Consider the following 72,089-nt stretch of genomic DNA (forward strand, 5'->3'; position numbering starts at 1 on the left):
CTCTACCACAGAAGGCAGTAGAGGCCAATTCATTAAATATATTCAAGAAGGAGTTGGATATATTTCTCAAGGCTAAAGGGATCAAGGGGTATGGGGAGAAAGCAGGGACCGGGTACTAAATTTGGATGATCAACCATGATCGCATTGAATGGCGGAGCAGGCTCGAGGGGCCGAATGGCCTACTCCTGCTCCTATCTTCTATGTTTCTATGTTTCTATGTATCTGTGCCCTATTGATGTATGGAGGTCTCTAATTGGAGAATCATAGTTTTCAGAGGGTAGCCCAAGTCTCCGAACAGCCATCGATTCTGTTTCAATTTCAAATAATGCAGACCCCATGAACTCCTGCAGAATTAATGTACTGTATGATGGATGCTTCCTGGATAGCAGGAATTGAAATGCAGGATCACATCTCTGTGTTTGGACACCACCTGTACATTTATAGAGTGATATCCTTCCCTGTTCATGAAAACATTGGGGTTTACGTGTGGAGCCCTGATGGCCATATAGGTCCCGTGTGTAATGCCCTGAACTCTTTAGGAAGCCTGCCAGCCAGTAGAAGTTCAGTGCAATCTCCAGTTGGTGTCTCCTTTCCACTGGGAAAGTGGTAAAGCTGTTTCCCTGGCAACCCTGGCATCAGTCACTTGTATTGACTAGTAGATGGTTTGGCAGTAGCTTAATTGGAAGATGTCCCTTGCAGCGGGCTGGAAGAATACTGTTGCATAGAAGCTAAATGCCGCAGTGACCTTGACAGCTGTTGAAAGAGCCTTCCCAGCCCTTGAAGCATTTGTATGTTAGCCTGCAGCAGCTGGCATAACTGATACAAACATAGGAGAATGACAGGCAGCATGGCCCATCAAGCCTGCCACAACCTCATGATGCCTCGAGCATCATGATTGGACACTTCCAGCCTATTCACACTTTTGCGTAGTTTAAACGCATGTCTCCTTGTCCTGCCCAATCGGTCAAACTGGAATAATCTATCAATAGGCATGCCACCCAGCCCTTTCATTATTTTATAAGCCATTAAGATCGCCTCTAAGCCGAAGCTGCTCTGATGTAAATAGTCCCAGTTCCTTAAGCCTATCAGCATGAAGCAGAGATAGCAAGGACAGGTCTAAGCAAAAGGGGTCTGTTAACATGGGTTTATGGATAATGTTGGGAGCAAACTCAGCCCCTGAGGTATCTTTGGATCTGAAGACGTTGTGCCCTCAAAAAATGGTCCACCTCATCCAAACCATGTGACGCTACGGGAACAGCCTGGTTGGGCGCAATTTGTACTGCAGCAGTAAGAAGAAAGAATTGAGGATTGTGCGGTTCTACAAAAGGAAGGCTTTTTGCAAAAAGGCAGAATTAAGGAAGGAAGTGAAAGTTTGCAAGATATTCAATGCAGAAGTAAACCAATGTTCCCAGCCAAAAGAAAGTACACTTCAAGAACAAAGAAAAGAGCTGCCTTGCTTTAAGAAGCACTCAGAAGAAGGCTTGGCCTGTCTAGCAGTCTCGTACCCATTTTATATCAGAGAGGAAAACACTGGGTGGGAGGAGAATCTTGCTCATAGACACGAGGGAACTAGATGTAATATCTCCAAGTTTGCAGACGACACAAAGCTGGGTGGGCGTGTGTGCTGTGAGGAGGATATGGTGGGATATGTGTTGGTGCAGGGGTTATGGGGATCGGGTGGGATATGTGTCGGTGCAGGCTCGATAGGCCGAAATGGCCTCTATCTGCACTGTGGGGTTTCTGTGATTCTGTGATTCTGTGATGCTGAGAAACTCCAGTATGATTTGTACAGGTTGGGTGATTGGGCAGATATATGGCAGATGCAGTATAATGTGGATAAATGCGAGGTTATCCACTTTGGTGGCAATAACAGGAAGGCAGATTATTATCTGAACGGCAATAGATTGGGAGAAGGGGAAGTGCAAGGAGATCTGGGTGTCCTTGTGCACCAGTCGCTGAAGGTAAGCATGCAGGTGCAGCAGGTGGTTAAGAAGGCAAATGGTATGTTGGCCTTCAATAGCGAGAGGATTCGAGTACAGGAGCAAGGATGTCTTGCTGCAGTTGTACAGGGCCTTGGTGAGACCACACCTTGAGTATTGTGTGCAGTTTTGGTCGCCTTATCTGAGGAGGGATGTTCTTGCCATGGAGGGAGTGCAGCAAAGATTCACCAGACTGATACCTGGGATGGCAGGAATGACGTATGAGGAGAGATTGAGTCAATTGGGCTTATATTCTCTCGAACAATTCTAGACAGACTAGATGCAGGAAGGATGTTCCCAATGCCGGGGGAGTCCAGAACCAGGGGTCACAGTCTAAAGATAAGGGGTAAGCCATTTAGGACAGAGATGAGGAGGAATTTCTTCACCCAGAGAGTGGTGAACCTGTGGAATTCTCTACCACAAAGGGCAGTTGAGGCCAATTCATTAAATATATTCAAGAAGGAGTTAGATATATTTCTTAAGGCTAAAGGGATCAAGGTATATGGGGAGAAAGCAGGGACAGGGTACTGAGTTTGGATGATCAGCCATGATCTCATTAAATGGCAGAGCAGGCTCGAGGGGCCGAATGGCCTACTCCTGCTCCTATCTTCTATGTTTCTATGAAAGCTGGCACAGGCCATAATCATTTAAATAATTATACAATTTAAATGAAGCCAATTTCAATCTGGCCCCCAAATGTATGTGTCACGGACGCTCAGGATTGACTGATTTTATGCTCATGCCTTCTGCCACTGAGACCCCACCCCACTCACTGGGCCTCACAGAATCATCCCTATAATGAGTCTTCACAAAGCAGGAAGCACCCAGTGTTCTACAGGTGTGCCCAAGAATCACAGCCGTCACTGCTGCCCCTTGAAACAGCCACCAGCGCAGATCCACAGACTGCGGGGAAATCCTGGTAGGATGTAGGGCAAGTTTTCCAATCACCATGGCTGTTGTTGCCAGAGTGGAACAGGCAACTCGGGGTCAGGAACTCAAGCAGATCTCTGTCCATTTTTTTACTGCACCCAATCTTCTGGATGACCTCTTCATTCAGCCTAAAGCCCTTTTACAGGATAACGCCCGGAGTAAAGTGTTCAGTTATTGATTTGACTTGCAGTTGTGGAACGTTGTATAAGTTCTTCCTCAATGAGTAAAAAAATGAAATTTTGTCTCACTTTTTACAAATGTTCAGTAATCCATTTTCGAAGGGATAGAAATCCTTAGATCAAAGCTAAACACAAAAGAATAGTCTGACCATGCTTTCAGCCTCCATCATACCATGTTTTTACTCCATCTACATTGTACTCCATCTAGATTGGGTGACCGCTTTGCGGAACACCTCCGTTCAGTCCGTAAGGGTGACCCCGAGCTTCCGGTCGCCTGTCATTTTAATTCACCGCTCCATTCCCACTCGGACCTCACCGTCCTTGGCCTCTTGTATTGTTCCACGGAAGCTCAACGTAAACTCGAGGAACAGCACCTCATCTTCCGATTAGGCACTTTACAGCCTTCCGGACTCAATATCGAGTTCAACAATTTCAGATCATAACCTCGGCCCCTATTACTTTTTTACTTATAATTTTTTCCACCCCTTTGTTTTGGGTCTTCCTTTCCCCCCCCCCCCTTTCCTTTTGTTTCTCTCTCCCACCTGGCAGCTGTCTCTTATCCTGCCAGCACACTTCACACCTAATCTCAGCTGTCTTTTGTCTCCACCGGCCGATTACCATCTCATCTGGTTTCGAATACCTTTTATTGTCTCTTTTACTTCTTTTGTTCGATCGCAGCCCTGCCTTCGATCTATTTTATTTTCTTTCCAGTTTTGAAGAAGGGTTTCGACCCGAAACGTCAACTCAAATATCCCTCCACGGATGTTGCCTCACCTGCTGAGTTTTTCCAGCATTTTCTGTTGTTATTTTACATTGTACCTAAGATGGCTATGTCACTCAGAAAGGCCACAGCATGGAAGCTGTGGGTAATGGGAGGTACGTCACACTGGTGCAGTAGGGGTTTGAGGCTGAGACACGTCAGCGCAGTCTTTCAACTAGAGATCCCAGGTATTAGTCAGTGGGAGCCTTGGCTCAGTGGTAGCACTCTCACCTCAGAGTCAGAAGGTTCTGCGTTCAAGTGTCACTTTAGAGTTTTGAGCCCATAATCTAGGCTGGCATTCCAGTGCAGTACTGAGGGAGTGTAGCACTGTCGGAGGTTCCGCCTTTCGGTTAAGACATTAAACCAAGGCCCCGTCTGCCCTCTCAGGTGGCCAGTATTTATCCCTCAACCAACATCTAAAACAGGTTATCTGGTCCTTACCTCATTGCTGCTTGTGGGAGCTTGCCGTGTGCAAATTTGGCTGCTGCATTTTCTACATTACAACAGTGACTACACTTCAAAAGTACCTCACTGGTAATAAAGTGTTTGGGACATCTTGAGGTTGTGAAAGGCACTATTTAAATGCAAGTTCTTTCTTTATATGGGAAAGTGTTCCATCTCTTCGTGCGAGTATCCCTCACCCAGAGGAGCACAGAAAGTTAACCCAAAGGAAAATATATTCCAAAAATTACCAACAAGAAACTTTTTCTTTACATTGACATACACAATTTCTTGTTCACTTTGAAATATTCCTCTGACAATGAAAGTAGGTTGGCACAAATGGTATTGCACAAAACAGGAAGATGTTAAAAATAGACTTCAGGAAAAGGAATAGTGGCTTTGATCCATAAGTAACACTATGTACAGTCACATGCCTGACCTGCTATCATTGGCAAAGATACACAGCACCTTATCTGATCCCCCGTCTATCAACATGCAGGTCAGAAGTCAGTAACATGAGGACTTAGTATTCAGTAGACCAGATACATTGACATTTCATAATCCTTTCTTATTCAGCGAAAGGTACAAAGCCAACAGGCTAAGAAGGGAGTGTTGTTTACGCATTACACAAAATACTGAAAGCACCAGGGTTAGAGGGAAAGAGAGCCTTGAAATGAGACTTTTAACTACATCTGGTTTTTAATGATTTTCTTCCCCCATAATGAGTGCAGTATTACGAAACCATTATGATTCTAGATTAAGGTTCTGATCTCACTCTGGGATACAGCAGTGTGAGACCAGATTCTGATCTCATAGGAACATTCAGACCCTCAAGCCTGTTCCGCCATTCAATGAGATCATGACTGACTAAGTCCATTTAGCCGCCTTGGTTCAATATCCCTTAATAACCTTGCCTAACAAAAATCCATCAATTTCAGTTTTGAAATTTTCAATTGACCCCCAGCCTCAACAGCTTTTTGGGGAGAGAGAGTTCCTGATTTCCACTACCTTTTATGTGAAGGTGCTTCCTGACATTGCCCCTGAACGGCCCAGCTCTAATTTTAAGGTTATGTGCCCTTGTTCTGCACTCTCCCACCAGAGGAAATACTTTCTCTCTATCCACCCAATCAAATCCTTCAATCATCTTAAACACCTCAATCAGATCACCCTAAATCTTCTATACTCGAGGGAATACAAGCCGAGTCTGTGCAACCTGTTCTCATAATTTAACCCTTTTAGCCCCGGTATCATTCTGATGAATCTGCACTGCACCCCCTCCAAGGCCAATATATCGTTCCTGAGATGCGCTGCCCAGAACTGAATGCAGTACTCCAGATGTGGTCTAACCAGAGTTTTATACAACTGTAGCCTAACTTCTGCTCTTTGTATTCCAGCCATGTGAGATAAAGGCTAAAATTCCATTAGCTTAAATATTTTTTGTACCTGCCCACAAGTTTCTGTACATAGACTGCTAAATCTCCCTGCTCCTTCACAGTTCCTCGCTTCTCCCCATTTAGAAAATACACTGATCTATCTTTCTTAGGACCAAAATGGATGACCTCACACTTCCCCATGTCGAACTGCATCTGCCAGGTTTTGCCCACTAACTTAATTTATCAATGACCCTTTCCAACTTTCTGCCCCCCATCGACACTACTTGCTGTGCCACCTAGCTTACTCTGAGATGGAGCAGTGTGAGACCAGGTTCTGAACTGCATAGCAGTCATGATCTAACTGAATCGCAAAACAAGCTTCAGGAGCTGAATGGCCTACGCCTGTTCCTATGTCCTTATTTGGTCCAATTTGCTTCTATATTTTTCTATCATGTAGGCAATCACAGCCAACACCAATCACAGCCAACACCAATCACGGCCAACACCAATCACGGCCAACACCAATCACGGCCAACACCAATCACGGCCAACACCAATCACAGCCAACACCAATCACGGCCAACACCAATCACAGCCAACACCAATCACGGCCAACACCAATCACGGCCAGCACCAATCACGGCCAACACCAATCACAGCCAGCACCAATCACAGCCACCACCAATCACGGCCAGCACCAATCACGGCCAACACCAATCACAGCCAGCACCAATCACGGCCAACACCAATCACGGCCAACACCAATAATAGTCAACACCAATCACAGCCAACACCAATAATAGTCAACACCAATCACAGCCAATATCAATCATGGCTAACACCAATCATGGCTAACACCAATCACAGCCAACACCAATCACAGCCAACACCAATAATAGTCAACACCAATCACAGCCAACACCAATAATAGTCAACACCAATCACAGCCAACACCAATCACAGCCAACACCAATCACAGCCAACACCAATCACGGCCAACACCAATCACAGCCAACACCAATCACAGCCAACACCAATCACGGCCAACACCAATCACAGCCAGCACCAATCACGGCCAACACCAATCACGGCCAGCACCAATCACGGCCAGCACCAATCACGGCCAACACCAATCACGGCCAGCACCAATCACGGCCAACACCAATCACGGCCAGCACCAATCACGGCCAACACCAATAATAGTCAACACCAATCACAGCCAACACCAATAATAGTCAACACTAATCACAGCCAATATCAATCATGGCTAACACCAATCATGGCTAACACCAATCACAGCCAACACCAATCACAGCCAACACCAATCACGGCCAGCACCAATCACGGCCAACACTAATCACAGCCAATACCAATCACGGCCAGCACCAATCACGGCCAACGCCAATAATAGTCAACACCAATCACAGCCAACACCAATAATAGTCAACACTAATCACAGCCAATACCAATCATGGCTAACACCAATCACGGCCAATACCAAATCACAGCCAACACCAATTACGACCAACACCAATAATAGTCAACACCAATTACGGCCAACACCAATAATAGTCAACACCAATCACAGCCAACACCAATCACGGCCAGCACCAATCACAGCCAATACCAATCATGGCTAACACCAATCACGGCCAATACCAAATCACAGCCAACACCAATTACGGCCAACACCAATAATAGTCAACACCAATCACGGCCAATACCAATCACAGCCAACACCAATTACGGCCAACACCAATAATAGTCAACACCAATCACGGCCAACACCAATCACGGCCAGCACCAATCACGGCCAACACCAATAATAGTCAACACCAATCACGGCCAACACCAATCACGGCCAGCACCAATCACAGCCAACACCAATAATAGTCAACACTAATCACAGCCAATATCAATCATGGCTAACACCAATCATGGCTAACACCAATCACAGCCAACACCAATCACAGCCAACACCAATCACGGCCAGCACCAATCACGGCCAACACTAATCACAGCCAATACCAATCACGGCCAGCACCAATCACGGCCAACGCCAATAATAGTCAACACCAATCACAGCCAACACCAATAATAGTCAACACTAATCACAGCCAATACCAATCATGGCTAACACCAATCACGGCCAATACCAAATCACAGCCAACACCAATTACAGCCAACACCAATAATAGTCAACACCAATCACGGCCAATACCAAATCACAGCCAACACCAATCACGGCCAACACCAATAATAGTCAACACCAATCACGGCCAATACCAAATCACAGCCAACACCAATCACGGCCAACACCGATCACGGCCAACACCAATCACGGCCAGCACCAATTCCGGCCAGCACCAATCACAGCCAGCACCAATCACAGCTAGCACCAATCACAGCCAACACCAATCGCAGCCAACACCAATCACAGCCAACACCAATCACAGCCAACATCTTCAAATGTGCTTCGTTCCATGGCATTGGGGTTGGGGGTTACTGGTTACTGCTTATGGTTGACCTGGTGACCTGGTGACCGGGTGACCAGGTGACCAGGTGACAGGATGACAGTCATGGTTGATCTTTCCTTAGCCCAGAAGCCCTGATGCCAAATTTAGCACTGCAACTGAGATCAGCTAACTCTGAGATGAGCACACAAATCTAGGCTGACACTCTGGTGCAGTACTGAGGGAATGCTGCACTGTCAGAGGTGAATCGTTCGGATGAAATGTTAAACCGAGTCTGCTCTCTCAGGCGCACATAAAAGCTCCCATGGCACTATTTCTCTGATGGGCAGCAGAGTTCTCCCCGGTGTCCTGGCCAATTTTTATTCCTTAACCAACATCACTAAAACAGATTATCTGCTCGTTATCACATTGATGTTTGTGGGATCTTGCTGTGTGCAAATTAACTGCCGCGTTTACCACATTACAACATTGATTACACTTCAAAAGAACTTCATTGGCTGTAAAATGCTTTGGGATGCCTTAGGTCATGAAAGGCGCTATATAAATGCAAGTCTTTCTTTTAACTTAGCAGATACTAGGAAACAAACCTTCTAGCTTTTATGGCCTATTGCTGCAACAAGTGGTGCTTTCACCCATCAGCCCATCCAGGGCGATTTAGTTCCTCTTCTCCTACATGTAAAGATTTATCTTCACTCCGCTCCCTAGGGTTCACTGCACCAAAAGTATATTTTTGGCCAAAGAGTTAGATAAACAACCTCCTTCCCGCTCTTTGCCGCTGTTGCTCCTTGGCTGGCTGTTAGCAGCTATGTGACAGTGGCCTGTGTGACTCACTTGCTAATGTTCCCAACTGTACCTCATGGGGAAGCACCTGCAATTGGCACATCACCTTGGCCAATGGCGTTTTCAAGATGCTAAACTTGCTGTGTGGGAAACTGAGGTGATCAAACCACATCCTTCCATTGTATGACACAGAACACTTCAGGACTAATTACGCTCACTAGTTGAACTTTTTAACATGACATATAATCAAATGCGTTGATTTAATTATTTACAGCAAACTCTTTTGCACTCTTAATGCTGGCGCTCAATTTGAAGCTTATAAGATGTGAGTTGTACATGTACGTAGCTGTCTGCCCCTATCTCTCGTCCTCTTCTTCAGGTACTGACACTTACTTGGGCATCATGGCTCAGTGGGTAGCACTCTCGCCTCTGAACCAGGAGGCTTAAGTCCCACTCCAAAGACTTGAGTACATAATCCAGGTTGGCAGTCCAGTGCAGTACTGAGGGAGTGCTGCACTGTCAGAGGTGCCACCTTTCGGATGAGACATTAAGCCGAAGCCCTGCTGTCCTCTCAGATGGACGCATATTATCCCACGGCACTCTTTGAAGAGCAGAGAATTTCTCTCTAGTGTTCTGGCCAATATTTATCCCTCAACCAACATCACTAAAATAGATAATCTGGTCATTATCACATTGCTGTTTGTGGGACCTTGCTCTGTGCAAATTGGCTGCCGCGATTCCTACATTACAACAGTGACTACACTTTAAAAGTGCTTTGGGACATCCTGAGGTCATGAAAGGAGCTGTATAAATGCAAGTTCTTCCTTTTCTTTATCTTGATGCCAAAATAGTAAAAGTTCTGAAAGGGTTAATTTGAACGCAGAATAAAACACTTTTACAAGGCACTCTACAACATAGAAAGAATCATTATAAAAATACTAATACTCCTATTAAGTGCCCACACCTCACACAAGATCAAGTAAACTGGCTGCTGAACTATCCGTATCATCACAACATCTATACAAAGGAACGTGGCTCTCACTTGAGCCTCAGATTAATGTCAGAACATAAACAGTGGTTGTACTGACGTGAGAGAGGGATGTTTGCCAGCTGTATGGGAACTGAATGTACTCTCGCTGATGTACACAGAGGGAAGTGGGCGTGACAGTGAACATCGATAACCACACTGCGAGACCTGTAGCAAACAGACACCGAAAAGAAGCAGAATGTTAGAATAACAGCCTTATTGACGCTGAACCTCGTCCAAAAAAGGGCTTCTACTGAAACTTAATGAGCTTCAAAATAGAAGAGGTCAACACTCTTGGCAGGCAGCCCAGCACATTATGTTCTGTGCCAGTCAAACATATGAGACATATAGAGTGTACTGGGGGGCATGTTAACTATTTTAAACTTCACTCTTTTAAACTATAATCTATGCAAAACTATTTTTTCTTGCATTTTTAATTTCCCTCTTTTACATAGTTTCTTGAATTCCCCTCCCCCTCAAATGTCCCCAGCTCCTTGCTGCCAAGGTTCCCGTTGACCTGGGGTTATTCAGGGTCGCAGTGTTTGTGCCGATCCCTCTCTCCGCTGGTTGGAGGTGCAGTTCCACAGGGTGGGGAGTAGTGGGGTTTCCTCCACCCACCCCGAGGCAGAACACTTAAAGCTCATGCAGAACGTGCGATCCAGCAGAGCGACCTGCAAACAGGCGCAAGATGTTGAATGAAGGTGACTGAGTTCAAATACAGGTCAAGAAAAGGATTCCGAGCTGGGGTATTGGGCTGGGACCTGAACGCTGCACTGCCGGCATCTCCAGGTCGCTTTCCTCCTCATTTCTCTTCACTGGACTAAGTGTTACTCTGTTGTCCGCTGCAATAACTCATTTATTGTGCGTGTTTCTGCTTTTCTTCCAGCCGGACACTTGTGTTGTTTACTTAGCCTACGTTTGAACTGGCTTTTCAGCCCTACCCCACTCCTGCATATAATGTAAGTGTGGCATCTGTTAATGATTGTCTTCTCATACCAGTCTAAATTGCCAGCCAGTTTAAAACACAGGCTGTATTGTCTCAGCCTTTCAGAGAACGGTAATGCAAGATGATCTTCCCTGCATCCTTTATTCCCATAAATGGGCGTGCAAGATTACACTAGCATCTGAACTTTAACCTTGACTCTTAAAGCACCACCCAATGCGGAAAATGCATCACGATAGACCGAAGGTCACCTTGACAACCTCGCAGCTTTCTACGTCATCGCTACGTATCACATTACAAAACTCGCCTGCAAAACCCCCATATTTTGTACAATGTCTGCAGATATTTTTAAAGGATCTCCCATGGGATTGCTCACAGTAAATTGTTCAGCCTCTTTCATTATAGAATGTAACTGGTATTCTGCCACGAAGGTGCAGTTACGTTTCATGGGGCCTGTCCTTTAAAGGTCACAATGTCCAATTGCTGTAAATAGGCACACCTAAGGTCAATTACAGGTTAACTGCTGTTAGAAACATCTTGATCCTACATTACAGCAGTGATTACATTTCAGAAGTAATTATAAAATCATAGAATCATAGAATGATACAGCACAGAAAGAGGCCGTTGGTCCATCATGCAAGTGCCGGCTCTTTGAAAGAGTTTTCCAATTAGTGTCACGTCCCGCCCTTTCCCCATAGCCCTGCTCACTTTTCCCCATTCGAGTATTTATCCAATTCTCTTTTGAAAGTTACTGTTGAATCTGCCTCCACCACCCTTTAGGCAGTGCATTCCAGATCATAACAACTCACTGTGTAAAAAATATTCTCCTCAACTCGCCCCTGGTTGTTTTGCCAATAACCTTAAATCTGTGTTCTTCGTCAGCTGTAAAGCGCTTTAGGATGCCCTGAAGTTGTGAAAGGTGCTATATAAATGCAAGTCCTTTCTTTCTTCGAGGTCACTTGGAACTCATTTCTATTGCTGGTGGAGATTTCTCTTTACCTTGGCAACTGCTTGTAAATCCCTGGCTCCTTCCCAAGGTCAGAATAAATCAGCAAGAACTGACTGTTCTTTTTTTTCTCTGTCATTTTAAGCACAGTACAGAAATTTGCATAGAGGACAAAGTATGACGCTTGACGTGTGATAAACGCAAAAATATTTTTTAGATATATTTTCTAGCTACTCTCCCATGGCATTGCGCAGAGGTAGCCTGGGGTCTCGAGCGCAAATGGAATGTACAGCCGCTAACCTGACCCATCCCTTTAAGTTCAGGTGCTCTGCAAAAGTGGCCTAAATTGGTCATTCGGAGGCTAATTATGGGAAGTACTTCTACATTGCTACTGCTTGCTCCTCACTTTGTCTTCGTACCAATCTCTCCAAGTTATCCTGAGGAAATAACTTGTTCTCTTTCTATATATTTTTAAGATTGTTCCCTGTGTTTCATTGGCGTTTTATGCAAAGTGAGACCTCTGAGTGTAATAGTGTAAGAATGGCTAGATTCCTAACTAAAGGACTGAGGTCGAGTCAGTCTATCAAACAAACAATGTTTAATACTATTCAACAGAGTTTAACACGAAAACACAGGAGAACTAAATTACAGGTCTGTACTCTTTGCTGGCTCCACGAGGACTGGCTAGGGCGGTTCCCCAGCCTGACGTCATGACGTCATGACATTTTCCCGCCGCTGGAGGATCACGTGATCAACGTGATGACGTCATTGCGTTTGGTCTCATTCTTAAAGGGACCGCGCTATGTACATGCAATAATATGAACAAAGATACAGATTCATTCTGTAGCTAATAATTTGTTAAAGATAATTATGTACATTCGATCAGAGTCCCCTGGTGGCTCTGCCACAATAGACTCTTTCAACACTTTTACATAAATAGAATCATAGCAGAATCTTAGAAATTTACGGCACAGAAGGAGGCCATTCGGCCCATGTCTGTGCCGGCCAAAAAGAGCTCTCAGGCCTAATCCCACTTTCCAGCTCTTGGTCTGTAGCCCTGTAGGTTACGGCACTTCAAGTGCATATCCAAGCACTTTTTAAATGTGATGAGGGTCTCTGCCTCTACTACCCTTTCAGGCAGTGAGTTCCAGACCCCCACCACCCTCTGGGTGAAAACATTTCTACTCATCTCCCCTCTAAACTTCCGACCAATTACTTTAAACCTATGCCCCCTGGTTATTGACCTCTCTGCTGAGGGAAATAGGTCCTTCCTATGCATTCTATCTAGGCCCCTCATAATTTTATACACCTCAATTAAACCTCCCGTCAGCCTCCACTGTTCCAAAGGAAACAACCCCAGCCTATCCAATCTTTCCTCATGTCTAAAATTCTCCAGTCCTGGCAACATCCTCGTAAATTTCCTCTGTACCCTTTCTAGTGCAATCACATCTTTTCTGGAATGTGATGACCAGAACTATACGCAGTACTCTAGCTGTGGCCTAACTAGTGTTTTATACAGTTCTAGCATAACCTCCCTGCTCTTATATTCTATGTCTTGGCTAATAAAGGAAAGTATCCCGTATGCCCCCTTAACCACCTTATCTATCTGTCCTGCTACCTTCAGGGATCTGTGGACATGCACACCAAGGTCCCTCTGCTCCTCTACACTACTCAGTGTCCTACCATTTATTGTGTATCCTCTGCACTTCTCAATGTCCTACCATTTATTGTGTATTCCAAATGCATTACCTCACACTTCTCCAGATTGAATTCCATTTGCCACTTTTCTGCCCACCTGACCCGTCCATTGATATCTTCCTGCAGTTTACAGCTTTCTTCCTCACTATTAACCACATGGCCAATTTTTGTATCATCTGCAAACTTCTTAATCATGCCCCCTACATTGAAGTCTAAATCATTGATATATACCACAAAAAGCAAGAGACCTAGTACTGAGCCCTGTGGAACCCCACTGGAAACAGCCACAAAGACACGTCGACCATTACCCTTAGCTTCCTGCCATTGAGCCAAGTTTGGATCCAACTTGCCACTTTCCCTTGCATCACATGGGCTTTTATGTGTTTTGACCAACCTGCCATGTGGGACCTTGTCAAAAACCTTGCTAAAATTCATGTAGGCTACATCAAATGCACTACCCTCATCAACCCTCCTCATTACCTCCTCAAAAAATTTGATCAAGTTAGTCAGACACGACCTTCCCTTAATAAATCCGTGCTGATTGTCCTTGATTAATCTGTGACTTTCTAAATGATGATTTATACTGTCCCTCAGAATTGTTTCCAATAATTTTCCCGCCACCGAGGTTAGGCTGACTAGCCTGTAATTACTTGGTCTATCCTTTTCACCCTTTTTAAACAATGACACAACATTATCAGTCCTCCAGTCCTCTGGCACCACACCTGTAGCCAGAGAGGATTGGAAAATGATGGTCAGAGCCTCCGCTGTTTCCTCCTTTGCTTCTTTTAACAGCCTGGGATACATTTCATCCGGGCCTGGCGATTTATCTACTTTCAAAGATGCTCTTAATGCTTCCTTTCTCTCTATGTTTATCCCATCCAATATTTCACATTCCTCTTCCTTAACTACAATGCCTGAATCATCCCTCTCTTTTGTGAAGACAGACGCAAAGTATTCATTAAGAACCATACCCACATCTTCCGCCTCCACACATAGGTTACCTTTTTGGTCTCTAATAGGCCCTACTCTTTCCTTAATTATCCTCTTGCTCTTTATGTATTTATAAAACATCTTTGGGTTTTCCTTGATTTTACCTGCCAATATATTTTCATGCCCTCTCTTTGCTTTCCTAATTTTCTTTTTAATTTCACCCCTGCACTTTCTATACTCCTCTAGGCTTTCTGTAGTATTGAGCCCTCCATATCTGACAAAAGCTTCCCTTTTTTCCCTTATCCTACCCTGTATTCTCCTTGACATCCAGGGGGCTCTAGATTTGGCAGTCCCACCCTTTTACTTTGTGGGAACAAATTTGCTCTGATCCCTCACTATCTTCTCCTTGAATGCCTCCCACTTTTCATGTGTCTACACATATCTAAAAATACACATGAAAAATAAACAGAAAACACAGCGATGGCCTATTGGATAGGGTTGATTTTCTTCTCTGGGCAACTGGCAGGCGCAGTGCTCCTGAGATGTGCTGTGCCTGTGAAGAGGCAGCTACCCACTTTTTCCTCCCAAAACCTGGGCTTTGTGCACAAAAAGCAGCAACACATCTAATTCACAGCTACCGACTAGATCGGGCCAACCAGAATGAGCCTTCTGGTTGACTATGAACATCGTCAAAGAAATAGTCAGGAGAAGTCCATTCAGCCTGCCCCACACAGTCATGATGCCTGAAGCATCAAGATTCACATCAACCCCATCCACCCACCCACCAGTAGCCATGTAATCTCCTGGGGGAGGCACAAATGCAAATTAAAACCCAAGACAAATTTAAGGGAGAATCAAACAATGGAAACTTCCTCTCCAATCTATCAGCTGCCAGCTGGCCCTGTGTGCCTCAAAACATGTGGGGGAGGGAGAGGTTAAAGATACAGGCCATTATTTGCCTTGTTTCTTTATCCTGCCCCCAGGGCCCCTATTGACCCCTCCAGTTGGCAAGGATCCAGGGGAGATGCTACAGCACCAGGTTCTGACAAGCGTCCCTACAGTAAGGCACCCAACAAGTGAATTCAGTGCAAGATGAGATTGGAGGCCGTGAATGCCCCTCCCATCTACTTACTATACCAACAGTGTAACAGAAAAAATGTAACATCCCCACCGACACCTGGGAATCCCTGGCCCAAGACCGCACAAAGTGGAGGAGACGCATCCGGGAAGGCACCAAACACCTCGAGTCTCTTGGCTGGGAGCAAGCGGAAACCAAGCGCAGGCAGTGCAAGGAGCGCACGTCAACCCAAGCACCCCACCCACCCGCCCCTTCAACCACCATCTGCCCCACCTGTGACAGAGACTGTAGGTCCCGCATTGGACTCATCAGCCACCTGCGAACTCATTTTTAATGTGGAAGCAAGTCATCCTCGGTTCCGAGGGACTGCCTAAGAAGAAGAGGAGATACCAACAATGGCAGAAAAGAGAGAAAGAACTTGTATTTATATCGTGCTTTTCATGACCTCTGGACATCCCGAAGCACTTTACAGCCAATGAAGTACTTTTGAAGTGTAGTCACTGTTGTAATGTAGGAAGCGCGGCAGCCAATTTGCGCACAGCAAGATCCCATGAACAACGATGTGATAAATGGTCAGACAATCAACAACTTATATTAAACGTAAGGTTAATAAGCGATAGCTTCAGTATTTAGTATGGATCAGGTGAACATGACATCGGAAGATGAGATTAGAAATGATATAACCGCATTTAAAATAAAGAGGAGAAATATCAAATAAACTAATCAAATTCGAAGAGGATAAAACTCCTTGTTCGGACGGATTGCATCCGCACATTTTAAAGGAACCTAGGGAAGAGACAGCAGCGACACTATTCTGCATACTTGAAGTGTAGTGCCAGAGGACTGGCGGATAGCTAACATACCTATATTTAAGAAGGGAGATAGAACATGTTCAGAGAACTATAGACCAGTCAGCTTAATATCAATAGTAGGAAAAATAATGGAATCCCTACTAAAGGAGAAAATAGAAAAACATATAGAAACGAAAAATATAATAATGAATAGTCAACATTGATTTCGAAAGGGAAAGTCTTACTTGACCAATCTCATTGAATTCTTTGAAGAGGTAACAGAGAGAATAGACAAGGGTAATACAGTAGATGTAATATACCTAGATTTCCAAAAGGCTTTCGATAAGGTACCAGATCGACTAATAAATAAGGTGAGAACATACAGAGTCAGGGGACAAGTAGCAGAATGGATAGCTAGCTGGCTGCAAGACAGAAAGTAGAGAATGGGGGTAAAGGGTAGTTATTCAGAGTGGCAGAAGGTGGGAAGTGGGGTCCCACAAGGATCAGTGCTGGGACTGTTCACAATTTATATTAATGATTTAGACTTTGGAATCAAAAACACAATTTCTAAATTTGCGGACGACACCAAATTGGGAGGGATAGTTAACACTGAGGAGGACTGCAACAAATTAATAAGACATTAATAAACTTGCAGAATGGGCATATCATTGGCAAATGAATTTCAACATGGATGAGTGTGAGGTATTGGCCTGTAATTTCCGATCGGAGGCTTCCTGTGTGCGGAGGCCTCCTATCGGAAAAAAATCAATGAGCTTACCTGAGGGCTTCCAAGGTCCGGACACTTCCGATCCTGGGCCTCTCCAAAGTCGAAATGCGCAGGGCCCACGTATCCCAGGGGCGCATGTGGTTCGCAAGCATCCCTGGGATGACGTGGGCCAGGCCAGCCAATAGGAGAAGGGAATCTCCCTTCATACTTTTGACAGATAGACCTATCAAATATATGAATGGAGATTACCCCAAAAAGACACTAAAAATTAAATAATTTTATTTTTTAATCACATTTTTAAAATGAGTTAAAATTACATTAAATTAAATATTTTAAACAAAAATTTAATTTTTTGAAAAAAATAATTATAGTTTTTTACGGGGCTAAAAATAAACTTACTTTTTTTTAAGTATTTTTAAATTCTAAATGAGTGGAAAAGAAATGTAAAACTTTTTTCAACTCTTATGCTGATAAAAGCAGGCCTTACGCGAGCTTTTACCAGGCGTAAGATTTCTAAGTGATTTCAGCAGGCGGAGGTTCTGCAGAAAGCGGAACTCTCCCCCCGCAGAGGCCCTTCTCCAGGGCAGGCGTTCGATCTGTCAAGAGGATTTTTGACAGATCGGAAATGCCGATTTTCAGCGCATGCGCTGTGCATGCCTGAAACCAGCATTTCCGATGTCCCTACGGGTGGGTACACAGCTCGTACACACCAGTAGGCATCGGAAAATACGGGCCATTACCTTTTGGTAAGAAAAATAAGGAGGTCACATATTACTTGGAAAATAAGAATCTAAATGGGGTAGAGGAGCAAAGGGATCTGGGAGTACAAATACACAAATTACTAAAAGTTGCAACAAGCAGGCAATAGGACAGCACAGCAATAATCGTGGAATAAAACCATGTTGTTGCCAAACAGATAGTTGGGTGGTTAATCCCAGGTTAATGGGTATTTTACATAGAATTCACAGCACAGAAACTGGCCTTCCAGCCCAACTGGTCTGTGCCAGTGTTTATGCTCCACATGAGCCTCCTACCACCCTATTTCATCTAACTATATCAGCATAACCTTCAGTTCCTTTCCCCCTCATGTGTTTAGCTAGCTTTCTCTTAAATGCATCAATGCCATTCGCCTCAACTACTCCTTGCGGTAGCCAGTTCCACATTCTAACCACACTCTGGGTAAAGGAATTTCTCCTGAATCCTTTATTGGATTTATTAGTGACTATCTTATATTTATGACCCCTAGTTTTGGATTCCACCATTTTCTCTATGTCTACCCTATCAAACCCCTTCATAATTCTAAAGACCACTATTAGGTCAATTTCAGCCTTCACTTTTCTAAAGAAAAGAGCCCCAGACTGTTCAATCTTTTCTTAATGGTTATAACCTCTCAGTTCTGATATCATCCTTCTTCAGTGCTTCTACATCCTTTTTGTAACATGGAGTCCAGAACTGTGCAAAGTAATCTCACCTATGGCTAATATATAAATAACAAATAGGAAGAATGTCCAGTGCTTCTATGTCCTTTTTGTAATGTGGAATAGCTGCTGTATGCCGAGTGTCAAAGATGAGAGACCATCTGGGACTGGTGGGGACAAGGATGTTGAAAACAGGTGCCAGGTAGTCAATGAGAAAGTCAACAGAGGTGCTTAAAATGAGCTTTTTCCAGTTTGGATAGTAAGGATAGAAGGGTTGGAGCAGCTAGGAGGATGTAGATGGTGAGAGAGATGTAGACATGGTAAGAAATGGCATCGGTGGTGGAATAGCTTTACATAATTTTGAGATCAGGGCTGGCCATAAGTGTGGGTTGCAGAGTTAATGTGTAGGCTGAGGCTGAGTGAGAACAGAAGGACTTGAGCCTGGTATGGTGGTATGGTATGAGATCAGCTGGGCAGCAACAAATGGGTTGCATAGTGGATTGAGAGGGGAATGACGATGGTACAGGGTGAGGGGCATGAATGACAAAGATCAGGAAGAGGAGTGGGAGAATAGGAGATGAAGAGGAGGACAGAGTGGGACAGAAGCAAACTAATGGAGGGGAAGAGCAACTCAAATCTGAAGTGGGAGCCAAAGTACACATGTGGGTGGACACAGAGTAGAAGCCCAGACTTACGTATATAGCTTTTGCATAATTATAAGCGTCTTTCAAATAGAAGCCCGAGAGTGGCAGCCACAGCCTGAGACCTGCTTGTCAGCTGGACAGAATATGGCCTGCTGTGGTGGCCAGAAACTGACAGGCTGGTGGTTAGAGTCCAAGGCTCAAAGTCGAGGGCTGCATTGTGGTCAGAGGTGTTGCAGCCTCCCCTGTGTTTGGCACATTGGGCCTATAGGATGATCAGTGTCCAGGGTCTGCCCAGTGGTCGGAGTCTGAGTCCTACTTGATGGTCAGGGCCTTGGGTCTGCCAGTGGTAGGAATTTGGGAGTGACTGGCGGCCAGAGTCGAGAACTCGCTGGGAATTGTAGTGCAGGTAATTCTGGGATATTATCCACAGTGGAATTGGGGCTGCTGTCTTTTGTCTCTGTCCCCCAAAATAATATGTACTCTTTTGGCTTTTCAGTTACTTCTAGATTTAGTGTCGCTGGAGACCGTCCTCTGGGAGAATTTTGCAGCAAGCTCCTCCATTACTGAAAGGACCTTGGTGTTAGTGTCGGCCATTCACAGGTGGTGCACTGGAAAGGAACAAATGGTATTCCGGCAGTTTCAAACAATTGCAACTAACATCATGTGTAGGTACAGACTTGCTGATTCACAGAGGCTGGGGTTAGCTGTGTGTTTACTAAGTGACACCGTTAGCAATTTGAGTGTAATGTGTATATAACATCCGGTGATTTGATACATCATCACCTTATCCTTATGGTATTGATTGAAACATGATCCTGGCACTGACAGCTGTGTGATGAAAATAGCAAATGCTACCAGTGTGATATGCTGACATCTACGTGCTGTATGGCACAGAGCTGAGTGACAGGAGTGCAGATTAGGAATCAGGGCACAGAGGTCTAGGATTCCGACCGCGATTACCATCCATTCCTACTAATACAGGACGATCCGTGCATGGTGCTCCAATTCCTGATCCATGCTCCCGTCACGTGAAGCTCTGCATTGGGAGTGCTCATTCCCAAAATCTATCCCGTAATGTCTTGATGCCATTGACCGTTCCCTTTTCCTTTTCCAGCCTGTGCTGCTGTGTGAACGGCTCACGCCTCACTCTCCTCTTTCTGTCAGATCTGGCGCTATGTCTTGATTCAGTCACACCTGTCGTTCTGCCGTCCCTCCTGAAAGAATGATCATACTTGGCATTTTAATCAGTCTGCAACATCCCGAGCCAACTTTATCTCTTGATGCTGCGGTGAATTGTAACACCCCTCCTGCCACTCCACCTGGCATTAGCTGACCCAGCACGAACCTGCCACTCTATCTGGCTTGATGTGCTGACATAAGATTTTCCACATAGATATGTATCTTTATAGTAGAAATCTTTTCATCTACTTTCTCAAAAGGAGGCAATCTGATGCTAAGCTATTTTTTTCTAGAATACTTTTATATACGTAGGGGGTAATTTTAACCTAATCCACCCATTGGGAAACTGTCAGGATCGGGTGCAATGCTGGTTTTACATCGGCCCGATGTTACTCTCGATTGAAGTCAGTGGAAAGTAATATTGGGCGGAGTGTAAAATTAGCGTTCCACCCGATCCCATTTCCTGCACAGTAAGTTATGTTAAAATTACCCCCACAGTGTTTCTTGTATTTCTTACCACAGTGCTGACTATTTCCATAAGGATTTCAAACCGACTTTAGGCCCCCATTTTAACTCCAGGTGGATTCCCCACTCAGGCCTGAGTTAAAATTACAGTCGGGTCTCAATGATGTCATCGGACCACAACGTGAATATGTAAAGAAGGACCCCATTGGCTCCGGGCGCCTGTCCTTGCTGCCTGCTCAGGAGAGCAGGTTAAAATTGCAGTTGTTGTGATCATGGCGGCTTTCGGACAGGTAAGAGCCAGAGCGATTTTAACTACCCACCCGCCAGGTTTCTGCTGAGCAAGTAGGGTTAAAATCACCTCCTTTCAAACCTTCTTAAATAACCCTGAAAACAGTTAGCAATACTTGGATTAGAATAACCATCGGCCACATTTAAAAATAGCTGACTGTCATACATGTAACTGCACAAATCACACAGTCCATGGTCGCTCAAACGTAACTTGTATTTTTCCTCAATCTTTTCAAATAACTGAACAAAACCTTCTACTGAGTTAAACTTGGTATAAGATTATGACTTCAGCTGAGTTTCAAACTTCTTGGGCCAGATTTTTCTGAAACAATAATGGCATGTGAACGACGCACACCGTTATTAATGCACAAAACGGCCAGCAACTTCTGGCGAGGAAGAGATACCCCAGGAATTGCGAATCGCCACACGTTGCTGGGCGAATCGCACCGTTAGCTTCACGAAATGACATCTTGCACTTAACCTCCCTGTGATTTTCATGAAGTTGCACATTTGCACAATACTTGCCCATTAAACACGCCACAGAAAGTTAAGTCTAGTAAGTATCAGCGTAAGTAGATTTTTAACAATGTGCTAATTGTTAATGAGTGCCAGTTAACCTCTCTTACCCAGAATGTGTATAATTATAAGTGTGGAGTCTCATTCCTTCAAGTTGGAAATTGTTTTAGGAGATTTTTTAAATGTCAAATTTTTAAAAAAGTATTTTTTATTCTTACTTTTCCTTTCTGTCTCCTTGTTCCCTCTCTCTTAATCCAATCTCTCTCCCTTTATTTATTTCTCTTTCTGTACTTGATTTGACATTGAATTCAGCCACTCTAATTCACCCTGTTTCTCAGTCCTTCCTCTGTTTATTTCTCAATCTTTTAATCTCATTGGCTAAGGATACTGTTTGTCCCATTCTTCACCAAGGTCCAAGATGCCCTGTTGCCCTCGCTGCACCATTACCAGCTCGCACTTCCAGCAACTTATTGGGTAAAAAATGTTTCAACCTAAATGTGCACGAACAAGTCTAACTAACCGGGTACGCCGCGAGACGGTGGCAGCACAGTGGCATAGTGGTTAGCACTGTTGCCTTACAGCGCCAGGGACCCGGGTTCGAATTTGGCCTCGGGTGACTGTCTGTGTGGAGTTTGCACATTCTCCCCGTGTTTGCGTGGGTTTCCTCCGGGTGCTCCGGTTTCCTCCCACAGTCCAAAGATGTGCGAGTTAGGTTGATTGGCTATGATAAATTGACCCTTAGTGTTAGGGGGATTAAATACGTGGGGTTACGGGGATAGAGTGGGATATGTGTTGGTGTAGGGGTTACGGGGATCGGGTGGGATATGTGTCGGTGCAGGCTCGATGGGCCGAATGGCCTCTATCTGCACTGTGGGGTTTCTGTGATTCTGTGAGATGCCCCACTCCTACAATGTGGCCCATCATGTATTGTGACTGGGTTTAAAGGGACAGCCACCAAGCCAAACTAGGCAAAAACAAATCCTTAAGCGGCCACCTCCTTTAATCTGAGCAGCAGCTCTTTAACGACCACATCTAACTAACCATGTTACTGTTGTTGTATACAAGTATGCAGGAAGCTTGGTAAATGAATTCATGGTGTCACAAGGTTGGCAGGATGAAGACTCGACTCATATTTCTTTGATCAATAAAAATCTCATTGTGTCAAATAAATATTTGTAAAAGGTTATTTTTATTACATTTTAACACTGACATGTTTTTTTTATCAAGAACCTTCATTGAAAGATCAGGACCATAGTGAATGACAACACTAAATGTAGGAGCGAAAATGACGTAACTGAAGAAGTAATGTTATGTGACACCAAGTTGGGTTTTAAAGCAGTAGATTGTAGAAAGAAGTGAAGACCAAGGGAGGTAGGGAGATTCTAGAGTTGCACGTTAGTCTTCAGATTGTCTCATTACTGCGATAGTGTCTATGTGCTTGTGTGAGCGTGTATATTTATGGTAACATATGAAGATATACAGTCACTTAATGTTGAATGGCAATGGTGAGTCATATTGTTGGTTACTGGCAGTTCAATGATGCGACTACAGAAAGTGTAAAGTCCGCGCCTCAATAATACACTGACTTCGGGAGAACAGTTTAACAGGTACTTTACTGAACAAGGGCAGCTTGAAACTGAAACTACAGAAGCCTGCTAGGGCCTTTTATACAGGGGTGGTCACTGCCGGTACTGCAGTCTAAGACCCGTTATTCCCTTAAAGGTACATACACAACAATTCCTCCCCTTTTAGATAAACAGTACATAACATTCATTTAACAACTAAATAATAACTAATTACAATTACAATTTCCTCAGTAATATATACATCAACTGAAATAGTCATTTATAAGTTCAGTCTTTGAGGAGGCTTCCTGACCCGGACTGGATAGCGCCTTTCTCGAGTATCCTGTTCTGGCGGTGGAGTCAATTCTGGCTCATTGTCATTGGTTGGTTCGTCAGCTTCCAATAACCCTGCTTCTGAGGTAGACGCAATCTGTACTTCGGGCTCATTACCAGGTGCACATGCTTGTGGTACAGGTTTGGCTTGTCCCTGCGACTCCAGAATCTGGTCAGCATGGCGTCTCACGATGCTCTCTCCAACGTCCACTGTGTACATTAGTGGTCCCTGCTGTGTGCATATCGTGCCTGGCTGCCAGTTTTCTGTTCGGTAGTCGCGGGCCAAGACTGGTTGCCCTATCTTGAAGCTCTTGGTTGGCTTCTCATTTATGTGCTGGAACTACTTATCCTCAACATCTCGTCTTATGTTTGGTTTGAGCAAATCCAAGCGACATCTTAGTCTCCGGTTGAAAAACAGTACGGCTGGAGTTTGGTTGGTTACTGCATGTGTCGCATTCCGGTAAGCAAACAGGAAGTTATCCACCTTGTGTTGCAGTGGTATGTCGTCATTATACATTGCCTTTATGGCCTTTTTAAAGGTCTGAACAAACCTCTCAGCCAATCCATTTGTGGCTGGATGATATGGGGCAGATGTGTAATGTTTCACCCCATTATTCTTCAGGAACCTCCGGAAATCCTCAGACAAAAACTGTGGGCCACTGTCGGAACAGATCTGTTCTGGTAACCCATTCCTGGCGAAGATGGTCCTTAGGACTGCAATAGTTTTCTCCGTGGTGGTGGAGGACATTTTAATGACCTCTGGCCATTTCGAATGGGCGTCCACAGCGATTAGAAACATTGAGTCCATAAATGGACCAGCGAAATCAATGTGTACCCGTTGCCATGGAGATGAGGGCCACTCCCATGGATGTAGCGGGGCCTGTGGTGGAGCGTTTTGGACCTTCTGGCATCCTGTGCATCTCTTGGTCATATCCTCGATTTCTTTATTGATTCCCGGCCACCACACAAACGCCCTGGCTGGGCTTTTCATTTTTACCCCACCCAGATGACCCTCGTGAAGCTCATTGAGTACTCTATCTCTCAACTTGGGTGGAATTACCACTCGGGATCCACACATCAAGGTTCCCCGGCACACTGACAGCTGTTCCCTCCTTGGCGAGAATGCTGGCAACAGTGAGTCGCCATATGCTGGCCATCCCTTCACCGTCAAATCATAGACCCGAGAGAGTGCCGGGTCATTTCGGGTTTCCTTCTCAATACTTGCGTTTGTAACAGGCAAACATTCGACTATGGTCGCATGGAATATCTCCACAGGGTCCACTGCAGATGCTTCTTCCACCATAGACAACGGTAGGCGCGACAGCCCATCAGCGTTTCCATGTTGTTTCGTACCTTTGTACTCTATGTCATACTGATGTGCCCCTAGAAAAAGTGACCATCTCTGCAGCCGTTGCGCCGTCATCACCGGAACGCCCTTCTTTGGGTTAAAAATTGAGACCAGGGGTTGATGATCAGTCAGTAGGTGAATTTCTGCCCGTGCAGATAGTAATTGAACTTCTTCACCCCCCACACCAGGCTGAGGGCCTCCCTGTCAATCTGGGCGTAGTTACGCTCGGCTGAGGTTAGCGAGCGCGATGCAAAGGCTATTGGCCTCTCTGAACCATCACGGAATTTGTGTGACAGCACCGCTCCAATGCCGTAAGGTGACGCATCACATGCCAACCGAATCGGTAGTGTTGGGTTATAGTGGGCCAATACTTCTTTTGAAGTGATTTGGCATTTACATTCCTGAAAGGCACGCTTACACTCATCACTCCATTTCCATGTTACACCAGTTTGAAGGAGGGCGTTCAGTGGGTGCAGAATTGTAGATAAATTCGGCAAGAACTTATGGTAGTAGTTCACCAACCCGAGGAACGACCTCAGTTGCGACACATTTTCTGGTGCTGGAGCCTTGACTACAGCCTCAATCTTGTCCGGCGACTTATGCAACCCTTCCTCATCAATCATGTGGCCACAATACGAGATTTGTCTCCTGAAGAACTCGCATTTGGGACGGTTGGCTCGTAGCCCATATTCCTGCAATCTCGTGAGCACCTGTTCCAGGTTGGCAAGGTGTTCATTGTCATTTTCGCCCGTAACCAGGATGTCGTCCAAATAACACTGGGTCACCAGGATCCCTTGCAGGACTTGTTCCATTGCCCTCTGCCACATAGCCGGGGCCGATGCTACCCCAAATACCAGTCGATTTTACTGGTAAAGGCCTTTGTGAGTGTTTATCGTGAGGTATTTCCTAGATGCTTCTTCCACCTCCATTTGTAGATACGCTTGAGCCAGGTCAATCTTTGTAAAACGTTTCCCTCCAGATAGTGAGGTGAAAATATCTTCTATCCGCAGAAGCAGATACTGTACTGTGTGCAGGAATGGGTTCACAGTCACCTTGAAGTCCCCACAGATGCGAACCTTCCTTGGCTCCCCAGGTGTGCTGCTCCATGCTTTCTTCATTACAGGAACGATGGGTGTGGCCCACTCGCTCCAGTCCACCTTAGACAGCACCCCCGAACACTCCAGACTCTCCAGTTCAGCTTCCACAGCTGGGCGTGTCGCGTATGGCACCAGTCTGGCCATGAAAAATTTTGGGGTTGCGTTATCCTCAATCTTTATGGTTGCCTTTACTCCTTTTAGAGTCCCAAGTCCTTGTTGGAACACCTCTTCCGCGTCAGATAGAATTTGTGACAGACGTCCAGGTGCGACGTCATCATCTTTTTTGTCAGTCACAGTTAGTGCCAGAATGGAATGCCAATCCAATTGTAGTCTTCGGATCCATTCACGTCCCAATAATGGTGGTCCTCCATCTCGTAGTATATACATGTATAGTTTCTGTGTTTCCTTTCCGTTATATTCAATTGGCACCCTTATTTTTCCTCTGGGGTAGACCTTTTGCCCCATGTATGTCTTCAATACAATGGACGTGTCCTTTAAGGGTATGTGTGAGAATAGCCACTCATAGTCTCGTCGATTCATGACAGTTAGGGCTGATCCTGTGTCCAATTCCATCTTCACTGGGGACCATGCTATCATGAGGGTGACCCAAATGGTTCGGTGATCTTCTTTTGCGATCACGTTGTGTAATTTTAAACAACTTAGTCGCCTGCTCCCGGAGTCCTTATCACTCTCCTGATCTTCGGAACTACTATCTGTCAGTTTCTTTACTTTCCTGTACTGTTCCTTAGTAGTTCTTGTCATGTTGGTCTTCTTTCCCGACCTGCAGACTCTTGCTATATGTCCCATCTTCCCGCATTGCCTGCATATTTTGTCTTTGAACCAGCAATCCTTCTGCTCATGGGTTGTTCTGCCGCAGCGATAGCACTTTTCGGCTCCATACGCCATTTCGTTAGAGCTGTATTCTTGTGGTTTCTGTTGTATTTCCGCAGCTCCCCATGCTGCTGCTTCATAGGATACTGCCACACTGAAAGCCTGTTCTAGCATCAGGTCCTTTTTTGAAAGTAGTCGTTTCTGGATTCCTTCACTCTGGAGCCCGCAGACAAACTTATCCCGTAAGGTGTCTGCCAGTCCTGCTCCGAACTGGCAGTGCTTCGATAACTTGCATAGTTCCGTAAGATAGTCAGCATTGCTCTCATCTTTGTGCTGGTTTCTTTTATGGAACTTGAATCTTTCTGCTATCAGCAGTGGTGTAGGGCTTAGGTGTTCCTGTAAGATATGAACAATCTCCTCAAAAGTTTTCTCCATTGGTTTAGCTGGGGTAATTAAATTCCGCAATAGGCCGTACGTATTCGCACCCATCAGAGTTAATAATACCGATGCCCTCTTTCCATCGGCCACCTCATTTGCCTTGCAGTACACTTCGATTCTTTCTACATACGTGGTCCAGTCTTCTACCTCATTGTCGAAAGCAGTGATACTGCCACTTTTCGGCATCTTGGGCGATTTAAAATGGCGCCTCCCGCGCTTTTCCTTCTTCCCCAACGGGATAAAATGGCGCCTCCCGCACTTTTGCTTCTTCCCCTTACTGCCACGCTGCTCCTAGCATTCTACGGGGTAATGGCGGCGACCCGCAGCTTCGGTGCTTCTCGCTTTCCTTCCCCCCCCATTTGGTTTCTCTCCGCTGTCCTGTTCTCGAGCACTGACCGCGCCCTGTGCACTCCACCCTCTCTCTCTTGTTTTCTTTTCCCGGCGACGCTACGCGGCCCGATTTGCAGAGCCGCTCGATCGAGCTTGAGCCCGCCGCAGTCCGGAAAGGTCAGCGCGCTACCTGCTACCAGCACGATTCGCTGGAACCACAGTCTCTCCCGCAATTCTCCAAACACCGATGGATTCTTTGGGCGGTTGCCCTCGGTCGACGCCCGTTGCTCAGACTACGACCTTCCAGGACCTTCCTTTCAGGCGAGATCCCCGTGAGATGATGCCACACTGCAGGTGAGTTCGAACTTACTCGTCGCCACTGTAAAGTCCACGCCTCAATAATACACGGACTTCGGGAGAACAGTTTAACAGGTACTTTACTGAACAAGAGGCAGCTTGAAACTGAAACTACAGAAGCCTGCTAGGGCCTTTTATACAGGGGTGGTCACTGCCGGTACTGCAGTCTAAGACCAGTTATTCCCTTAAAGGTACATACACAACAGAAAGAACATACAATTAACATCAACACCAATAACTTCACTTCCTACGTTGTCTATCCTTATGGACAGTATAAGCTAGTTGGAATCATACCTAGCACAAAGGAAGTTGGCTGTGGTTGTTGAAGGTCATTCATCTCAATCACATGACATCACTGCAGGAGTTCCTCAGGGCAGTGTCCTAGGCCCAACCATCTTCAGCTGTTTCATCAATGACCTTCCCTCCATCATAAGGTCAGAAGTGGGGATGTTCGCTGATGATTGCACACTGTTCAGCACCATTCGAGACTCGTCAGATACTGACGCAGTCCGTGTCCATATGCAGCAAGACCTGGACAACATTCAGACTTGGGCTGACAAGTGGCATGTAACATTCGCACCACACAAGTGCCAGGCAATGACCATCTCCAACAAGCGAGACTCTAACCATCTCCCCTTGACATTCAATGGCATTACTATCGCTGAATCCCCCACTATCAACATCCTGGGGGTTACCATTGATCAGAAACTGAACTGGACCAGCCATATAAATACTGTGGCTACAAGAGCAGGCCAGAGGCTGGGAATTCTGTGGCGAGTGTCTCACCTCCTGACTCCCCAAAGCCTTTCCACCATCTACAAGGCACAAGTCAGGAGTGTGATGGAATACTCTCCACTTGCCTGGATGAGTGCAGCTCCAACAACACTCAAGAAGCTCGACACCATTCAGGATAAAGCAGCCCACTTGATTGGCACTCCATACACCACCTTCAACATTCACTCCCTCCACCACCGGCGCACTGTGGCTGCAGTGTGTACCATCTACAAGATGCACTGCAGCAACTCGCCAAAGCTCCTTCAACAGCACCTTCCAAATCCGCGACCTCTACCACTTAGAAGGACAAGGGCAGCAGACGCATGGGAACATCACCACCTCCAAGTTCCCCTCCAAGCCACACACCATCCTGACTTGGACCTGTATCGCCGTTTCTTCACTGTCGCTGGGCCAAAATCCTGGAACTCCCTTCCTAACAGTATTGTGGGTGTACCTACACCATATGGACTGCAGCGGTTCAAGAAGGCGGCTCACCACCATCTTCTCAAGGGCAATTAGGGATGGGCACTAAATGCAGGCCTAGCCAGCCAGCGACGCCCACATCTCATCAATGAATTAAAAAAAAATTGATTAAATGGCATTGGTTGAGATTGTGCACATTCATTCACTTAGGCCCAACACAAGTTGCTGAATAGAAGCTAGCTGTGTACCATTTTTTTTTAAGTAGGGAAATCAGGATGAAAAGCCACAACTCCTAGTACAGGAGGCCGCCATGGTTGAAAAGAGTAGGATAGAAAGCAAGTGAAATCAAGGAATAGTGATCAGGTTTTAAAAACCTGTACACTGTAAAAGCATGAGTAGACTGAACACAGTAAGGAGCTTCACAGATTTGAGGTCATGGGAAAGAATGAGTTAAAGAAAGAAGGCAATGTGGCGAGATTTGAGTTCAAGGTAGTGAGGATACAGTGAGGATATGTAAGATGATGTATCTGGACAGTAAGAGAAAAAAAGAGAAGGAAATTCAGAGGAACACTGGCCACAGTGGTACAAACAAAATACAGGAAACTTTGGTTTATCCGGAGGTTGTATGTCCGGAAACCTCGATCTAACGGCAGAAATCAGCAGCCGTTTTGGTTTGGTTTTTTTTCTTCTCCTAGCATTTTTTTAACAGTCAGGCTCTGGAAAGCATCTCTGTAGCTTAGCAACAGCTTCAGAGACACTTCCAAGGTACAGGCCGAGTGTTTACAAGCTGTTGCTAAGCAACAGTGTTTGTTGTCAGATACGGAGATGAAAACCTCCGTATCCTTCAACATTAGCGCTGGTCTATCCGGAAGTTTTGATAGATCGGCAGCAGCTCGGTCCCGTCGGTGCCGGATATCGCGATAGATTTCCTGTAGATAGAAACATGAAAGTTTGTGAAGAAGAGAGAAATTAGAGGGATCTTCTGCCTAGACACCTGTCATTCAGTAGGAATCCTGACTTTTCTCTTACCATTCTGCATTCTTCAACCGCAATCAACCATTGTCACTGAATAGTCTGCGGGAGGGGACCAGAATATGTTGCACTCTGTTTGCGATGAGTTAGGTGGGGGGGTACCGGAGGGGTCAGGTAAGGTTGCCGACTCTGGTTGGATGTATTCCTGGAGGCTTCATCACACAACCTCCCACCTCCAAACACCCCGCCCAGTCAAGCAGCCTTTGTTCCTGTCTCAAATATTTTTATTACCAATAAAAGAAAGAAAGACTTGCATTTATATAGCGCCTTTCACGACCACTGGACGTCTCAAAGCAATTTACAGCCAATGAAGTACTTTTGAAGTGGAGTCACTGTTGTAATGTAGGAAACGCGGCAGCCAATTTGCATACAGCAAGCTCCCACAAACAGCAATGTGATAATTGTTGTATCCGTGTGTTAATGGAGACATGGAATGCAGGAGTTGGTTTAACAGGTGTTTACTGAACAAAGTCTGGAGGTGAACTAAAAGATACAAGACACTATACAGGCTTATATACCCGAGTGGTCACTACCGGTATCACAGTACACAGGGGCTCTTAAAGGTACATACACTACAATTCCTCCCCTTTTAGATAATTGGTACATAACATTTTAAGTAATCATTAATTAACATGTTTACAAGAACAATAATCTACACATTTGCTGCAGTTAATCAATTATAAGTCAGTCTCTCTGAAGGCTTCCTGACTCGGTCCGGATAACGCCTCGGTGGTGTAGTAGTTTTCGGTGGTGTAGTAGGTTCTTTTGGCAAGGTCGATTCGGCTTGAATGCCAGTGTCGGGTTCATCTGGTTCCAGTATCACCGGATCGGAGGTAGATACTATGGGTATCTCTGCTTCATCATTAGGCATATAGAGTTGTGGTGTAGGTTGTCCCTTTTCGGATGACTCTATGATCTGGTCAGCATGGCGCCTTATTATACTTTCTCCAATGTCCACGGTATACATCAGCGGTCCTAGTCGTGTGCAAATAGTTCCAGGCTGCCATTTCTCGGCACGATAGTCCCGGGCCAAAACTTGTTGACCTATCTGGAAGGTTCTAGTTGGCCTTTCATTCATGCCTTGAAATTGCCGGTTCTCTACGTCCCTTCTGATGTTTGGCTTGATCAAATCCAGCCGGCATCTTAGTCTTCTATTGAAAAACATCATGGCGGGAGTTTGGTTTGTAACCACATGTGTTGCATTCCTGTACGCAAACAAGAAGCTATCTACTTTATGTTGTAGATTTATGTCTTCATTACCCATGGCCTTTATGGCCTTCTTGAAGGTCTGGACAAACCTTTCAGCTAACCCATTGGTGGCGGGATGGTATGGGGCGGACGTGTCGTGCTTAACCCCATTGTTTTTTAAGAACTTCCTGAATTCTTTGGACACAAATTGCGGTCCATTATCAGAACAGATCTGTTCAGGCAGCCCATTCCTGGCAAATATGGTCCTTAATACTATGATGGTTTTTTCCGTGGTGGTGGAGGACATCTTTATTACCTCCGGCCACTTGGAGTGTGCATCAACCGCGATTAAGAACATTGAGTCCATAAATGGACCAGCAAAGTCGATATGTACCCTTTGCCATGGAGATGAGGGCCACTCCCATGGATGTAGAGGGGCTTGTGGTGGGGCGTTTTGGGCCTTCTGGCATCCTAGACAGCTCTTGGTCATTTCTTCGATGTCTCCATCGATACCTGGCCACCACACAAACGCTCTAGCTAGGTTCTTCATTTTCACTCCACCCAGATGCCCCTCGTGAAGCTCCTTTAGCACTTTATCCCGGAGTTTGGGTGGAATCACCACTCTGGATCCACACATCAAGGTTCCTCGGCACACTGACAGCTGTTCTCTTCTTTGCGAGAATGCTGGCAACAGTGGTTCGCCATGTGCTGGCCATCCCTTCACCGTTAAATCGTAGACTCGTGAGAGAGTCGGGTCATTTCTCGTTTCCTTTTCAATGGTAGAATTTGTTACTGGTAGACATTCCACTATGGTTGAGTGGAACATCTCCACTGGGTCCACTGTAGGTGCCTCTTCTACCGTTGGCAATGGTAGGCGCGATAAACCGTCAGCATTCCCATGCTGTTTTGATCCTTTGTATTCTATGTCATATTGGTGTGCCCCTAGGAAAAGGGACCACTTCTGTAGCCTTTGCGCTGTCATAATGGGAACGCCCTTTTTAGGGTTGAATATGGAGACGAGGGGTTGATGGTCAGTCAACAAGGTAAATTTTTGTCCGTGTAGGTAATGGTTGAATTTCTTCACTCCCCACACCAGGCTGAGTGCTTCCCTGTCGATCTGGGCATAGTTACGCTCAGCTGAGTTCAATGAGCGTGACGCAAAAGCTATCGGCCGCTCCGAGCCATCAGGGAATCTATGCGATAATAGCGCTCCTACGCCGTAAGGGGATGCATCGCACGCCAGTCTGATTGGCAGTGATGGGTTGTAATGAGCCAACACTTCCTTGGACGTGATCAAGCCTTTGCATTTATGGAAGGCACGTTTACAGTCTTCGCTCCATTTCCAAATTACTCCCGTTTGTAGCAGTGCGTTAAGAGGGTGCAGAACAGTTGACAAGTTCGGTAAAAATTTATGATAGTAATTTATCAATCCCAGGAATGACCTTAATTGTGAGACATTTTCAGGTGCTGGGGCTTTTATGACCGCTTCAATTTTTTTCAGGTGACTTATGCAACCCTTCTTCGTTAATTATATGGCCACAATATGATATTTGTTTCTGGAAAAATTCACACTTGGGGCGATTTGCTCGTAGGCCCCGTTCTCTCAGCCTAGTGAGCACCTGCTCCAAATTGGCAAGGTGCTCGTTGTCATTTTCTCCTGTTACAAGGTTGTCGTCTAGGTAGCATTGAGTCCCCGGAATCCCTTGTAGGACTTGCTCCATAGCTCTTTGCCAGATAGCTGGAGCTGATGCTACTCCGAAAACCAGTCGATTGTACTGGTACAGGCCTTTGTGTGAGTTTATCGTGAGATACTTTTTAGAGGCCTCCTCAACCTCCATCTGTAGATATGCCTGTGCCAAGTCAATTTTGGTGAAACGTTTCCCTCCGGATAGTGAGGCGAAAATATCTTCTATCCTCGGAAGAGGATACTTTACCGTGTGAAGGACCGGGTTTACAGGCACCTTGAAGTCCCCACAGATGCGAATTTTTCTCTGTTCTTCAGATTTATCATTATTCAACGTTTTCTTCATGACCGGGACGATGGGTGTTGCCCACTCGCTCCAATCTACCTTGGATAACACGCCTGCCTTTTCCAAATTCTCCAGCTCTGCCTCGACTGCTGGACGAATTGCGTATGGCACCGGCCTTGCCTTAAAAAACTTGGGAATTGCCACATCTTCCACTTTTATTGAGGCGGTGACGCCTTTCAAGGTTCCTAGTTCCTGTTGAAACACTTCTTTGGCGTTGGCCAAGATGTCTTTTAATCGTTCAGGTATGACGTCATCATCATTTTTTTTCTTACTGGTCACCGTCAGTGCCTGAATGGAGTGCCAGTCTAAACGTATCTTCCTGATCCATTCACGTCCCAACAGCGGTGGACCACCATCTTGCAGAACGTATAAATACAACTTCTGTATTTCCTTGCCATTGTATACAACAGGCACCCTTATTTTCCCTCTGGGGTATACTTTCTGCCCCGTATATGTCTTCAAGATAATGGATGTGTCTTTCAAAGGTATATGCGGAAATAGCTGCTCGTAATCCCGTCGACTTATGACGGTCAGAGCTGATCCTGTATCTAGCTCCATTTTAACTGGGGACCCCGCTATCATGAGGGTAACCCAAATGGTCTGGTATTCTTCTTTGGCAATTACATTATGTAATTTGAGACAGCTTAGTCTCTTGTTTCCGGAGTCGCTATTGCTCTTCTGGTCTTCAGAGCTACTGTCCGTCATCATTTGTACCTTTCTGTACTTTTCCTTATTGATTTTTTTTCTGTCAGTGGATTTTTTGTTTCCAGATCGGCATACACGTGCAATGTGTCCCATCTTTCCGCATTGCCTGCATGCTTTGTCCTTGAACCAGCAGTCTCTCTGGTCATGGGTGGATCTGCCGCAGCGATAACATCTCTCGAAACCCCGTGTCATTTCATGGGTGCCGAAGTCCTGTGGCTTTTGCTGTATCTCTGCAGCTCCTCTTGCTGCTGCTTCGTATGATACAGCCTGTGGTGATTATTCCTTGATTAGTAAAAGTATTATGATTCGTTGTTTGTTAACTGCCTTGGGATATGTGTTGTAATCTCATTGGTAGTTGATGATCACATGATGTGTTGTGGCTACCTTAAATTCAGTCCTTTTCTAGCCTTTGTTGGGACTGGATGTAGAAAGATATGCTGCTAATTTTAAAGTTAATAAAGCCTAACTTTGGAAGGCAAATCTATTCTTTATTTCAATTTATTAACTTTTTGTTAGAATGGAGCGATATCTTCAACCAGAACGATTCAAGGCTGACCCCAATTCTGCTGGAGTGGATGATAAATGGAAACATTGGTATTGTACATTTAAAAAATTTTTGGGCGTGTTGGATCAAGAGGCTTTAAATAAGCTGAATATGCTGATTAACTACATTGACCCGGATGTATATAAATATATTTTGCACTGTAAAACTTATGAAGAGGCTATTTCTACATTGGAAAAGATTTTTGTTAAACCAAAGAATGAGGTATTCGCACGTCATCTTTTATCTGCCCGTAGGCAGCAGGTGGGAGAATCTTTGGATACTTATTTACAAGCACTTCAGTGCCTTAGTGTTGACTGTAATTATAAGGCTGTGACGGCTGAAGAACATAAGGACGAATCGGTACGGGATGCTTTTATTAATGGATTACTGTCTAGATCAATTCGTCAGCGGTTGTTAGAAAATAAGACTCTGGATCTTAAAAGTGCTTTTGAGCAAGCTTCTACATTGGATGTGGCTCAGAGAAGTTCGGATTCTTATGCTCTTTTTAATCGGCCTGCGACTATGGTTTCGGCAGTTTCGGATGAAAAGGAATTATGTGGACTTAATGGGAGTGGTTTACTAGATTTTGAAACAGTTTCTACTTCGGCGGCCATTGCCTCTAGGATTCAGAAGTGTTATTTTTGTGGCAATATCCGGCACCCTCGTCTGAAGTGTCCTGCTCGGGAGGCTGTGTGTAGTAAATGCGGCAAGAGAGGTCATTATGCACGTGTGTGCAAATCATCAGGTTCAATTACCTTCCCTCCTTCTGGTGTGGGAGGGTCTTCCTCCACTACCTCTTCTGTGACTATTCAGCCTTTAGATAGGGCGTTTATTGCATCAATTTCTGCTGCATTTGCTCATGGCCTAAACAAAGCTATAGTTACGGCTCAAGTTAATGGGTTGGAAGTGAAGGCCCTTATAGATACGGGCAGTACTGAGAGTTTTATAAGTCTTCAGTTTGCGAAGGAGAAGCATTTGAAAATTTCGCCTGTTACGTATCAGGTGTGTATGGCTCAGACGACCCTTATTTCACAAATAGCTGGTTGTTGCTTTGTGAAAATGGTTCTTCTGGGTAATACGTATACTGATATACGCCTATCTGTTTTGCCTAATCTCTGTGCGGATATTTTGATTGGACATGATGTTCTTCAGTTACACGAGTCTCTTAGTCTTTCATTTGGAGGGACTAAGCCACCTTTATCTATTTGTGGATTAACCTCTTTATCTATTCCTCCATTATCACTTTTTTCTAATTTGATGTCGGATTGTAAGCCAATTGCTACCAAGTCAAGAAGATATAGTAGTCAGGATAGAGAATTTATTAATTCTGAAGTTCAACGTCTCTTATTGGAAGGAATCATTGAACCTAGTTGTTCGCCTTGGCGAGCACAGGTAGTTGTCACGACTAATGAGAGACACAAGAAACGAATGGTGATAGACTATTCCCAAACTATTAATAGGTATACTCAATTAGACGCGTACCCTTTGCCTAAGATTGATGAGCTTATCAATAAAGTATCTCAGTATAAAGTTTTTAGCACTATTGATTTAAAGAGTGCTTATCATCAGATTCCTATTGTTAAGAAGGATCAACCATATACGGCCTTTGAGGCTGGTGGAAAGCTGTATCAGTTTTGCCGAATACCATTTGGTGTTACTAATGGTGTTGCTTGTTTTCAACGGGCAATGGATGCTTTTATAAGTAATAACTCCCTCTCTGACACCTTTTCATACTTAGATGACATCACAGTGTGTGGCAAATCAAGGGTGGAGCATGATTCTAATTTAAAAAGATTCCTTCAAGCTGCGGAAAAAGTTGGTTTAACTTTTAACAAAGAGAAATGTGTCTTTTCGACTACTGAGGTAAATCTATTGGGGTATATTATTTCGGGAAATAAGATTAAACCAGATCCAGAACGTCTGCGACCATTGATCGATTTACCTTGTCCTACTAATTCTAAGGCTTTGCAACGAGTTGTTGGACTGTTTTCTTATTATTCTAATTGGATTGCAAATTTTTCACGGAAGATCCGGCCTCTTATTCGGGTTACGACATATCCTCTATCATGGGAGGCCAGGACATGTTTTGAGAATTTTAAAAAGGATATTTTAGGAGCAGTTGTGCATTCCATTGATGAGCAGGTTCCCTTTGTGATTGAGACGGATGCTTCGGATTTTGCAATTGGGGCTACTTTGAACCAAAATGGAAGACCTGTGGCCTTTTTCTCACGTACTTTGAATAATAGTGAAAAAAGACATTCCTCAATAGAAAAAGAGGCATACGCAATAGTAGAAGCATTGCGTAAATGGAGACATTATTTATCGGGGCGACATTTCACGCTGGTAACTGACCAAAAATCTGTGTCCTTTATGTTTGATGTTAAACATTTTGGAAAGATTAAAAATGATAAAATAATGAGATGGAGGATTGAGTTGGCATGTTACCATTTTGACATAGTTTATCGTCCGGGGAAGGATAATGTTGCTGCTGATGCACTGTCGAGGGCTTATTGTTCGGTGATTCACGGAGATACGCTTATTAATCTTCACAATGCCTTATGTCATCCTGGGGTTACGAGGATGATACATTTTGTACGCAGTAAGAACTTGCCTTTTTCAGTTGAAGACGTCAAGCGGATGACTTCATCATGTTCTATCTGTGCTCGGTGTAAACCGAATTTCTTTAAGCCTCAACGAGCTCATCTTATAAAGGCTACTTCTCCTTTTGAACGTTTGAGTGTTGATTTTAAGGGACCTCTTCCTTCAGCTACTCAAAACCGATATATATTTACTGTTGTGGATGAGTTTTCAAGGTTCCCTTTTGCTTTTCCTTGTGCAGATGTATCAGCTGCTACAGTTATTAAATGTTTGACTCAACTTTTTGTCATCTTTGGGATACCTGCGTATATCCATTCGGATCAGGGAAGTTCTTTTATGTCTTCCCAGTTGAAGGAATACCTTCAGAGTCGGGGAATTTCTACTAGTAGAACTACCCCGTATAATCCCCAGGGTAATGGACAGTGCGAACGATACAATGGGGTGATCTGGAAGGCAGTTATGTTGGCGTTGACATCCCGGAACCTTAAGAATACACAGTGGGAAATGGTGCTGCCTGATGCCCTGCATTCCATTAGATCACTGCTTTCAACGGCTACTAATGTGACCCCCCATGAAAGGCTCTTTAACTATCCGCGGAGATCTACTACGGGATATTCGGTACCTTCATGGCTTACTATGCAGGGACCTGTGTTGCTTCGACGCCATGTTAGATTGTCAAAATATGACCCCTTGGTGGAGGAGGTGGAGCTGTTGGAGGCAAATTCCCAATATGCTCATATTCGATTCCAAGATGGGAAAGAAAGTACTGTTTCAATTAAAGACTTGGCTCCTTGTGGGGGCCAGCCCTCTTCTGAGGATATTAATAATGGTCATGATTCGGATAAGGTGGATGCTGTTACAGATACTACGAATATTTCCAATCCGATTGCAGATAATCATACTTCTATTAGTCAGCCTTTGGTAGATGTTTATGACCGTCCCAGTTCATCTTCTGATGGGATTTCTAATCCGGAAACCGTTGAGAATCGGGATATGGATAGCCTTCCTGTTGAAGATACTTCTGTGCCTTCTGGCGTGGGAGGGCAAGGAATTTCACCAAGGTTAAGAAGGTCGACACGAACAAGATATCCGGTCGACCGATTGAAAATGGACTTTTAAATTGATAATGTTTTAAAAATTGTTGAAATATTATAGTATATTGTTTTAGTTGAGAGATACTTAATACTTATGCGTAATGTTATTATTTGTTGTTGTTCATTTAGTATTGTGTTATGTAAATAGTTTTATTCTCGTGCATAGTTTAGTTGTAAATAATTAATTGTAAATTGTAAAAGTTATTAGGTTGGAGTATATTTTAAAAGGAGGGGTGAATGTGGTGATTATTCCTTGATTAGTAAAAGTATTGTGATTCGTTGTTTGTTAACTGCCTTGGGATATGTGTTGTAATCTCATTGGTAGTTGATGATCACATGATGTGTTGTGGCTACCTTAAATTCAGTCCTTTTCTAGCCTTAGTTGGGACTGGATGTAGAAAGATATGCTGCTAATTTTAAAGTTAATAAAGCCTAACTTTGGAAGGCAAATCTATTCTTTATTTCACAGCCACACTGAAAGCCTTGTCCAGTGTCAAATCTTTCTCAGAAAGTAGCCTTTTCTGTGTTCCTTCACTTAGGAGACCGCAGATGAATTTGTCTCGTAGAGAATCTGCCAGTCCTGCCCCGAATTGGCAGTGCTTTGACAGCTTTCTTAATTCGGTGAGGTAATCAGCGTTACTTTCATTCTTGTGCTGATTCCTCCTGAAGAATTTGAATTGTTCCGCTATCAGCAGCGATGTTGGGTTTAAGTGCTCCTGTAGGGTATCAACAATCTCCTTAAAATTCTTGTCCATCGGTTTGGCTGGAGTGATTAAGTTTCGTAACAGCCCGTATGTCCTTGCGCCCATCAGATTTAGAAGTACCGATGCCTTTTTATCATCCTCTACTTCATTCGCTGTTCAAACTCCACTCTTTCCACATATGTAGTCCAATCCTCTATATCACTATCGAAAGCAGTAATATTGCTAGTCTTAGGCATCCTGAAAATCAAAAATGGCGCCTCCCGCGCTTTCCTTTCTTCCCTGCCGAGAAAAAAATGGCGCCTCCCGCGCTTTCCCGCCGCTGCCGCTGCTGACAACGCTGTTCTCCGCGGTTTTTATTTACACAGATATTTTTAATAGTTGGAGACTCGTTCCCGCCGGACTCTCTGGGACTTTTCCCTCCCTCTGCTTGGTCCGAACGCCGACCTGCTTTGCAGCGCCGGCCGTCTCCCGAGTGCTCCACCCTCCATCTCTGTTTGCCTCCGCCTTCCGACTCGCTGCTCGGCCCCGCTGCAGAGCCACCCGATCGAGCCCCAGCCCGCCGACCAGGAAGGATTAGTGCAGTACCTGCCACCAGCCCGGCTAGCTGGTGAAACCACAGTTTTTTTTTTTTCGTTTTTTTTTCTTCGACCTTCATCTGAGGGATCGATCTCCTTGAGGTGCTGCCGAATTGCAGGTAAGTCCGTTTCCAATTCGTCGCCACTGTTGTATCCGTGTGTTAATGGAGACACGGAATGCAGGAGTTGGTTTAACAGGTGTTTACTGAACAAAGTCTGGAGGTGAACTAAAAGATACAAGACACTATACAGGCTTATATACCCGAGTGGTCACTACCGGTATCACAGTACACAGGGGCTCTTAAAGGTACGTACACTACAATTATGACCAGATAATCTGTTTTTGTTATGTTGGTTGAGGGATAAATATTGGCCAGAACACCGGGGATGACTCCCCTACTCTTCTTTAAAATAGTGCCTTGGGATCTTTTACATCCACCTGAGAGGGCAGACGGGGCCTTGGTTTAACGTCTCATCCAAAAGATGGTACCTCCAACAGTGCAGCACTATCTCAGCACTGCACTGGAGTGTCAGCCTAGATTTATGTACTCAAGCCCATTGAGTGGGACTTGAACCCACAACCTTCTGACACAGAGGTGAGTGTGCTACCCACTGAGCCACAGCTGACACAATAACGTTAAAAGAAAATGCAAAAACACAATGGCCCGTATTTTCCGATCCCCACAGGTGTGTACCCACCCGTAGGGACATCGGAAATGCCGGTTTCAGGCATGCGAAGCGCATGCATTGAAAACCGGCATTTCCAATCAATCAAGAAGCTCTTGACAGATCGGACGCCTGCCCTAGAGAAGGGCCTCTGCGGGGGGAGAGTTCCGCTTTCTGCAGAACCTCCGCCTGCTGAAAATCACTTAGAAATCTTACGCCTGGTAAAGGCACGCTTAAGGCCTGCTTTTACCAGCATAAGAGTTGAAAAAAAATGTTTTAAAATGTTTTCACTCATTTAGAATTTTAAAATACTTTTTAAAAAGGTAGGTTTATTTTTAGCCCTGTAAAAAACTTAAATTATTTTTTTTTAAATAAATTTTTGTTTAAAATATTTAATTTATTGTAATTTCAACTCATTTTAAAAATGTGATTTTTAAAAACATGTATTTAATGTTTTACTGTGTTTTTGGGGTGATCTCCATTCATTTATGGCGATAGGGCCGCTGAATGGAGTTGAGGCAGAAGATCAGCCATAATTTAATTGAATGGTGGAGCAGGCTCGAAGGGCCGAATGGTCTGCTCCTGCTCCTATTTCTTATGTTCTTATATATTTGACAGGTCTATCTGTCAAGTGTATGAAGGGAGATTCCCTTCTCCTATTGGCTCCCCATGGCCCACGTGATCCCAGGGATGCTTGCGAGCTGCCTGCGCCTCTGGGATATGTGGGCCCTGCGCATTTCGAGTTGGAGAGGCCCAGGATCGGAAGTTTCCGCACCTCGGGAGCCCTCAGGTAAGTCCGTAGATTTTTTCCAGAGTGGAGGCCTCCGCACGCAGGAAGCCTCCGATTGGAAAATATGGGCCATTATTGTTTGAATGCCCCTATGATTTTTCTCCCAGGTTGTTCGCAGCAGTGTCCAGGAGATTAATCTTCAATTCCTGGAGTCTCCAGGACAACCCTTAAGGCTTGGCAACGCTAGGCCCAGGCCTGAGGCTTTCCATAATAACAACAGAAAATGCTGGAAAAACTCAGTAGGCCAAGCAACATCCGTGGAGAGAAATTAGAGTCAACGTTTCGGGTGAACCCTTTGTCAAGACTAAAGAAGCACAGGAAATGAAATAGATTAAGAGGCCAGGCTGGGAGAGAATGAAAGAGAAGTGAAGAGACATTAAGAGGTATTCAAAACGAGATGAGATGGTGATAGGACTAGTGGAGAGACAAAAGACGGCTCTAGATTAGGTGTGAAATGCACTGGCAGAATGGGAGACAGCTGCCATGTGGGAGAGAGAAAAAAAAAAGAAAGGGCGGGGGAGAAGGGCCAAAACAAAGTTGTGGATAAAAAATATAAGTAAAAATATAATAGGGGCCGAGGTTATGATCTGAAATTGTTGAACTCAATATCGAGTCCGGAAGGCTGTAAAGTGCCTAATCGGAAGATGAGGTGCTGTTCCTCGAGCTTACGCTGAGCTTCCGTGGAACAATGCAAGAGGCCGAGGACGGTGAGGTCTGAGTGGGAATGGGGCGGTAAATTAAAATGACAGGCGACCGGAAGCTCGGGGTCACCCTTACGGACTGAACGGAGGTGTTCCGCAAAGCAGTCACCCAATCTGCGTTTGGTCTCCCCAATGTAGAGGAGACCGCATCGTGAGCAGCAAACACAGTACACTAAATTGCAAGAAGTACAAGTAAATCGCTGTTTCACCTGGAAGGGGTGTTTGGGGCCCTGGACAGTGGGAAGGGGGGAGGTATAAGGGCAGTTGTTACATCTCCTGCGCTTGCACGGGAAGGTGCTGGGCGAAGGGGAAGGGGTGCTGGGGGTGATAGAGGAGTGGACTAGGGTGTTTCGGAGGAAGCGGTCCCTACGTAATGCTGAAAGGGGAGGGGAGGGGAAGATGCGTTTGGTGGTGGGATCACTTTGGAGGTGGCAGAAATGGCGGAGGATGATCCATTGAATGTGGAGGCTGGTGGGGTGAAAGGTGAGGACAAGGGGAACCCTATCGTGGTTCTGGGAGGCAGGGGCAGGGGTGAGGGCAGAAGTGCGGGAGATAGAACTGACACGGTCGAGGGCCGTGTCAACCACGGTAGAGGGGAATCCTCGGTTGAGGAAAAAGGAAGACATGTCGGAAGCACTGGTGTGGAAGGTGGCATCGTCGGAGCAGATGCGGCGGAGACGGAGAAACTGGGACAATGGAATAGAGTCCTTACAGGAGGCAGGGTGGGAGGAAGCGTAAGCCAGGTAGCTGTGGGAGTCAGTGGGCTTGTAGTGAATGTTGGTCAATAACCTATCCCCAGAGATGGAGACGGAGAAGTCGAGGAAGGGAAGGGAAGAGTCAGAGATGGACCATGTGAAGATGAGGGAAGGGTGGAAATTGGAGGCAAAGTGAATGAAATTGTCTAGTTCAGGGCGAGAGCAGGAAACGGCACCGATACAGTCATCAATGTATCGGAAAAAGAGGTGAGGGAGGGGACCCGAGTAGGACAGGAACAAAGAGTGTTCCACATATCCCACGAAAAGGCAGGCATAGCTAGGACCCATGCAGGTACCCATAGCAACACCTTTGATTTGGAGGAAATGGGTGGAGTCAGAAGTTGTTCAATGTGAGAACAAGTTCAGCCAGGCGGAGGAGGGTAGTGGTGGATGGGGACTGGTCGGGCCTCTGCTCAAGGAAGAAGCGGAGCACCCTCAGGCCATCCTGGTGGGGGATGGAGGTGTAGAGGGATTGTATGTCCATGGTGAAAAGGAAGCGGTTGGGGCCAGGAAACTGGAAACTGTTAAAGTGGCGGAGGGCATCCGAAGAGTCGCGGATGTATGTGGGAAGAGACTGCACAAGGGGAGAAAAGATAGAGTCGAGATAGGAAGAGATAAGTTCCGTGGGGCAAGAACAGGCTGAAACGATGGGTCTACCAGGGCAGTCCTGTTTATGGATCTTGGGAAGGAGGTAGAAGCGGGCCGTGCGGGGTAGGAGAACTACGAGGTTGGTGGCCGCAGGGGGAAGATCTCCAGAGGAGATGAGGTCAGTGACTGTCTTGGAAATGGTGGTTTGATGTTCTGTAGTGGGGTCATGGTCCAGGTGGAGGTAGGAGGAGGTGTCGGAGAGTTGGCGTTCAGCTTCCGCTAGGTAGAGGTCAGTTTGCCAAACAACAACAGCACCACCCTTGTCAGCAGGTTTAATGACAATGTCAGGGTTGGATCTAAGAGAATGGAGTGCTGCAAGTTCAGAGGGAGGTAGGTTGGAGTGAGTGAGGGGAGCAGAGAAATGGAGACGGCCGATGTCACGGCGGCAGTTAGCAATGAAAAGATCTAGAGAGGGTAAGAGGCTAGGGGGAGGGGTCCAGGTAGAACGGGAATTCTGAAAGCGGGAGAAAGGGTCAGCCGTGCGGGGGATAGACTCCTGGCCAGAGAAGTGGGCACGGAGACGAAGGCGGCGAAGACTTGCTGTCCCGTGTATTGAAACATTTTCAACAAGTAGAACGACTGTGAGGGAGACAGAAGGCTTCATATGCTGAGAAGCTGATTTAATTTCTCAGCAAACGCCGACAATATCATCTGCTGTGGAAAAAGCCTTAAGCGGTTTATTTGTTTAGCTGGAACCTAGTGAAGAGTATCATTTTGAAATAGGAAACTGAGTATCTCCATGATCAGATTATGCTGAGTAAACATTTTACTTTCAGACTGGGTTCTTTTTAATCACACAGTTGGCTCCATGGTAAATATGTTGTTAATTCAAGCATAGAATTCCAATTCATGGAGATTAAAAGAAAACTGGCGATGCTGAAAATCTAAAATGAAACCAGAAAATGCTGGAAGTATACAGTGAGGCATCTGATGAAGGATCACAGCCGAAACTGTAACCTATCATTCATTCTCTTCCAGTCTGGCTTGCTCTGTACTTCCAGCATTTTTACCTAATCCACTCAGGTTTCTGTGAAGTATGTTTGGTTTGGAACTGTGGAAATTTACTGTTCAGTCGGAGGCTATTTGGTCCATCGTGTATATGCCAGCTCTTCGCTCGATCAATCCGAAACTAATCCCACTGCCCTGCTCTCCTCATAGCCGTGTATCTTCCTAGGCTTCAAGCACTTATCTGCTCTTCCCTTAAAAGGTTGTTGAATGACTAATTGGGGCACGTGCTGCGAATGATTTTCTAACCAGTGTGCAGTTGGAAAATGATGGAGAACTCACAGGAATGATCTCCTCTGGTAGAGCTGTGAAGAGCTTGCACTAGTCATAAAGGAGTAATGGGCCGTCCAATGCTTCAGGGGGTAAATGCACTGCTCTGTGGTACTGAGCCATAGAGACCAGGCAGCTTTGATCCCTGGCCCATACTCAGTCAACTGATCTACCCAGAGGAGAATTAGGCCTGCTAGGGAAAGGAGAAACCAGCGAGGGTTCACATTTATTGCCCTGATAATGGTGGGCCTTCCCCTTGAACTAGTACATGTAGTCATGGTGCTCCCATAATGGTGTTAGGTAGGGAATTCTAGGATAGAAGGAAAGAAATTTGCAGGGCTACGGGGAAAGGGCGGGGGAGTGGGACTAGCTGAAGTGCTCTTGCAAAGAGCCGGCATGGGCTCAACGGGCCGAATGGCTGCCTTCCATGCTGTAACCATTCTATGATTCTATAGACCCAGTTACAATGAAGGAATGGCAATATATGTACAAGTCAGGATGATGTGTGACTTGGAGGGGAACTTGCAAATGATGGTGTTTCCATAACATCATTGCTCTTGTCTTTCTCAGTGGTAAAGGTTGCAAGGCTGGGAGGTGCTGTTGAAGTATCCTTGGTGAATTGTTGCAGTGCACCTTGTAGATTGTACACACAATAGCCACAGTACACCAGTACTGGAGGGGATAGATATTGAGCTAATCAAGAGGTGCCCTGGATAGCATTGACCTTCTTGAGTTGCAATTGCTACTGAATTGTTTTCCTTTTGTCCCTCATTGACCTCAGATTTGCGAGGGATTTTTGATACCATACTCGAACAAATGCCACCCTAATGTCGAGGGAAGCTACTCGCACCTCACCTCTGGCATTCAGCTCTATGTTCGTGTCTGTATGAAGGCCGTGATGAGGTCTGGACCTAAGTGGTCCTGGTGGAACCTGGACTGATGGTCAGTGAGCAGGTTATTGGTGAGTAGGTCTCACTTGATGGCAGTATTGATGACTCCTTTCATCAATTTACTGATGATTGGCAGAATTTAATTGCATAGAATTACATAGAATATACGGCACAGAAACAGGTCATTCGGTCCAACCAGTCCATGCCGGCGTTAATACTTCACTCGAGCCTCCTCCCATCCTTCCTCATCTAAATCTATCAGCATAACCCTCTATTCCCTTCTCCCTCATATACTTATCTAACAGCCCCTTAAATGCATCTATATTATTCATCTCAACCACTCCCTGTGGTAGCGAGTTCCACATTTTCACCGCTCTCTGGGTAAAGAAGTTCCTTCTGAATTCCCTATTGGATTTCTTGGTGACTATCTTATATTGATGACCTCTAGTTTTGCTCTTCCCCACAAGTGGAAACATTCTCTCTGTGTCTACTCTACCAAAACCTTTCATAATTTTAAAACCTCCTCTTTTCAAGAGAAAGGAGACCCAGCCTGTTCATCCTTTCTTGATAGGGAAAACCTCACATTTCTGGTATCATCCTTGTAAATCTTTTTTGCACCCTCTCCAGTGCCTCTATATCCTTGTTATAATATGGCGACCAGAATTGTACGCAGTATTCCAAGTGTGGTCTAACCAAGGGGAAGCTGACCCTATGTCTGTTAATACTCCACCAAGGGGTTGCCAAGGGGTAGCATGCAGATGAGGAAGAGAAGGGACCAAGATTCGATCCTTGGGGTACTCCAGAGGTAACTGTGCCGAGGTCTGAAGTGAAGCCATTGTTGGAGATGCTTTAGCTTCGATCGGATAGGTAAGAGTGGAACGAAGCAAGGGCAGTCCCACATAGCTGAACAATAAAGGAGAGGCATTGGAGAAGGATGGTGTGCTCGACTGTTTCAAAGGCTACAGAGAGTTTGAGGAGGATGAGGCGGGATAGTACACCACTGTCGCAGAGGATGTCATTTGTGACTTTGATAATGGTCGTTTCAGTGCTGTGGCAGGGACAAAAACCTGATTGGAAAGATTCAAACAGGGAGTTGTGGGAAAGATAGGCACAGATTTGGGAGGGGACATCATGTTCAAGGACTTTGGAGAGGAAAGGGAGATTGGACATGAGGCAGTAGTTTGCAAAGGATAGAGGGGTCAAGGCTGTCTTTTTGGATAGACTGATGACAGAGGTTTTGAAAGTGAGAGGAACAAAAAAACAAATTAAAAATAGAATCAGTCTACAAGAGGTTAATACACCATTTTTTAGAAACTCCTGCTTTCAGTCTGATAAGAACCAGGACTTTGGATGAAACTGACAGGTTTCCATATTGATAGAGTTTCAACATGAGATGTTCAACACAGAGGAAGAAGTTTAGATTCTTTGCCAGATCTAAATATCAGCAACAAAAAGCTGTGGTTTACTCCATGAGACTCCTTTCGCGTTCCAACCATTTCCTTTCAAGTAAACAAAGCAACTGAAAGTGTAACAAATTATACACTTTATCTGGAGACTGCCGTTTCCTTTGAGCAGTTTCCCCAGACAGGGTTTCGTCCCACAATGGATTTCCCTCACAGCTCAGGACGTTGTGTACCCTGCTGTGCATTGAAATAACAAGAAAAATCTATTTAGGACAGATTTCCCAATGAATACGATGACTGGGTCTGATTGCATGTAGCCAGTTTTAGCAATGGCCACCACATACCAACCCTCCACATAAAAGTGGGATCCTTCCATAGTAACCCTCACCTCCACCCATCAAGGGACACGACTGGCAAAAGCCATTTCTTTCATTGGATTTACCCTAAATATCTGAAATTGTAAAAAATAAAGACGGAAATCTCCCTACTTGTCACCCCATTTTTGGTGCAGATATCCTACTGCATTCTTCAAAGCAGTGATAGTGATAATATGGCCCAGTGGATGCTTGCGGCCCACCTCCCCTTCACTTGCACCCCTCAGTGTGTTATTGAATGAGCAAGGGTTCAGAGATGTTCTCCTCCCTGTTCCGGCTCCCCAGCAAAGAAAAGAAAAATTTGCATTTATATCGCGTCTGTTATGGCCTCATGATGCCACAAAGCGCTTTACAGCCAATGAAGTACTTTTGAAGTATCAGTACCGTTGTAATATAGGAAATGCAGCAGCCAATTTGCACACAGCAAGGTCCCACAAACAGCAATGAGATGATGATCAGTTTTATTGACGTTGGTTGAAGGATAAATATTGGCCAGGACACCGGGGAGCACTCCCCTGTGTATCGATTTGTATGTGGGTTCAATGACGACACATTCATGAAAGAGAATGACTTTTTATCTAAAGTATGTTCAACTCAGTTAACAGCATTACAGGAGACACCATCTTAGAGATCCATCTAAAATGAAACTAAAACTAAACTGCTTGTCTCTCACATGCCCTCTGCTGGTCAGGCATAAGTAATCAAACAGGCAAATATGCTGGTAAGTCATCATAATCAAACAGGCAAATACCATCAGTATTTGCTGATATCATTACATCTCCCTTTCTTAAAACAAAAGTATTTTACTTTTATCTAACAACATGTTTTCTTTGTATTACTCTGCATTTTAACTGTAACACTTAATGAACTTACATTATCATTATCACGATCAAGGTTTTTTAACCTTGTTTTGTGTGTTCACATGAAATATGTAAATACACTAGAACTTGAAGAAAGAATAAGATAACATTACTTCCTTCTATAACAAGAGTCCTTAAACTTGCTCAATGAGTCTCTCAGGAGGCTTCACGTGTCTTGAGGATTTTCTGATTGATTGTCCTTGAATCTGAGTTGTTGCCTCCGATGATTGGTTCTCAGCTGTGTGATCAGGTTGTTCAACAGTATCAGTCTTTTGACCTGCTGTGTGATCAGGTTGTTCAACAGTATCAGTCTTTTGACTTGCTGTGGCTGGTCCCATGAGAGGATCTCGATGATTTCTTCGCAGAACAGCACCCTCATCTGTCTGAATGGTGTATGATCTTGGTTGAACTTCACTCAGGACAGTTCCCTTCTGAGTCCATATGTTTGTTTTGTCTTTGAACCTTACTTGGTCACCAGTGTGGAGTTTAGGTAGGTTTTGTGTTCCTCTGTCATAGTAATACTTTTGCTTTTCTTTCTGTTGTTCTTTGAACTTCCTCACTTTCTCCCCCTCTTTTGTTTTCAGGAGTTTCTCCGGGATGGGTAGGTTTGACCTTAGCCGACGTCCCATAAGGAGTTGGGCTGGTGACATACCACACTCGAGCGGCGTTGTGCGGTATACAAGCATGCTTTGGTAGAAGTCAGTTCCACTGTCTTTTGCCTTGTACATCAGTCTTTTCACTGTCTGGACCGATTTTTCCACTAGTCCATTGGACTGTGGAAAGTGAGGACTTGACGTTGTGTGGACAAAGTCCCACTCTTTGGCAAAGTGTCGGAAACTTGCATTGTAAAACTGGGGTCCGTTGTCTGTGAAGACCTCGCTTGCCACGCCATGTCTGGAGAATATGGCTTTCATACATCTTATCACAGCATCTGCAGTGGTGGTGTACAGTCTACAAACCTCTGGATACAGGGAGTAATAGTCTGTGACTACAAGATAGTCCTTCCCTTGAAATACGAATAGGTCAGCGCCTACCTTCTGGTAAGGTCTGTCTGGCGCTGGGTGTGGCTTTAGTGGTTCTACCAGATTGCTTGCTCGATATTTCAGGCATATTGTGCAGTTTGACACCTCATTTGTCACATCTCGGTTGATTCGTGGCCAGTACATCACCTCTCGTGCTCTTTTCTTACACTTTTCGATTCCCAGATGTCCTCCATGGATCTTTTTTAGCATCTCTTTTCTCAGACTCTTTGGGATAACTATTTTACTCCCTTTGTAGATGATGTCTTCGACCACTGATAGTTCCGCCCTGCAGTTCCAGTACTCTGCCATGTCAGGTGAGCAGTCTTGCTTCATGTTGGGCCATCCATCCAAGATGCTTTTCCTCAGTCATCTCATTGTTTCATCCTTGTTTGACTAAGTCTTTATGAGCTCCATTTTTACATCTGCTATGGGCAGTGCACTTGTGATCATGTCCACGTAGGCGTTCATTTTTTCATCCATTTTGGTGTTTGCGGGCTCACTTGGGTCAACAGCTCTGGACAACGTGTCTGCTGTATACATCAGCTTACCCGGTGTGTACGCAACATTCAGGGTATAGCGTTGCAGCCTGATCATCATTCTTTGTATTCTAAGCGGACAGCTATTTAGTGGCTTTTGGAACAATGCAATCAAGGGCTTATGGTCAGTCTCTACACTGATTGCTTGTCCTGCCACAAACTGGTGAAATCTTTCACAGGCGTATGTGATGCTGAGCAGCTCCTTTTCTATTTGAGCATATCGCGTCTCTGCGTCTGTCATTGAGCGCGATGCATATGCAATAGGTTGCCAGTAGTCATATTTTTTCAGAAGAACGGCACCGAGCCCAGTCTGTGATGCATCTGATGATATCTTGATGGGTCTCGCTGGGTCATAAAACCTCAGAACTGGTTCCTCTGTGAGCAGTTTCTTTAGATCGCTCCATGACTTCTCATGCTCATGATTCCATTCCCATTCTATGTTCTTTTCAGTTAGTCTTCTCAGTGGCGCCATCTTTTCTGAGAGGTTGGATATGAATTTACCCATGTAGTTGATCATTCCATTAAACCTCTGCACGTCCTTTTTGCATTGTGGCTTTGGCATATTCTCTATGGCGGACACCTTTCTGGGATCTGGTCTGATGCCCTCACTGCTAAGGATATCTCCCATGAATGTCAGTTCTGTCACCCCGAGCTGGCATTTCTCTCTATTCAGCTTCAGGTTTGTTTTCCTTGTTGCTTCCAGCACTTTTTTCAGTCTCTCGTCATGCTCAGTTCTCGTGGTTCCCCATACTATGATGTCATCCATTGATGTATCAACTCCCTCCAGGTGCTCATAGATCATATGGATAGTTTTGTGATACACTTCAGGAGCTGAGGCAATGTCAAATGGTAACCTTAGGAATCTGTATCTGCCAAATGGACTGTTGAACGTGCACAGTTTTGAACTTGCTTCGTCCAGTTTCATCTGCCAAAATCCTGATGATGCATCTAACTTGCTGAAATACTTTGCATTTGCAAACTGTGACATGATTTCCTCATGTGTAGGAAGCTTGAAGTGCTCTCTCTCTTTATTGCTCTGTTTAGATCTCTTGGATCCAGGCAAATTCTGAGCTTTCCATTCTTTTTGTCCACTACGACGAGGGAACTCACCCACTCAGTTGGCTCATCTATCTTCTGAATCACGTTCAGGCTTTCCATCCTGTCCAACTCTGCCTTCAGTTGCTTTTGAAGAGCAAACGGAACTTTTCTGCATGGATGTATGACCGTTGGCATACTTTTATCTACTCTGATCGTGTGTTCTCCTGGAAGGCTGCCTAGACCCTGAAATAGGTCATTGTACTCTTTCATGAGTTCATCATAGACTGTCTCTCCTTCGCTTTCCACAACGAGGACTCTCTTTACCAGGTTCAGTCTCTCACAGGCTTTTAAACCTAGTATGGCTTGCACATCCTTTGGCACCACGATTAATGCTAGCGTGTGCTCTCTGTCCTTGTGTGTTACTTTGACAATGCATCTTCCTTTCACTGGTATATTAGTACCTGAGTATCCTGTCACTTTCACTTTTATTCCATGTATCTTTGGTCTGGGTCTAATTTTCTTAAAATCAGTCTCTGATATCACATTAACTTGTGCTCCAGTATCCAATTTAAATGGAATGTGTATGTCATTCACTTTTAGTGTCAACCTCCAGTCTCTTTTTTCTTCTTTGTTTTCAGACACAACATCTACATTGAACTCCTCTTTCTCGCTTTCATCTACTGTATGGACCTTGCTTTGTTGCGCTTGGTTCTTACAGCAACGGGCATAATGGTTGTTTTTGTTGCAACTATTGCATGTTTTACCATATGCTGGACACTTTTTTGGTGGATGCTGTGTACCGCATCAACTACATGACTTTCGATTGTCCCTTTCATTTTTGTTCGCTGGCCACGCCTCTTTTTTCACATTGGCGCTCTTTTTGTTAAACGGTTTGTGTCCGTTCTTTCTCACTGCATCCACGTTGCAGCTACTGTCACTGAACAGCTCCTTTGCCTGCGACTTCACAATCTCTGTAGCCCTACACAGTGCTATGGCTTTTCCCAGGTCTAGATTTTGCTCTCTTAGCAGTCTTTCCCTTAGACCATTTTCTGGAATACCACACACCAGTCTGTCTTTTATCAGTGAGTCTGTCAGTCCCCCAAATTCACATGTTTTGCTTCGGTTTCTCAGTTCAGTCACATACTGATCAATAGTCTCTCCAGTTTTCTGTACACATGTGAAAAATCTGTGCCTCTCAAATGTCACATTACGTTTAGGTATGCAGTAGGCCTCAAACTGTTCCATTATTTTATCCAGCTTCATTTTGTCTCCATCAGCAGCGAATGTGAAGTTATTATACACCTCCAGCGCTTCATCACCCACGACATGTAAGAACACTGACGCTTTCATTTTATCACTTTTCTCGTCAGCTCCGATTGCTGATAAATACAACTCCAAACGTTGTTTGAACCTCCTCCAATTTTCAGCCACATTACCTGTCAACTGAAGCTTCGCCGGTGGGTGTAAACCTTCCATTTTTTCACTTCGTTAGCTATTCTCCAATGGTAAGTAACGATGTTCTCTTTTGGCTTGCTAATATGTGGAGAGCTGATTTAACTTCAGATTTTTCCTCTTCATCTCTTTCAATCACTTCTGACACCATGCATCATCTTGTATGTGGGTTCAATGACGACACATTCATGAAAGAGAATGACTTTTTATCTAAAGTATGTTCAACTCAGTTAACAGCATTACAGGAGACACCATCTTAGAGATCCATCTAAAACGAAACTAAAACTAAACTGCTTGTCTCTCACATGCCCTCTGCTGGTCAGGCATAAGTAATCAAACAGGCAAATATGCTGGTAAGGCATCATAATCAAACAGGCAAATACCATCACTATTTGCTGATATCATTACACCCTGCTCTTCTAAAAAATATTGTCATGGGATTTTTTACGTCCACCTGAGAGGACAGACGGGGCCTCGGTTTAACGTCTCATCCAAAATACGGCACCTCCGACAGTGCAGCACTCCCTCAGTACTGCACTGGAGTGTCAGCCTGGATTATGTGCTCAAGTCTCATGGAGTGGGACTTGAACCCACGACCTTCTGATTTAGAAGCGGGAGTGCTCCCACAGAGCCACGACTGAGACCCTCAGGTGAGAAAGGACTGCCGACGGGAGGCAGGGTTATCCTTACATCCACATGGCAAGCGAATGGAATCCTTATAAAAATAGAATGTGTAACAGAAGTTCCCGTTTGATCAATCTTCTTTCTGCCTGTGGTGAAATACCTTGGGTCCAATTTTAACCTAACTCGCCAGGTGGGTGACCCACGGGATCGGGTGGAACGCCAGTTTCACACCCTGCCCAATATTGCTCTCCAGTGACTTCAGTCCATGTCACTCCATGTCCCGCAGTATTCTGCAGCATTGCCCTTATCCATCAACTGGGATCATCTCCCTCAACAAAAAGTGAGTCTCTGCCCTAAAGAGTGAGTCTTCTGACTTTGCTGTCAGTTGTAACTATGAGATTACAGTACATGACGGCAGCATATCTTTACACCAAGTGATATGAAACTCATGTGCCTACCCGGTCATTCTGGACACTTTAACTGGAAATTGGATCGAATAGTGGCTACATTGAGAAATCAAACATTGCTATTTACTGGGGCATAGAATATTGTCTCATCTGCGTCTATTATATCAGCCTCTGGCTGTGTATCAGCAGCTGGCTGACTGCCTAATAGGGAGCTGCAGCTACTCCTGCCAGCTCAGTGAATGTGCTGTAATAGGGAAAAGGCCGATTGCCTAAAGTGGATTCAACCTCAATCTCGCAAAGAGCTCCAGTTCCATTAGCTTCGAGCACAGCCTATTAAAGAAAAGGTAAATGATAGCAAAGCCACAAGATGACACGGGTTTGGGGTGAGGATACCAGCTCGTGACCTGATCCTGCTTCTCCCATCTTCCTGGGGTTCTGATAAAGGGCCTGAACTTAAAACATTAACCTAGAATGCAATGTAATGATGAGGATGTTCGGAGTGAATGGCCTTCTCTCTCTGCTAATGGCTTTCTCCTGTCCCTAGAATGTTTCACCAGAATGATACCTGAGCTTAAAGGGTTAAATTATGAGGACTGGTTGCATAGAGTAGGATTGTATTCCCTGGAGTACAAAAGGTTAAGGGCTGATCTAATTGAGGTGTTTAAGATGATTAAAGGAGTTGATAGTGTAGACAGAGCGAAACAATTTCCTCTGGTGGGGGAATCCAGAACAAGGAAGCATTGTAGGAATGGCTAGATTCCTAACTAAAGGACTGAGGTCGAGTCAGTCTATCAAACAAACGATGTTTAATACTATTCAACAGAGTTTAACACGAAAACACAGGAGAACTAAATTACAGGTCTGTACTCTTTGCTGGCTCCACGAGGACTGGCTAGGGCGGCTCCCCAGCCTGACGTCATGACATCATCACATTTTCCCGCCGCTGGAGGATCACGTGATCAACGTGATGACGTCATCGCGTTTGGTCTCATTCTTAAAGGGACCGCGCTATGTACATGCAATAATATGAACAAAGATACAGATTCATTCTGTAGCTAATAATTTGTTAAAGATAATTATGTACATTAGATCAGAGTCCCCTGGTGGCTCTGCCACAGCATAACCTTAAAAGTAGAGCTGGGCTCTTCAGGGGTGATGTCAGGAAGCACTTCTTCACACAAAGGGTAGTGGAAATCTGGAACCCTCTCCAGGAACCAAGGTGGGTACATTAAGTTAAGGTATAGATCACCAATGATCTAATTGAATGGCGGAACAGGCTCGAGGGGCTGAATGGCCTCCTCCTGTTCCTATGTTCCCAAAAGTTCGGAGGTCTGTATGTTTGTTCCCTTTTCAGGTGCTGACGGGCCTGCCATGACCTTCTAGCATTCTCTGCTTTTATTTCAAATTGCCAGCGTTTTGTGTGTTTTTTTCTTTCAACCTCCACCCTGCTGCCGTTAACCACTCTCACTTTCAGGTGTGACTAACCTGCCGTGTGTTTTCAGTAATTTGTGTATTTTTATTTCTTTGTTTATAACACACTAACAATGAAGGTAGTTTCATTCTGTGGGCACACACCCTCCTGGATCTGGACTCACAGCAGTGACACTGATTCCATTTATAGAAAACCTGTTGTCTAAGTCCTCTTCCTGGTTTGTAGCCAGATTTTCAGTAAAACTCCTACATGTTGGTGCAGGGGAATGGAAAAACGTCGCAATGGTGGAGTCAGAATGTTCTTCTGGCCTACAGCTCAGGCACCTTTGTGGGTCAGATTAGGACCTTTACTCCACATCCATGTGCTATATCAGACTTTGGGTGCTGATGCTTGTAAGGATGACTTTGGTTCACAATTTATAATTCATTCTTGGGACATGGGCGCCACTGGTAAGGCCAGCGTTTATTGCTCATCCCTAGTTTCCCGTGAGAAGGTGGTGGTGAGCCTTCTTCTGGAACCACTGTAGTCCATGTGGTGAAGGTGCCACCACAGTGCTGTTAGGTAAGGAGTTCCAGGATTTTGACCCAGCGACCAAGAAGGATTGGTGGGATGGTGTGTGACTTGGTGTGGAACTTGGAGGTGGCGGTGTTCCCATGTGTTGCTGCCATTGTCCTTCTAGGTGGTGGAGGTCATGTTTTGGGAGGTGCTATCAAATAAGCCTTGGCGAGTTGCTGCAGTGCACCCTGTAGATAGTACACACTGCAGCCATGGTACATCGGTAGCAGAGGGAGTGGATGTAAATGGTGCCCATCATGAATGGAGTCAATGAGAAAGCATGATATGAAGAAAGGGCATTCTGCCAACAAGCCCATTCCTTCCATAGACACCAGAGAATCTGGTTAGAGAGTCAAATGCTTACTCTGTCCACTGTCAGGGAATAGGTACTGGCAATTAGCACTGATGAAACTGTACCTTGCACAGAGTCAACGCCTTCAACAGTACCTTTAGTGATGAATGGGTTAAGCTAGAAGTAGAACACCTTGCAGGAAACAACATGATAACCTTTATGTAATAAGCAATGAAAGGCTATCATGCTGTTGCCTAGAAGGGCTCAGTTTCTATTAGTGCTTTACTTTGTATCTTTAGACAATGATACAATTAAGTCTGTACTTTGGTGTTCCATAGCAACCACTGGCGCCAACTCTTACCCATAGTTTGTTACAGTGTGTCCAAAGGGAGCGTGTGTTAATACAAGAGCTCACTGTAACACAGCAGCATGTAAGAAGCCAGTCAGTGCACTCAGTTCCTCTCAACAGCAAGTACAGCGTGCCAACAAAAGAAATTTGATCGCAATAAAAGCCGTCTCTGGCCAGCAACGCTAATCAATGCAATGACTGTTCTAGGAACTGTTTACAGGTGAGGCAAGAAGAAACTGCACTCCAAGAACTTGCAAAACAATTCAAGCAATGGGACACTCAGGGAATGGAAACCACCCTCCTCCTCACTCCTTCCAAGGATTACGCTGTAGCTTCCCTACATGTTGGTTGATGCGTAGTTTCCAACTTGCGGTGTGTGTTTATTAAAACAGAATCATAGAAACATAGAAGATAGGAGCAGGAGTAGGCCATTCGGCCCCTCGAGCCTGCTCCGCCATTCAATGAGATCATGGCTGATCATCCAAACTCAGTACCCTGTCCCTGCTTTCTCCCCATATCCCTTGATCTCTTTAGCCTTAAGAAATATATCCAACTCCTTCTTGAATATATTTAATGAATTGGCCTCAACTGCCTTCTGTGGTAGAGGATTCCACAGGTTCACCACTCTCTGGGTGAAGAAATTCCTCCTCATCTCAGTCCTAAATGGCTTACCCCTTATCTTTAGACTGTGACCCCTGGTTCTGGACTACCCCGCCATTGGGAACATCCTTCCTGCATCTAGTCTGTCTAGTCCTGTTAGAATTTTATAAGTTTCAATGCGATCCCCTCTCATTCTTCTAAACTCCAGCGAGTATAAGCCCAATCGACCCAATCTTTCTTCATACGTCATTCCTGCTATCCCAGGTATCAGTCTGGTGAATCTTCGCTGCACTCCCTCCATGGCAAGAACATCCTTCCTCAGATAAGGCGACCAAAACTGCACACAATCAGATGAGTAACAATATAGTTATGATAACAATAAGGACGTCACATAATGATAGAACCACAGAAAGTGATGTATCAAGAGTAGCATTGGATGAATGAAGTCCCTGACTAGAGATGAACCAATCATATCTAGTGCTGATGGATCCAAAGTGACCACTAGAGTTGGGATTACCCGAGGCCCAGGTGGAGATTAAAAAATTGTAGTGTATGTAACCGTCTACCTTTAAGAGAACTATTTTAGGTGTGGCACTACTTGTTTGGCTTCTGTATACAGTAATACCGACGGTGACCACACCGGTATATAAGTGCTGTGGCATGATTTATAGGGCAGATTCGCCCTGACCTTCGAATAGTAAAGTCCTGTTGTATGTTACTCCTGAAGTCTGTGTCGTAATTAACTGCACAACCCACAGACTTTACAGTGGCGACGAGTCCGATCGTACCCTGCGGCAACAATAATTTCAAAGCAACGAAAGAACGTCGAAAAGAGGCAACCGCCCTCGTCATTCGGCTGGGAGAAAACTCAAGGCTGCAGCAATAGAAAGGAGGAAGACTTTAGCGACAAAAACTTCCATCAGCAACAGGCACTGACTGTCCCTTCTGCCACGGTGTCTGTGAGTAAGGGAAAGTGAAAAGAATAGCCGGAGGATAAGGGCTGGGCACTCGACCACGGTCGAGGGGGAAAAGGAGCCGGACAAAAAGTCGGGTCCAACGGCGTCGTGAGAGACCGCGACCGGCGGGAAAAGCCGGGCGGTGACCGAAGCCACGAAGCGCTGCGACCGGGAGCGTAGGCGCGGGAAGAGAGAAACTCAGCCGCAGCCGGGGAGAGAAGCACCGGACTGTGAGGGGCTGGGAGGCGCGATTGGGGTCCGAGCGAGCGGGAGAGGCAGAGCCGACCAAGAGAGACTGCGCGAGAGCCAGTCCAGCGGCTGATCTGTCCTCCGTCAACGGGGTGTAACCAGCGCCGGTAGAGCTGAGCGAGCGGGAGAGAGGCAGAGCCGAGCAAGGGGAACTGTGCGAGAGCCAGTCCAGCGGCTGAACTGTCCTCCGTCAACGGGGTGTACCCAGCGCCGGTAGAGCCGAGCGAGCGGGAGAGAGACAGAGCCGAGCAAGGGGAACTGTGCGAGAGCCAGCCCAGCGGCTGAACCTGTTCGCCGTCAACGGGGTACCCAGAGCCGGTCGCCCTGCCATAAAAAAAAAAGGGAAAGCCTTGAAGCCGACGCGCAGGCTGTGAACTTGAAAGCCAGCGGCCGTCGCCCGTGGGGAAAGTGTACCCCTCCCGCCAGGGAAGAAACGCGGGAAGCCGCCATTAGGCGGGGAAGAAGACAGAAGCGGGAAACCACCATTGAAGTGGGCGGGGAGAGAAGATAAGAGCGGGAAACCGCCATTTTCGCGGGAAAACCGCCATCTTAGAAAAAAAAAGAAATAATAATTTAAAGAAATACTTGTGTTGTTCCCAAAGAGAGGAAGATGCCTAAGCGTGGTAACATCAACGATTTTAATTCCGAGGTAGAAGACTGGGCCACGTACGTGGAACGCATTGAGATCTATTGTGAGGCCAATAAAATAGAAGAAGATGACAAAGCTATAACCTTGCTGAACTCGATGGGCGCAAAGACATACGGGCTCTTGAAGCATCTACTAGCACCAGCTAAACCGGCGGATCAGACTTTCGATGATATTGTGGCTGTCCTGAAGGACCACTTGAACCCCACACCGTTGATGTTGGCGGAACGATTCAAATTCTATGCGAGAACGCAACGGAAAGACGAAAGCAACGCAGAATACTTGGTCGAACTGCGTAGACTAGCGAAATACTGCCAGTTTAGAGGGAATCTGACAGAGGCATTGCGAGACAAGTTCGTGTGCGGGTTGGCAAAGGAAGGAACGCAAAAGCGACTACTCGAAGAGAATGACCTTACACTTGGCAGGGCTGTCCTTATTGCAGCATCGCACGAAGCCGCAGCGAAGGGAACTGCGGAAATGCAGCTAAAGACAGCAGCACTAAGTGTGGATCAAATTACCTCGACAACAACAAAATGCTATCGTTGTGGGAAGACAACACACGACCAGAACCAATGCTGGTTTAAGAACCAGGAATGTAGGAAATGTGGCAAACTGGGTCACATAGCTAAGGTATGCCGGTCAGGGAAGAAGACCAACAACCAAAGGACCAACAACCAAAGGAAGCCATCACAGGAAAAGTACAACAAGGTACACAAGGTGGCTGAGAAGAGTTCAGACGAACAGAATTCAGACTCAGACCCAAACGGCCAGGAGCTGGGTAGTCTGAGAATTCACAATGTGAGTAAGGAAGCTGACCTACAAACTATCTGGGTCATGCTAAAAATAGCTGGAATCCAAGTGAAAATGGAGTTGGACACTGGATCAGCTCTATCAGTCATAAATCGAAGGGATTACCACCGGCTATTCTCACATATACCCTTAAGAGATACCAAGTTCATATTGCAGACATACACGGGGCATAAAGTATACCCCATGGGAAAGATAAGAGTCAAAGTGAGAGATAGGGGTAAAGAACACCCAAGAATGAACTTATACGTACTACATGAGGGAGGACCACCACTTCTAGGACGGGAGTGGATCAAGAAAATAGACATGGAATGGCACTATCTAAAAGCCATAACGAGTGAGGACTCGGTGCAGACAATCAGCTCAGATTCTGAAACGGATGACGATAAGACCAACCCAAATATGAAAGACAAGGCTGAAATGGACTTGCCGACGAAGGTTGGAAAAACGAAGGCATGCATAAAGGCTTATGCTCCAGAGAAGAACAAAGTTTCAGAACAGAACTCCACCGAACAACGACAACCTAGTTCGACAGAAAATTCTGAGCCTGTTCAAGTTACGGACATATCCATGACGGAAGAACACCGAGCTCGGACTCAAACTTATTTCAAATTACGACAACAATTAGAACAATTGAGTTACCGTCTCGTACAAGAGATGAAAACAATGAAAAAGTTCTATGACACCGAATGGGAGAATCTGGAAAGACAACAGAAGCAGCTAGCTCAAGCAGAGAGCGACCATAGAGCCATCGTGACCAATTACCGATCACATCTCCCTTATGCTGTTCAGGAGTTAGAATATTTGCAGGAAGAAGCAAATGAAGAGGAATCTTCAGGAAGCCAGGATTTTATTCCAGTTCTTCTCTACGACTCCTTACAAGCAGAGTGTGAGAAGTTGAAAGAACAGTATGAACAGGCCCAGGCTACAATTCTGGAAGGGGTTAACTCGGCAACCTCCGAAAAGCTAGTTTCAGTGGAAGCATATGAGCAACTGAAGGTTGAACATGAGCAAGAAGTCCAAAGGCTGCAGGAAATTCTTGATGAGCTCAAGGCCAAGACAGACTCATCGGTAGAAGTTCCATCCATAGATGAGAAATTAGAGGTGAAAGACATGGCAGAACCTGAAAGACAAGATGTACAAGAACTCATAAAAATATTAAAGGAAACCCAAGACAAATATGGGGCGGCAATGACCAAGATTCAACAACTTGAAGAACAGATTCAACTGGGAATCCGTTCAGTGGAAGAAAAGGGAACTGTAAGAAACACAGAGACTGTAAGAATGGCCTCTGAACATGAGCTAGAGAGCATCAAGGCGCAACTTCTCCGAGCGCTGGAAGCCAAAGTACAAGAGGAAAAGAAGGTGAAAGCATTGGAGGAAAAGGTGGATGAAATGGAGAAGACTCTGACCCACAGTGTTCCCGTGGAAGAGTTAACGGTCAGCCAACTCCTTCATATGTTGAAGGACAAGACTCTACAATGGGAACAATCTGAACACGAGCTTCAATCTTCAAAGGGAAGGAGTTCGGAGCTCTCAAAAGTTATGGAAATAGCTGAGGTTGCAACACAGATTTTACAGGGATGCCAAAAGTACGCTGAATCACGTCAATGTGAACAGCAGAATGTTGAAACAGCTGCTCCAGTAGAAGGATTGAATAGCCTGATCAATCAATCCCCGAGGGAAGGGGAAGTGTTGAAATCACAAACGAGGTCATTAGTGAAGGATTTGCAGGAAACCCAGGAAGAGCGGGATGAATATGAACGCATGAAGAAGTCTCTTCAGGAAAGATGTCTAGGGAGGGAACAACAGTCGGCTAACGTCCAGTTGGGTATGGAAGAAGTAGCAGGCCCTCTCGCTAGACTAGCTCAGGACGACACCGAATATTACCATGACCTGTTGAGTGACACTGAATATTACGAGGATCTGGTCTGCCCAGCTTGTGATGAAAACTCCCAAAGTGCAGAAATCAGGATGAAGCACTTAAAGTCTAAGGAACATAGAGAGATGGTGGCGCTACAGCTGGCAGCTGATAAGGGAGCCCCGAGAGTCTCCAAGAAGCAGAAAAGAAAAAGAAGAAGCAGAAGATGATAACCATCAAAATCATTATCACTCCTACCAGATCATGCACGTGGGCCCTACAAAGGGAGATAAATCAGTTGGAAAGTAAGGAAAATTACCAAGGCAATACAGCTGTTTGTAAAAGTCAGCATTGCTGGTTCAGCAGGACGGGAGTTCAAGCTGTTACGTCAAGGGGAAGACTAGTGGAGGAGTCACGCTAGCAATGTGAACCGGCTACACCACAGCGATGTTGTTCGGACCGAGTCAAGACTAGAGACTGAATCTATACACTGTTCCCACAGAGACTGAACCTGTGAACTGTTCCCACAGAGACTATATCTGTAAATTGTTTACCTGAAGTTGAATATATGTATGTTAATGAGAAATAGTATGTTGTAAGCTAAAAAGGGAGGATTGTAGTGTATGTAACCATCTGCCTTTAAGAGACTATTGTATGTAACCGTTCACCTTTAAGAGAACTATTTTAGGTGTGGCACTACTTGTTTGGCTTCTGTATACGGTAATACCGACGGTGACCACACCGGTATATAAGTGCTGTGGCATGATTTATAGGGCAGATTCGCCCTGACCTTCGAATAGTAAAGTCCTGTTGTATGTTACTCCTGAAGTCTGTGTCGTAATTAACTGCACAACCCACAGACTTTACAAAAATCACTGCCATCTCCGAGGTAAAACTTTCCCAAGCCATGGCACAAAGGATAAAAAAATGTAGATTGCTAATCCTATAGGGGGTGACAGTACAGTGCCCCAGTGTAAAACCCTTGAACTCCTCAGTCCTGGAGGAGGGCTAAGCTTGGGTTAAGCACCCACCTAATATTTCACCATTTCATTATTAAGTATAGAATAATTATATGCCATAAATCCCAGTGAAACCGTCCAATCAATCGGGCAATAGAGTACTTCAAATAGCAAGGTTTGAAGAATTAGAACTTCATCAAATCTCACACTAAAATATTGTAGCAATGTAAAAATAGTTGTGCAGTGGTCCAACCTGCCTCAGTCCCGTCTTCTCACATTCTAGCGAGCTATAAAACTCAAACTCAGTGTCATCTAATCACCACTTCCTCATTTATCTCACCCCTTCCACCAGTCAACACTGTAACCATGGTGGCAACACTGTAAACAGCTTCACATCTCTTTTTGTCAGATTGTAGTATTTAGAGATAACAAACACATGTTAAGTCTGGAGAGGTAAATTAATTTTAGTGCACATTCAGTACATTAAGTGGCCACTAAGGTTTCTGTCCTCTATTCACTCATGGATACGCAATCTGGAAGTGCGAATGCATTAGAATGCTCTAAAAGGACCGCACAACCGAGCAATTAGAAAGCTGATCAATTAGTTACACAGCCAATTAATAGGTGTAAACGGGCAAAGAGTGGGCTAATCTAGCCGTGGAGTGCACAACTCCTGTAAGAAATGGAAGGAGAACACAGAAAGTAAAGCCAAGATTTAGGAACAGAATTAAGCCATTCAGCCCCTTAAGCTTGTTACGCCATTCAATTTGATCATTTACCCGCCGTGGTTCCATAGCCCTTAATACCCTTGCCTAACAAAAATCTACAATCTCACTTTTGATATTTTCAATTGACCCCCAGCCTCAACTGCATTTTGGGAAAGAGAGTTCCAGATTTTCACCACCCTTCGAGCCGTGCTTCCTGACATCACCCCTGAACGGCCTAGCTCTAATTTTAAGGTTATGTCCCCTTGTTCTGGACTCACCACCAGAGGAAACTGTTTCTCTCCATCTGCCCTATCAGCTCCTTGAATCATCTTAAACACCTCCATTATATCACCCTTTAACCTTCTAAACTCGAGGGAATGCAGGTCTAGTCTATGCAACCTGTCCTCAGAATTTAACCCTTTTAGCCCCGGTATCATTCTGGTGAATCAGCACTGCTCCCCCTCCAAGGCCAATAGATCCTTCCTGAGGTGCGGGGCCCAGAACTGAACACAGCACTCTAAATGGGGTCTAACCAGAGCTTTATAGAACTGTAACATAACTTCCACCCCTTTGTATTCCAGCCCTCGAGATAAAGGCCAACATTACATTAGCCGTTTAAATATTTTTTGGACCTGTCCACTAGCTTTTAGTGATTTCTGTACTTGGACCTCTCTTGTTGTAATTAATAATTGTATCTTTTCCTCAGTAATTTTCTCCCCTCCACTCCACGAGATTGACTGCGTACCGATTTACACTTCCATGGGCACTGGTAGCCCTCTGCTCCCTGGCCCGAATGGCCATCATGTGTGAACTTTGACAATGAGTGTCAAGAGCCTGTTTAACCTTGGAGGGCATTGTATCCTGTCCTCACCCGGCATCCGGCGCCCAAATTTCCAGCAGAAAACCCTGATTGTCCGCCCCTGAACTCAGATGCATACCAGTTGATCGTAGCATCCCTACTGCCTCCCTGGGTCCGTAAGAACCAGCTATTCACTGGATAAACCTGCTGACCCCTCAGAGGAAGGCCTAACCATTGATTTAATATCATCACACCTGTGGTTAATCACTGGAAGTGCTCCCCTTCCCTCCGCGGCTCCTTGTCTGTACGGCTCCTCTTTTGCTCTTTTGGTTAAAACATATTAACTGTAAATGTCTGTACGGCTCAGTGACACTCTACATGTCATGTGGTACTGAGCCAAACAACAACAACTTGTATTTATATAGCGCCTTTAACGTAGTAAAACGTCCCCAGGCGCTTCAGAGGAGTATTATAAGACAAAAAAAATTGACACCAAATCACATAAGGAGAAATTAGGGCAGATGACCAAAAGCTTGGTCAAAGAGGTAGGTTTGAAGGAGCATCTTAAAGAAGGAAAGAGAGGTAGAGAGGCGGAGAGGTTTAGGCAGAGAATTCCAGAGCTTAGGGCCTAGGAAACAGCCCTAGGTTCAACCCCTGGTTTGTTGATCTCAGCCAGGATGTTAGTTAAGCCGTCGCATTCAACTTCACATCCATGGGTTCGAGAAGGGAGAAAAATCAAGAAGGAATAAGCTTGGTTCTGATATCCTCTCCACCAGTGAATAACCTTCAAGGACCAACTATCGAGGTTCCTATTTGAACAGTACCCTATTAGGCAAGGTACTGGATTGCTGCTGGTAGCTATGAGCCCAGCCCTGCAATGTACTGGAGGCTGCTGGTCCCTGTAGGCCCACCCCTGCAATGTACTGGAAGCTGCTGGTCCCTATGGGCCCACACCCTGCAATGTACTGGCAGCTGCTGGTCCCTGTGGGCCCATATTCGACAATGTACTGGAGGCTGCTGGTCCCAGTGGGCCCACACCCTGCAATGTACTGGAGGCTGCTGGTCCCTGTGAGCCCATACCCTGCAATGTACTGGAGGCTGCTGGTCCCTGTACGCCCACCCCTGCAATGTACTGGAGGCTGCTGGTTCCTGTGGGCTCACCCCTGCAATGTACTGGAGGCTGCTGGTCCCTATGGGCCCACACCCTGCAATGTACTGGCAGCTGTTGGTCCCTGTGGGCCCATACTCGACAATGTACTGGAGGCCGCTGGTCCCAGTGGGCCCACACCCTGCAATGTACTGGCGGCTGCTGGTCCCTGTGGGCCCACACTCGACAATGTACTGGAGGCTGCTGGTCCCTGTGAGCCCATACCCTGCAATGTACTGGAGGCTGCTGGTCCCTGTGGGCCCACACTTGATAATGTACTGGAGGCTGCTGGTCCATGTGGCCCACACCCTGCAATGTACTGGAGGCTGCTGGTCCCTGTGGCCCCACACTCGATAATGTACTGGAGGCTGCTGGTCTGTGTGGCCCATACCCTGCAATGTACTGGAGGCTGCTGGTCCCTGTGAGCCCACACCCTGCAATGTACTGGCGGCTGCTGGTCCCTGTGGGCCCACGCCCTGCAATGTACTGAAGGCTGCTGATCCCTGTGGGCCCACACTCGATAATGTACTGGAGGCTGCTGGTCCCTGTGAGCCCACACCCTGCAATGTACTGGAGGCTGCTGGTCCCTGTGGGCCCACACCTGGCTAGAGTCAAAACTTTCAAGAGAAAAGAGGTAAAAATATGTTTGGTTTAGTATCAATACATCTGTGATCAAACTAGACAAAAAGTGTAGCTTTCTGATTAATTGAATTAATATCAAAAGAACCTTCCTGCTGTCGTCACCAAATGGCACTCACATTACCACAGACTGGATCATTCACTCCGTGTTTTCTGTCTTACCAAAGTATAGTCTATGGAAATGCAGATCAGGGAGGAAAGCTCAACATCATCCTCGCTTCTTGGCAAACCAGTCCTGGATTTCTCATATGATGTGGCATATGCTGTGGTAGGAATTCTGCTCTATGCTGGAACCAATCTGCATTCCCAGATGCTCCATGAGACTTTGATTACGTAATATGCTCTGTTTTTGTCCAACACAGTTTTTATATTCAAAACAAAAAGTACAATTATGTAACTAGAGTTGGCAGCAAATAGCCCGTAATTGATGCCCTTAAAATAATAATTTGACCTGGCTCCCCAGGCTTTCTCAGTGAACAGGCCCTAACCTGGCAGGCCTTGCCTGAAAACCTGTCCAGACTTTGCGTTAAGTCCCAGGAGAAACCATACAAAACAATTCTTATAAACCCAGGACCAGCAACCTGTAAACACATACACAATGGAATTGGGCATCAAAGATATAAACCCAAATAATCAACTTCTTAATGTTCAGGAATGCCACATCATATGGGAAAGTGTTAAGTGCAAATCTGAACCCAAGCATTTTATTGGATGCCAGACAGAAGCCGAGGAAGACTGAAGGGAGTGAGTCAAAGTGAGCCCTGGAAATGAAAAAAAAATGTAATTCTTGGGTTGTGGACGTCGTTGGCAAGGCCAGTATTTATTGCCCATTCCTACTTGCCCTGAGAAGGTGCTGGTGGGCTGTCTTCTTGAAGTAACTGAGTGGCTTGCTGGGCCTCTAGATAGGCATTTGTTTAGGAGGTAGGAGACAGAGAGGAGATATAATGGGTATGTACTCAAATTGGCAGGATGTGACTCGTGGTGTCCCCCACGGATCTGTACTGGGGCCTCAGCTTTTCACTGTATTTATCAACGACTTGGATGAAGGAATAGAGAGCTGTATATCTCAGTTTGTTGAGGACACTAAGTTAGGTGGCACAGTAAATAGAGTAGATGGGAGCAGAAAGTTGCAGAAATGCATGAGCTTGACCCTTGCAAAAAATATACTCTTAAGTTTTTCTCAAATAAGGCATTGGCCCAATCAGTGCCAAGTAAACAGGGTTTGAAGTGTCCCAATTTTTGCCCCTCCCCCATTCCCACTATGCTATGCTTGTTAGTTGAAAGAGTGGCACAGCTCAGGGCAAGGACAACCCTACCAACTCTGGAAGTGAAATTAAGAGGCCAGGAAGGTTTTCAGACCTTCCCTATGGGAAGCCTGGGATTTTGCCCTGTGTACTGTGTAACAGTATGCTGCACATATCACTCTGTGCCACTGACACAGAATGCCTACGCCATCTGCAAACAGGTATTTTGAATGAGGCAGGGGTTTAAATGCAAGGATCAAGGGTGGAACATAGGAACAGGAGAAGGCTGTTCAGCCCCTCAAGCCTGTTCCGCCATTCAATTAGATCATGGTTGATCTGTATCTTACTCTATTTACTCACCTTGGCTCCATATCCCTTGATACCCTTACCTAACAAAAATCTATCAATCTTAGTCTTGAAATTTTCAATGGACCCCTTGCCTCAACAACCTTTTGGGGGAGAGAGTGCCAGATTTCCAGTACCCTTTGGGTGGGAAGGAATCTCACACTCCACCCTTAAAGGTTTATACCCTTAGATAACGAAAGGTTCAAACTATTAAATATTTGGGTTCCCCTTTCTCATCGCAATGGCAACACAATCCACTGACATTAAAGGCTATGCAAAAAAAAGGTTTCAGAAAGTTCTGTTCTTTGAAGAAAATGTACTAAATAAGTGCTGATGAGATTGGAGCCGCAATGGGTTTTTGCAGCCGTTCTCATGATGTTGGATCATCATCAACTGCACGTGAGCAGGGACAAGGTTCCCAGTCTGCAGATGCCATACATTACTCACACTGAGCTGCTTATTCACTCGGTTACAGTTAAACAAGGCACTTGGCAGTGCTGCTGTTTCCAGCTGATTTACAGCCACTGCTGGATTGGAACATTGCGAGCGACACTGCTCAGATAATGCATGAGCAATGAGTTCAGAGGGGAGTCACAGGAAACGAATGAAGAGATGTTTACCCTATGTACTGTGTAACGCTACCTACAGGTGTGACTCTATGCCACTGGTAAGGGATGTCCACACCATTTGTAGACAAGTATTCCATTTGTATAGTTACCGTGCCAAGAATCTTCTTCATATTGGTTCCACCACGGATACAAGCATTACAACTGTGCAGTGGGGTTGGACGCAAGTGCAGATTGACAGTGTTTTACTGCCACTCACTGTGTGGGTGCATGTCAATGAGCTTAGGGGTTTGGCATTGGTGAAACTGCGCACAACTTGAAACCATCATCCGTGTCCAAGTTCAAAAACAAAAAGTGTGTTCTTTTTAAAGAGCCAACACCTCCAATCATGAAATAATGTTTGGCCAACCCTCTTTCTTTGTTAACCACACGTGATGATGCAAATCCTCCCAGAACACACCATGATCTTATCGTAACAAAATGAGGCCTGCTACCCTTGGCCTCTCCCTTCCCAAACACACTAATCTTCATGTAGACAAAGTCCTGTGGAAAAAATACATATTGTAAAGACATTTTAGAACATAATGACGGTTCAGGCTTGTAGGACTGGGACAGTCTTCAGTTTTAAGTAGAATCATAGAATGATACACAACAGAAGGAGGCCATTTGGCCCATCGTGCCTGTGCCAGCTCTTTAAAAGAGCTGTCCAAATGGTAAATGTCATTATTAACGTTATAATCAGCTTCTAGAACGATCCGACTTTTAATTATTTTTAATAAGGTTTTTTTCTCAGTAAGGCAGCTGAGAAGTTTTTTTTTGATGTTGTGCAATTCTTGTGCCGAAATTCAAAGCAACCTCAGAAGAAATACTGCCCAACGAGGCTGGCCAAGCGCATTCCTTCAGTATGATCAGATGATTAAGAATTCTACACAATAAGTAGCAATGGGAACGGAAGAATAAAACAGGAAGTGAGCATCAGATTGATCAGCATCTGAAAGAGAAAGGTAGATTAACATTCAAGATGGGAGCCTTTATCAGAACTGAATGGGAAGAGGTTTGGTCATTTGGAATAAGTGGCACTGAAGGAGACTGGTGTGAAGTTGGTCGTACAACCTCCGTGCCGAAGTTCAAAGCAACCTCAGAAGAAATGGTGCCCAACGAGGCTGGCCAAGCGCATTCCTTCAGTCCCAGTCCCAGGAAGCACGGTTTATCGACAACCTGGGCGTGTTGTCCCTGCTAGAAAGATGCATAAAAACATAGAAACATAGAAGATAGGAGCAGGAGTAGGCCATTCGGCCCTTCGAGCCTGCTCCACCATTCAATGAGATCATGGCTGATCATCCAATTTCAGTACCCTGTCCCTGCCTTCTCCCCATATCCCTTGATCCCTTTAGCCTCAAGAAATATATCCAACTCTTTCTTGAATATATTTAATGAACTGGCCTCCACCGCCCTCTGTGGCAGAGAATTCCACAGGTTCACCACTCTCTGGGTGAAGGAATTCCTCCTCATTTCAGTCCTAAATGGCTTACCCCTTATCCTTAGACTATGACCCCTGGTTATTGGACTCCCCGGCCATCAGAAACATCCTTCCTGCATCTAGTCTGTCCAGACCTGACAGAATTTTATAGGTTTCGATGAGATCCCCTCTCAATCTTCTAAACTCCAGTGAGTATAAGCCCAATCGACACAATCTCTCCTCATACGTCACTCCTGCCATCCCAGGTATCAGCCTGGTGAATCTTCGCTGCACTCCCTCCATGGCAAGAGCATCCTTCCTCAGGTAAGGTGACCAAAACTACACACAATACTCAAGGTGTGGTCTCACCAAGGCCCTGTACAACTGTAGCAAGACATCCTTGTTCCTGTACTCGAACCCTCTTGCTACGAAGGCCAACATACCATTTGCCTTTTTAACCGCCTGCTGCACCTGCATGCTTACCTTCAGCGACTGGTGCACAAGAACACCCAGGTCTCTTTGCACTTCCCCTTCTCCCAATCTATTGCCATTCAAATAATAATCTGCCTTCCTGTTTTTTGCCACCAAAGTGGATAACCTCACATTTATCCACATTATAGTGCATTTGCCATGTTTCTGCCCAATCACCCAGCCTGTCCAAATCGTACTGGAGTTTCACGACATCCTCTTCACAGCATACCCTCCCACCCAGCGTTGTGTTGTCTGCAAATTTGGAGATATTACATCCAATTCCCTCGTCCAGATCATTAATATATATTGTGAACAGCTGGGGTCCTAGGACCGATCCTTGCAGTACCCCACTAGTCACTGCCTGCCACTCGGAAAACGACCCGTTTATTCCAACTCTTTGCTTTCTGTCCGCCAACCAGTTCTCTATCCAAGTCAATACCTTGCCCCCAATCCCTTGTGCCTTAATTTTGCATGCTAGTCTCTTATGTGGCACCATTTCGAATGCCTTCTGAAAGTCCAAATACACCATATCCACTGGTTCTCCCTTATCTATTTTACCAGTTACATCCTCAAAAAATTCCAGTAGATTAGTCAAGCATGATTTACCTTTTGTAAATCCATGTTGACTTTGTCCGATCCTGTCACTGCTTTCCAAGTGCTCTGCTATTACATCTTTTATAATAGACTCTAGCATTTTCCCCACTACCGATGTCAGGCTTACCGGTCTATAATTCCCCGCTTTTTCTCTACCACCTTTTTTGAATAGTGGGGTAACATTAGCTACCCTCCAATCCATGGGTACCGTTCCAGAGTCTATCGAGTTCTGGAAGATGACCAGCAATGCATCTACTATCTCTAGGGCCACTTCCTTAAGTACCCTGGGATGTACACCATCAGGCCCTGGGGATTTATCGGCCTTCAGTCCCATCAATTTTCCTAACACCATTTCCCTATAAATACTGATTTCTTTCAGTTCCTCCCTTTCATCAGACCCTATGTTCCCCGGCATCTCTGGGAGGTTATTTGTGTCCTCCTTTGTGAAGACAGAACCAAAGTATGTATTTAGTTGGTCTGCCATTTCCTTGTTTCCCATTATAAATTCCCCTGATTCTGACTGTAAGGGACCTACGCTTGACTTCACCAATCTTTTTCTCTTCACATATCTATAAAAGCTTTTACAGTCAGTTTTTATGTTCCCTGAAAGCTTACTCTCATATTCTATTTTCCCTTTCTTAATTAATCCCTTTGTCCTCCTTTGTTGACTCCTAAACTGCTCCCAATCCTCAGGATTATTGCTTTTTCTAGCCAATTTATATGTCATCTCCTTGGATCTTATGCTATCCCTAATTTCCCTTGTTAGCCACGGTTGAGTCACCTTTTTTGTTTTATTTTTATGCCAAACTGGGATGAACAAATTCTGTAGCTCATCCATTCGGTCTTTGAATGTTTGCCATTGCCTATCCACCGTCAACCCTTTGAGTGCCATTCCCCAATCAATCCTACCGAACTCGCTCCTCAGACCATCGTAGTTTCCTTTATTTAAATTGAGGACCCTTGTCTCTGAGTCAACTACTTCATTCTCCATCTTAATGAAGAATTCGATCATATTATGATCGCTCTGACCCAAGGGGCCTTGTACAACAAGATTGCTAATTAATCCTTTCTCGTTACATAATACCCAGTCTAAGATGGCCTGATCTCTGGTTGGTTCCTCGACATATTGGTCCAGGAAACCATCCCGTAAACACTCCAGGAATTCCTCCTCCACAGTATTGTTACTAATTTGGTTGGCCCAATCTATATGTAGATTAAAGTCACCCATGATGACTGCTGTGCCCTTATTGCACGCTTCTTTAATTTCCCTTTTAATGCCATCCCCAACCTCCGCCTTACTGTTTGGAGGTCTATATACCACTCCCACTAATGTTTTTTTCCCCTTAGTATTTCTCAATTCTACCCATACAGATTCCACATCATCAGAGCTAATATCCTTCATTACAATTGTATTAATCCCTTCTTTAACCAGTAATGCTACCCCACCTCCCTTTCCTTTTTGCCTATCTTTCCTGAATATCGAATACCCCTGGATGTTGAGTTCCCAGTCTTGGCCATCCTTGAGCCATGTTTCCGTAATCCCAACCAAATCATATTCGTTTACCTCTATTTGCGCAGCCAATTCATCCACCTTATTACAAGTGCTCCTCGCATTAAGACACAAAGGCCTAGAAATTCACTTTGGGACGGCCAGCTCGCTCGCGCCCAAAAGTTAGCGCTGGGCGGGGAGCCATTAGCGATCATCAGATATTCAGTGTTTGCGCCCCAATTCGGAACCGGGCGCTATACCAGGGTGTGCCCGCCTCCGCTTGGGGCGCTGAGACTGAATTTCAGCGCTCTTGGCGCCGCTGCGCCAGCCGCTGCGGAGCGGCAGGCTGCGGTACTGCAGGCCTCCTCCTTCTCTTAAGGGGGAGCTGCCTGCAACGGGGAGATCGCCGCTGGAGAGTGCCAGCAAATGAGCCCGGCACCACGGAGAAGTGCCGGGTTCGCGGAAAGCAGCCGGCAATGCCACAGGGGGGGGGTGGAGGAGGCTGGGGAAGGAGGTGCGGGCAGGCGGCCGCCGAAAAAGCGGCCGGCCGCACCTTCCCCTTTAAAGCGCCCCACGAAAGCTACAGCACGGCCCCGTTTTCTGGTCGCTGTTTGCGGCCGCTTCGGAGGAGGCGGCCGCTACTAAATATGGGGATCGGGCCAGTTTCGGGGCGGAACCGGGGCACTGCGTACACCGATGACGTCATCGGTGCTGGCGCAGCGCTAACGGCTACCGCCGCCAATACCGCTGCGCTGAATATCAGCGCAAACTCATTTTTGGCGCAGAAGCCCTCTTTAGGCGGTAACTGGCCGCAAAGCTGGCAGCGCCTTAATGAATTTCTAGGCCAAAGCCTTTAGGCTTGTTTTTTTAACGCTCTTAGACCTATTAGAATTATTATTTACTGTGGCCACGTTTGATTTAAACCGTTGATTTCTCTGACTGCCACTTTT

At 45.3% G+C, this 72,089-nt stretch overlaps 1 long non-coding RNA gene across 4 annotated transcripts; it reads left to right on the top strand.

The window, feature by feature from the left end:
- The first annotated feature begins 10,502 nt into the window (after positions 1-10,502).
- Positions 10,503-45,328, top strand: LOC147105337 (uncharacterized). Of its 4 annotated transcripts, none has more exons than XR_015081737.1 (4): positions 10,503-10,902; positions 19,615-19,783; positions 20,877-22,040; positions 45,149-45,328. It is a non-coding gene; the product is annotated as an uncharacterized LOC147105337 (long non-coding RNA). The 4 variants fall into 4 exon arrangements; XR_015081735.1 differs by lacking the exon at positions 45,149-45,328 and having other exon boundaries at positions 20,877-21,052; positions 21,978-22,311; XR_015081736.1 differs by lacking the exon at positions 45,149-45,328 and having other exon boundaries at positions 10,503-10,732; positions 10,830-10,902; positions 20,877-22,311.
- The last annotated feature ends 26,761 nt before the right edge of the window (positions 45,329-72,089 follow it).

Source organism: Somniosus microcephalus, chromosome 18 (assembly GCF_052327205.1).
Source record: "Somniosus microcephalus isolate GS21.2 chromosome 18, FLI_Smic_1.0, whole genome shotgun sequence".
Classification (NCBI taxonomy): domain Eukaryota; kingdom Metazoa; phylum Chordata; class Chondrichthyes; order Squaliformes; family Somniosidae; genus Somniosus; species Somniosus microcephalus.